The following is a 71,262-nucleotide window of genomic DNA, read 5'->3' as shown; positions in this document are numbered from 1 at the left end:
AAAGGAAAAAGATAAAACGGAAATTCAATTCAAACTGAGGGCGGGAAGAAGTTGGGCCGGCCCAGCTGCTGCCCGGGCCTGGCGTGCATGGCACATGCACGTCGGGTTCCGCGGGACGCGCGGATCGTCTTCCTCCCGACGCTGCTAACTTGCGGGGGTTCTAACTTTTACCTCGGAGCTCGGATTGAGGCGTGGTTTGTTGCGTTGGAAAGATATTTCCAAGGGCTACAACTTTGCTGTAGGTGTCGGGGGCTATGGTGATGAAATTCTGGGCGGTTTTGAGGGATGCCGCCGGTGAGCTTGTTGACGCCGGTGAGCTGCGAGGAGGGCGAGAGGGAGGCGCTAGGGGGAAGAAGGGGATGCTGCTGGGTTGTGTGGTGATGTCCAGGTCGAGGGGCGGGGTTTATATAGGCTCCAGGGGAGGGAGGCGCGGCATGGCCGGCATGGTGGCCATGTCGTCGACGGCGTGGCTACAGGGCGTTCTGGGCCGAACGGTCATGTCTAGGAGGTGCGTGGGAGTGAGGGGAAGCTAGTGGCGCAGTGGGACGCGACGGGATGCAGTGTGCACGAAGAGAGACATGGGTGGCCACGAGTTGGTGACCATGGGCATGGCATGAGTGTTGTGGTCATCCCCTTGCTTGTCTGGTCTCATGGTCATGTCTAGCAGGTTTCTAGGGTCCAGGGGACTGTAGGTGACATGGTGCTGCAGGGCGGAAGTGACCAGAGAGAGGGGTGGCATGGTGGTGTCATGCCATGGTCGGCATGGAAGCTTTTGGTCAAAGGTGAGCGAGCTCCAGTGTTTGCAGGTGATGGAAATGGTGCAGGAGGGTGAGGTGATGCTCCAGGGCTGCAGGGGTGGCCAGGGTTGGACTTGGTCCAAGCAAAAATCCAGCATGGGCATCATTTTCAGTTCTGCCCACAAGGTGTTTGTAAAAATGGCCGCAAGAGAAAAGTTTTCAAAATTTGGAAATTCCTTTGGTGGATCTCATTCATATAATCATAGAGGTAGAATGGTGGTGGTGGTGGTCAATTTGGTGTTGTTTTGCAAAGTTTCAAAAAGTGGGTGAATCTTCTCTTTAGTTCAAAGTCTCCTCTTGTCTCTTCTATTCTGGTCAACCTGGTCAAAACTAGCATGTGTGGTCAACATGAAAGTGGTTCACCTTGACAAGGTCTTGGATGACATGGCAATAGTTGACCAAGTTTGGTTTGAAGAAAAGTAAAAACCAGGGGGTAAAGTAGTGAAGAAAATATTTTGGTGACATATGACCATTATCCTATGTGTGAAGATTTTGAGTTTTCCTTTGGTTTGATTCTGGTTTCATTGATGCAATTGTGTTAGTTTATCATATTTAGGTATTCTACAAGCAAGAGAGCAAGCAATTATGGCCTAGAGTGAAGATTTGTAATTTGGCATAATGTGTATGTGAGTGAAATTGGGATTTTCTCCCTATTTAATTTCTCTCCATTTAATTTGACTTTTGTTGACTCTAATGTGATTCTTATTAGTTTAGAAACATTTTAAAACCATTGAAACCATTTCAAATGGTCTTGTTCAAAGATTTGCAAAAATGGCCATAACACATAAGAGGTGACATGTCAAATTTTCTTATTCTTGTTAATTGTTCCTCTTGCTTCACTTGGGCATGGGTTAGGGTCAATTTAGTATTATATTAGGTTGAGAGATGGTTTCACACCATTTGGTCAAGGTTTAAAGTGCATAGGTCAAGAATTGGGGAAATGGCTATGTGCCACATATGCCTCTATGCATATGTTGTATTTGATTTTTGATTTGTCTTGGCTTGACCCAATTGATGTTGTTGAGTGTTGAAATGGTATATAGGAGTGATCCAACCATTCACCACCAGTACTAGGGTCAATATTCTTTATTTCCCAAATTGCTATTTTATTCTCATATGCCTCTATGGCATTTTTTATTTCTTTTTATTTTCTTTGGAAACCACTTGGATTTGGTTTGATAGGTACTAGGTAAGGTTTATGAAGGTTTTCCAATCCTCTATATAAAGTGGAAAGGTCTAGGGTAAAGTTTTATAAAAATAGCCATAGACACATATGCCCTTTTTCTTATTTAAATTCTTTTTATTTTATTTTAACTTGGATGGAAAAAAGGGGGGATTTGAGGTTTAGGGTTTAAGAGTATTTCAAAAACTAATTAAACAAGCAATCATGGCAATAGCACAAGGATTAAACAAGATCTCTATGTATCAACTTGATTTAATAAAAGTTTTTGTTAGTTCCAAAATTTGGAACTAGGGAAATTCATTTTGTTTGTTTTGAAATTTTTGGGATGTTACACCCTCAACCAACTAGCTCTAAAAATAATATCCTCATCGGATAACGATAGAAAAGAATGTCGAGATTTAGCCGAGATCATGTTCATTTTGTGCTTTTGGCGGCCTGTTGCTGAAGGAGATGGAGACTAAGCGACAGACCTTTTGACGAGTGTTACAAAACCGCGTAATAAAAGTAGACCAAACAAAAAAATAAGAACACATATTTTTATGTGGAAAATCCAAACGGGAAAAGGCACGAAACGCACAGCGGTGCTCTCACTATAATCGAAGGAGTATTACAATACACGAGAGGACAAACTCTCTATGTGCTATCAATATGGTATGTTTCTCTCTCATCTATGCTATGACTACCTGAAACTATATATAGAGGCAAATAACTTTTTTTTTTTTGCGGACACAAAATAGAGTTATATATGTGCTACGTCTAGCACGATATTGACCCGAAATATTCATAGTACAACAGATAAATAGATTTCGGGTCATGTTAATATTAACAACGAGCATGCAGGCAGGGTGATGATTATTTGTGACGATCGAATTAACGGAAGGATCGTCAGGCCGGCGTTTCACTCGAGTGCATCGGTCGGTCATTCGGTGCGCGTTGGCCGGTCGTTCAGGCTTGCACGCCTCACCCCGCATTGCGCGCACGGATGATCACAGCAGATCGATCTTGCGATGGTGGACACGCAAAGCGCGCGTACATGAGGTCTGCGCTGCTCCATCTCGATCTGGAGTTCTGTAACTCTCGCGCGCGCGCTCTCTCTCTCTCTGCTAGCTAGTTGTCATGTCATGTCTATCCCTGTACAGACACTAATTAACGTTTCCGTGGAACACTAGAACGTGCACAACTGCCGTAAGCCCATACAATGATACAAATACCGATCTGGACTCAGCATGCAAATTAATTCTCCGTCAAAAGAAACGATCGAGCAACTGGGCAACAACCACCTTAATTTATCCACATATTGTTTGGGACGAGCAGAGACCCGTCCGATCACGAGCGTTCCAATCAGGGTGAGTTTTCAAGCTGGTTGTGGAGCAGTTGGAATTGTTTTGTTTGGGTCTGATTGGTGTGCAAGCACGGATCTGCGAGTAGGTAAATCCCAATGAATATACAAAAAATAAATAAATGAATTAGTGCTAGGAGGAACTAGACACTAAATGATATAGTAGAAGCGGGACCTCGGTGTGAGAATTCCAGAAATTCGTTCCTGGCAGGATTTGAACTCTGGTCATTGGGGTGCGCCGCTGCGACCCCAACCACGCTGGGCTATGCCCACGTCCTCATGAATATTCTCTCTTTGAATTGCCGTCCGGGGTGGGGCAATCTGAGGCAGTTCAAGAAGTAAGCAACTTGATTCAGCTGCATAGGCCTTCCTTGGTCTTTTCTCTCAGAGACGAAGATGTCAAAGGAAAAGTCACACAATCTCAGGTGGAGGTTTGGATTTGAAAATGCGTTTGGAGTTAAGAGTGAGGGTTTGAGTAGGGGATTGGTGTTGTTCTGGAATAATTCCTCTACTGTGAGCCTAAAATCTTACAGTAGGTCGCACATAGATGTGATGGTCAGAGACTTGTTCCGGGGGTTCCTGGCTGAGATTACGAACAAAATTACCAGGTGTGCCCTTCCGATTCTCATGGGGGGTGACTTTAACCTTATCAGAGCAGCCGAAGATAAGAACAATGATAATCTGAACTGGAAGCTTATCGACCTTTTCAACAATAGTATTGCGTCATGGGCCCTTTAGGGAAATCCCGCGCACGAGAGCGCGTTTTACCTGGTCTAATCATCAGCTCAACCCAGTCCGTTCCGCCCTGGATCGTGTGTTTGTGTCCGCATCCTTCGAAGCCATTTTCCATTGTGTTCGTTTTCCGCTGAGACCAGTCTTGGTTCTGATCATACGCCGCTTGTTTTTGACACGGGGGAGGGCTTCCCTGTACGTTTCAACCGATTCTTCTTCGAGACTAGCTGGTTCGAGCGCCCAGACTTTGTCCCGCTGGTTCAGCTAACCTGGGAGAGGTTGTTGACCAAGGTGGGTGGCCGCGACATCATCGACTGGTGGTCCTTCATGTCTGCAGGATTAAGACAATACTTGAGGGGCTGGAACCAGAATCTTGGTAGGGACACCAAGGCCACGAAAAACGCTTTGCTGACCCAGATCGCCCAACTTGATGTGCTAGCAGACGCATCAGGCCTCGATGAGGACGCTTGGGCCTCAAGATATCACTTGGAAGAGCAGCTTCTGCACATTTACAGAGTGGAAGAGGAACACTGGCGGCAGCACGGCAGAGTCAGGTGGGCTCTACAGGGCGATGCAAACACAACATATTTTCACGCTGTCGCCAATGGGAGGAGAAGGAAATGTAATATTTCGGTGCTCATCACGGACAATGGAACAATCACGGACCCTAAGCTCATCCAACAACACGTTTATGAGTTCTATAGGAACCTGCTTGGTTCTTCAACCCCAAGGGTGTGTGGGTTGGCGTCATCTACCTGGGAAAGGGATGCTCGGGTCTCAGAAGAGGAGAATGTGGGCCTGGCGTACACCTTCTCTGAATCTGAACTCGAGGCCATTGTTAAGGAGATGAAGACAGACACCGCCCCGGGCTAACACGTATTCCCTGTTGCTTTCTTCAAGAACTTCTGGCCTCAGGTCAAATATGGTATGCTGCACATCCTTAATGACTTTGTGCTGGGGCGCATCGACATTGCTAGGCTCAACTTTGGAATCCTGTCCCTTATTCCGAAAGTTCCTGGAGCAGATCAAATCACGCAGTATAGACTGATTGCCTTGATCAACATAGTTTTCAAAATCATCTCCAAAGCTTACGCCTCCAAGTTGGATCCTATAGCTAATAGAATTTTATCCCCCAATCAAATTGCGTTTATCAAGGGTAGAAACATCCTCGACGGCCCGCTGGCTCTTATGGAAATTATACACGACATACGGAAGAGAAAGCACAACGGGGTGCTCCTCAAGCTTGACTTCGAGAAGGACTATGACAGGGTGAACTGGGATTTCCTGGGGGAAGTCCTACGTTGCAAAGGTTTTGACGAAGGCTACATCCATAGGATTTTACAACTTGTCTCAGGGAGACAAACCGCTATTTCTATCAATGGTGAAGTGGGGCCGTTTTTCGAAATAAGAGAGGGGTTCGACAGGGAGACCCCCTCTCCCCACTTCTCTTCAACTTCATAGGTGAGGCTCTGTCTGGAAATCTTTCTACTGCCAAGGCTGGACACATCCGTGGGCTAGTCCCACACCTTCTGCCTGGGGGTATCACTCACCTCCAGTACGCCGTTGACACGCTCATCCTCATCCAGGGATCGGACGAGGATATTACGAACCTTAAATTCCTCGTCGTGTGCTTTGAAGATATGTCTGGGCTCAAGATCAATTATCACAAGAGCGAGGTGTTCGTGCTTGGACAGCGGTACAGCGAGCGAACCACCATTGCTAACAAGCTAAACTGCAAGCTCGGTTCCTTCCCTTTCACATACCTTGGGCTGCCAATATCTGACAGAAAATTAACCCTCGAACAGTAGCTATTTTTGGTGTGAAAACTCTCCAATAAGATTGAACCATGGCTAGGAAGATTGATGTCCTCAGGGGGACAACTCATTCTTTCTAATGCGTGCTTAGACAACCTGCCAATGTTTGTGATGGGTTTGTTCCTCCTCCATGATGGGATTCATGCGAGGTTCGACTCTCATCGATCCAAGTTCTTCTGGGAAGGGGCGGGACCAAAGAGAAAGTATCACCTCGTTAACTGGCCAACTGTTTGTAGACCCAGAGGGTTGGGGTTGCTCAATACCAAGAAGATGAATCTTGCGCTGCTTTTGAAATGGATTTGGAGGCTCTACCAAGATGAGGACACGATCTGGGCCCGTATCATTCGTGCTAAGTTTGTCGACGCCTCGGACCTTTTTTTGGGATCAGGCCAAGGAGGATCCCCATTTTGGAAAAGTCTGCATAAAATCAAGCATCTCTTCAAAGTTGGCGCAAAGCACGAGGTGCACAACGGCGCTAGAACCAACTTCTGGATGGACTGGTGGTGTGGGAGGGGTCCCCTCATGGAGTCCTTCCCTCTGTTGTTTGCCATTTGCGACAACCAAGCTATCTCGGTTGCTGAAGCGCTCCACCAAAACTCCCGGCAAGTCCACTTCCGCCGCTCGCTTGACCAGGAGGGCCTGCGGCAGTGGGGTGCGCTCCAAGGATTGATGTCTGATGTGCTTCTCAGATCTGGGCAAGACAAGGTCACCTAGCACCTGGAGCAAACAGGTGCTTACTCGGTGAAGTCCATGTACACCAAACTCTCTTAGGGCACGACGGTAGCCCACTTTAAGGACATGTGGAAAGCCAGGGTACCGCTAAAAATCAAAATCTTCTCCTGGCAGCTAGCGCTTGATAAGTTGCCTTCCGGGCAGCAGATCCTCACTAGACACGGTCCGTCCAATGGCCTTTGTGCTCTGTGTGGTGCCCCGGAGGATGCCAGCCACATTTTCTTTGCCTGCTCCTTGGCGGCGTTCGCTTGGTCGGTCACGCGCCAGCTGCTCGGGTGCAACTGGTGCCCCGCCAACTTCGCCCAATTCCATGCCATTCTTTCTAGCTTCTCGGGGTATTCTAGAAGGCTGTTGTGGGTCTTGTTTCTAGCTCAGTCTTGGGCGCTGTGAAACGCGCGTAATAAACTTGCTATTGAAAAGAAAACTATTGCTAACTCAGGTGATATTATTTACAAAATCATCATTTTTTTGCAACCGTGGACCCTAAAATTCAAGTCAAGAGAAAAGCAGGGCATAAGCTAGATGGCACGCGAGCTAAGGGAGTTGTACGTGCAGCTCAAGCCGGCAACGTCATGACGAAGTAGCTCGTGCCTCGGTGCGGGACCTTGGGGACGGCCAAGACGTCATGGAAGCCTTGTTCTTCTGCTTCGAAGTGTTTTACCTTGTCTTGCTGAAACTTGAAACTGTCTATCTTTACTAGCGTTAGGAGAAGTTGTAATGCTCAGCAGTGTGTATCTTAACTTGATACCATGGTGACTTTATTAATTTAAAGTCGGGCAAAGTCTTTGCCTGTTATCTAAAAAAAGATGATCTTACAGGTATAGGACAATGGAGGTTCACTAGCTTTTACGGCAACTCGGTGAGAGCACGGAGAAAAAGAAGTTGGGAGTTGCTCAAGTATATGCAGAAAGAATTTGATAATCCTTGGCTTTGTGCAGGGGACTTCAACGAAATTTTGTGCTCAACAGAACAAATGGGAGGTAATGATCGTCAAGAGTGGATAATGGAGGGCTTCAGAGATGCAGTAGATGAGTGCAGATTTAGTGTAATCCTATGCGGTGGATCTTTATTGTATGATATTGAGATATGAGATTGGAATCTATTATGTGTAAGATGTATTGATAGATGCATATATATTATGTACCCCGTTCTTAAGTACTTGTTCTGATTTAACTTGTATGCAAGAACATGTGTGGGGAGAAGTGTGTATTACATGCAGTAGCATGGTGGTAGTGATTAAATAGTGACAGCAAATTCAAGATCTATTATGGTATTTACCTTTATTTTGTTGCATCGCTAGGGATAAGGTGAATACATGTGCTATAATTATCATCTGACAGTGTGATAATCTTGTTTGTTCAAGGAAGCATATTTGATATTCAAACATTATGTCAAATTACTTAAAGCTATGCTCTGTTGATTCTTAATTCAACATTGCTTGGGGTTTTCCCTTTCTTGAGGAGTATAAGAGAGATGTGTTGCATCATCTCTATGTTAGTACGTAATGCCCATATGAATGCTTATCAAACACATGTTGAAGTTCCACCAATATTATGTCATTGATGAATTTTTTATGTCCACTACAATTTAAAAGAGAGTAGACAAAGTGAACCCATGAACCCCCGTCCATTTAAATCATTAGAAACACCTTTCCAACACTATTACCATATCTTTTATTTTCAGTTATTATTTAATCCGAAATATCAAAAATACTTTATTTACCTACACACATATAAAACCGAAAAATCATTATCCCTTTACCGTTCTTATTTAGTTTGCTTAATTTGTTTACTTTACTTTATTTTACCTTGAGTTTTACTTGTATTTCCTATTAGTAATACGAAACCTTGTGCTTGACAACCACATGGTGGAGTTGGGGACACAAGACAAGAACTTTATTTTGCAGGTTACTAGAAGAGAAGAGGAAGAATTCAGCTTCTAAGCCAATTTTCTGATAGTTCGATATCAACCCTCGAGTCACCTTTGTGGGGAAAAGATGCTTGCTACAACACTCTTCACTTGGAGTCCCAACGATTTGGTACACACCGAGTTGTTGCCATCAGACGTAAATGTGGAATGGTTTCAGTTCAAGGACCTTGAATCTATTTTTCAATGCAGCAAATGCCCTCTCAATGGTGAGTCTGAGGCTATAGTATTTGACATTGAAGAATTTGTTGGGTTTCTATGGTCTATTCCTTATAGTGAACTCGTTTAGATGGTACCTGGTTTTTCCTAAAGGGTGGTAGAATCCTAGGCCGGCATGCATATCTAGCATCACAGAGGTAGTACTTGCCATCAGAGATTTGTAACCCATCAGCTCTATACAAGGTGTCAGCAAGAATGCTTCCATCATGAGCAGATCCTTTCCAACCAGCTAGCACATATGTGAACTTTCGATTGAAATCCACAACAGCCAGCATATTATGACAGGGTGTAGTACTTCCTCCCTCTATATGTTGAAGATTGTTACTATGGCACTCAAATAGTCACATGAGTATCATCGATCGCGCCAATACAATCTTGTCAAGAAACGAACAGAGAGTCATGTTTTGACCATAGTGTCCTTAGATGAGAAGAAACTAGGCAATTATTTCTCACCTTTAAATATGGCGACCATCTGTAGCTATTTTTGATCTTGGAAGGTGTGCAACCAGTTGGTGGCTTGATCATATCTCCTCCGAGCTCTCCAACTGCATACAACACCTGTCTGAAATACCAAGAATTAATTCCATTGATCTCTTGAATGTGCTACGGATCACTAATCCTCTGGTTATGACCCACAACCTAAAGAAAGATGGCAACTTTCTCTTCCATAGAGGTGTGGATGCTATCTTCAAGCAATCATCTCTCCTTGAACGTTTTGACAAGTGCATAGAAAGAGGTTCTTCTCATCTAAAGCATTTGGACATACTCTACATCATTGAAGTTGTAGATGTAGTTCAGATATGCAATTATCTCCTAATCTCATTGTAATATAGGACCATATGTGACCCGAATCAAGGAAGCACCCCAGACTTCTCTCTTGTGTAGCAACATGATCCAAGCCAGAATGATAGGAATCGTTGTTATTTCCTGATGGATAAGCTCGAGATGGTTGACCTAATCAAAGCGATCTAACATGAGCACTGGCTAAATTGACCATATATAGTACGTGCTAAATCGATCTACGGTGGGTGCATATAGTAGGGGAGGAAAGTGTGCTTTAGTTTTGCCATGGCATATGAGGGAGATGAGCTAGGGTCAGAGAAGAGCCCCTACCTTTGTTGGACACAACATCGTGGATCCGGTGCTAGAGATGAAGAAGACGATTTCCTCCTCCAGACGACGGTGACGGTCCGGTGCCAGAGTAGAATGAATCAACTGGGAGGGGGGTTGATCCGCCTTCCCGCCGAATGAGGATTTTTTGGTGGGTGCAAATGTGGGAGGTGAACGAATGGAGGAGGTGACACCTAGCTTTGCCGCGAAACACCGCCAGGATGTCGCGGTCTCCCGCCATCTCGCGCCGAGCTCCCTCGTGCACGGTGTCTTTGCGTTTTGCATTGTTGTGGCCTCACCATAAAAAGTTGTCGATTTGGTTGTTCGCAGCGGGCCTGGTCCGGAGTGCTTTAAGCAGCGTGCGGCCACAATGCAAACCTCATGCAGCCATCCAATCACTCGTTTTTCGCATCTAGCGGGCCTGGTCCCGAAGTGCTTTAAGCAGCGTGCGGCCACAATGCAAACCTCCTGCAGCCATCCAATCCCTCGCTTTTCGCATATAGCAGGCCTGTTTGGAGGGAATGCGAGCTACCAAACACGTTCTGGTTGTTCATGAGTAAGTACCAAGTGAGTGCTGCAAAATCAGCAATCCAGATTGGAATTAAACTCTCAACTCGATGGATCTTGAAATCTTGTACCCCACGTACGTACCAATCAGAATTCAGAAACGAGACACGTGTTCGTTCGTTGGCTTTGCGACTGCAACGGGCAGATAGCGAGCGATTTTTGTTCCGTGCCACACATGCGAACCACGGCGACCAATTTACAGACCACGACTTCAAGCAGGCCGGGAGAGACGGTCACATAGCGCCGCAAGCAACCCGGCCACCATGTGCTCACTATTTCGCTAACCTAACCTTAGTAACAGCATGTCGCGATCGGACGTTGAGTGGTGCTCTGACTTTGAGCTTGAGCCCGTGCTTAATTAGAGGTCCGCCCCAACACGTTATTTGCCGTGCTCGCGTGCAACCCTGGGCATACACGTACCTCACGTCACCTTCACTCGTTACTGAAGCAACCCTGATCATATATCTATCTGGCTGGTCAGTAGCAGTTGTAGCTAACCGCTTCAGAGGAGAGAAAAAAAAGGCATAGAGTTTCTCTCTTTGGTGTATCTCAAAGGGAATATACTAATTCTTCTGATAGGATGACTGACTGGCCTGCCAATCTTGCTAGATTGCGCAAGCAGGTTAGGCCTTCGTTACTGCTCAAGCATGAACGAGGCGTTTGCTTGAGCAGTGATGTCGATCGCTGGCTCTCACTGAACACTTGTCGACGTTGTCGTAGAGCTCGCGGTAGGATATATACGGCCTTGCGGCCAGAGTTTGACAAGCAAGAACAACAAGCCAAAGGCCAACCAACACACACCCAGATCGATCGCGTCAGAATCATCACATCATTTTTCTTTGTGCTTCCAAGCTGACTTGTTTTTCTTTTCGGACAGGGGACTGCCACGACACCAAGGGGGAGAAGGACAGGTGCGTGGTGGGGGCGATCAATAACTACACTGCCGCGCTCAAGGACTCGTCCAGCCCATGTAAGCTTCTCACTCAACGATATGCACGAACTCCATTATTTCAGGCAAGTCATGTACTGTGTTCTTACGCCATCCATGGGGTTGCTGAATTCTGGCGCCAGATGATCCGACGGAGAGCCTCATGTTCCTGGCCCACTTCGTCGGCGACGTGCACCAGCCGCTCCACTGCGGCCACGCCGACGACCTCGGCGGCAACACCATCATCGTCCACTGGTACACCAGGAAGGGCAACCTGCACCATGTATGGGACGTGAGCGTCATTGAGACGGCGATGAAGGACTTCTACGACAACGACCAGGCCACCATGATCGAAGCCATCCAGCGAAACATCACCGTAAGCTGCTACCTACCTCTGCACTGCACAACAGTGTCTTGCATTCCATCCCATGAACCATACCACTGCAGCTTAATTTCACCTCGAGTAATATTTGAATCTTCTTGCAGGATGTCTGGTCCAACGAGGAGAAGCAGTGGGAGGCGTGTCGTCTCAGGACAAAGACCTGCGCTGAAACGTAAGAGTTCACCATGAGCTGACAAGGTGAAATATATACCCTGCAGAGCCTGACGGCTGAAGTTGAACTGCAGGTACGCCAAGGAGAGCGCGCTGCTGGCCTGCGACGCGTACGAGGGCGTGGAGCAGGACATCACCTTAGGAGGTAATGACAAATCGATTACCCAATTCGAAGGCGCTGCCGGTTGGAAGTAAGTGCATGTGGTGACATTTTATCGGGATAAAACTGCGTGCAGATGACTACTTCTTCAAGGCGCTGCCCGTCGTCGAGAAGAGGATTGCGCAGGGAGGCGTGAGGCTGGCAGCCATCCTCAACCGGATCTTCGGTGAAAAGAATGGCAGGGTGCAGAGCAGCTGATCTGATTTCCTACTAGTAGAAACTAAGGAAGAACAAGATTATCATGTCTGACCATGTTGCTTCACCGAATCCAGAATTCACGATTAGATGTATTATCCCCATTCATCGAAGCGGCTTAGAGTTGCTGCAGTAATTCATGATACATGTACCACTACCTACATGATGATGTATTGACACCATTGTATCCTACTCATATTATTATGTTTTACCATCCAGACTGATGTACACCACACGAACACTCAATAGTGAATAAAATTTAAAATGGCAAAGGATTTATCACCATTATTATACCTGACAACTTATAATTTCCTCGCTACAAAAAGGCGATAACTGAGCCTTGCACACCTACTAGTCAGTGTGAAGAACTTGAGAAACTCTTACGGGGCAAGATCAGCAACTCTGCATAACAACAGTCTGCCTTCTGCCCTGTCTTCTCCTTCTCCCATTTTTGAATTTCTATGATATTCAGTAACAAATCAATGCGGAATCTAAATTCCACTCTTCTTGCTATGTTGTAAGCTTCGCATTTGCATCCTAATTTTCTTGCCAACGAGGATCTCCACAATATGGTTAGTAAAGATGTAGGTGTAGTGCTGTACAACCACTACATATGGAGTACAAGCACAACTTGGCCTACAACTCCTCATCACATCACCGAAGCTGCATTTTTGTTTTTCGAAAAGGAAGGTTAATTCCCTGGCCTGCACATGGAGGTTGCACGGATGAACACTTGGCGTGTATGGGCCCGACAAAGAAAGTAAAGCCGCCTGCAAAAGTAAAGTAAAAATAAACCCATTTCTTAGGGGCGCTTTTGTGCTTAAATACTAGCTGAATATTAAAGTTATCATGTAGCTTCATACTGGAACACTGTTCATTGCCCAAAACTAGCACTAGCAAGCTGTAGATTGTCAAATGCCTTCTGAATTCTGGTTACATAGCAAGTTCTCATAAACGTTTACAGGTCTTGGCAAATAAAATTCGTAACAGATACCCTTTTTTGTCCTTAAATACAGATTAAAAAATAATTTAACTTATGAAAAAATAGAAATAGGAAAAATAAATTTTAGGGGGCAATCTGCAAAAAAAAATTGGCCACGTCCGCAAACTAATGGTTGCTGTGGCGGAGTGATCAAAACACTCGCGCAGGGCAACTTCATGACCCAGTATTCATGATTTGCAAGTTCATGACCAAAACGCACATCCGGGCAACTTCATATACCAAATTGGGGTTTTTCTCTCAAAAATATAACAATCAAGGATGGGCATATAACAATGTTATGATACAAAAAAATGTAGAAGATTCAAAAGTGGAAAAAGCCAAAAGAGTAGTAGTAGAAGAAGTGGGAGACATACGTATCCTTTTATTGATTTTGCATCCCATCCTCGGATGTTCTTGCCACTACTACTTCCTCTTCTCGAGTTACCGCCTACTTCTCTTTATTTTAATCCTCTCCGCCCTCCTCACCGTCATCCTGCCAAGCGAAATTAAACACCAGGAACTATATTCAGCTGCCTCTAGCATATAAAGAAAACTGAGATGGAATCAACTGGAGGAGATTATTTATCTCAGACAGAGGCAATTGAACTACATAATACCTGCAGATTTGGCTCGATCTTTATATCCATCTTGTAGGGCTTGCTTGTGAAAGACAGGTAGTGCATTCTATAGTTTTCATCAGCTGCATAAGCCTCGACATGCTGGATATGGCTGAACTTGTCCCAATCAGGGCCAGATTCTCCCACAGCCATGGAAGCGAGTATCTCTGCTCTACAGTTCAGCAGCAAATAGCTTGGCTTGACAGTCTGCAGGTAAAGTGGGAGTTCTTTCTCTCTGTAGCACAGCTCAAGTTTGCGCAGTGCAGTCATCTCCTGCAGCGACTCGAGCTTTTCGCAGAATCTGATCTCAAGCTTTTGCAACTTGGGAAAATTGGAGATCCTAGTCAGCTCTGGCAAGTCATACAGGTCAAGCTCAACTACAGAAGCAAAGTTCTCAATAGATTCGAGGTACTGGACTCTGTGTAAGGTCAATGTTTTCAAATAACTTGCATGGAAAGGAAGGCCAGGAGGAATACACCTCAATTTGCACTCTTCGATATCAAGTTTTTCCAATAGGGGCATAGCTTGCATTTCCTCTTCCCATTCCCACTCCTCACATTCCAAAAGTCCAAATAAGATCATCTCATGCAGTCTTGGAAACATAGGTGCTGGCTGGGATGAAGTATGGTTACGTTGCCCGTAGGACTGCACGAATTCAGGGCCAACACGCTTTATCGCTGGAGCCCAACTGACCTTTAGAAACTCCAAGCATGGGAGCTGACACAGACCATTAGGGAGTTGGGTGCAGCAAACCAGGTTCTGTATCATTAGTATCTTCAAGCTCTTGAGGGGCGCCGGTGCTGTCGACATTATCCATCTTGGGAGCTGACGCCCAAAATATCCATCTATGCGAATATCTTCTATACAAGACGGAGGACAGAGCTCATCAAACACGTCTTCCAGTATTCCTTGATCCTTCTCAGAGGCTCCAGGTTTGACCAGTCCATCACCCTCGAGTCTACTGCTACAGTCTAAGCTCATCACAGAAAGATTCGCCTTCTCACCAAGCCTAACCTTTGTCGCGAATGAGGCGTTAGATACATTCTCCAGGCCCACTAATCCAATGGCCCTAAGCTGGGAAAGAGGCCCAAGCTCTTCCAAACTGCACCAATCACCATCCATGTGGGCAAAAAACCCATATAGTGTCCTCAAATTTGTTAGACCATGAAAATCCCTAGGCATACTTTTTATACATGTGCGGTCAATGTCAAGATATCTCAGTTCTCGTAACTTTACAATACTATCAGGAAGTTTCACAATATTCTCACAACCATCAAGACTAATGTGTTGCAAGAATTTCATCTCGTGAAGGTTCTCTGGCAGGCTTTCTATATCATTGCATTTTCCTACTGTCAAATACCTCAAGTGTTTGAGCTGACACAGGGATTCAACCAATAAGCCAAAATTTGATGATTCTACATGTAGAGTCCGTAGACTAGAAAAGGTAACCAAGGAATCACCAGGCTGAATCTTCAAGTTCCCAATCAATATTATGGATCTTAGTGATTTCTGCTCTTGTAAATTTCTCCATTCAAATTCATCTGATTCTACTGCCTGGGTTTTTATAGATAACCTAAGAAACCTTTGCAAACTATGTTTACTAACAGCTTCTCCGTTGTGAGCTACTAGTGCTTCATCTTTAGTCATAAAATGAGCAAATGAACAAATAACATCATGCATATGGCAAATATATTGGCCGACACATGATGTATCCAACTCTATGAGGTTCCTCGATATTAGCTCTTTATAGTACTCGCTTCCTAATTCCTCCAATATATCAGAGTCCCCATGAATAAACCCTTCAGCAATCCACATGCTAACAAGTTGCATATTATCTAATTGTTTGTTTTTAGGCTTAAGCGAGAAGTGCAGAAAACATTGCTTTAAACAAGGAGACAAGTCCTCATAGCTAAGATATATTGCATAGTTTAGCTCTTCTGGCATCTGAGATTCTGACCATATAGCATCATGCAGTACCTTTTCCCAATCACGCCGTTCTTTCTCCTTCTGACATAAGAGTCCTCCCATCACTTTTATGGCAAGGGGTAACCCATCACATTTTTCTATAATCTGCAGTCCAATATCCTTTAGCATATCAATTTCAGGATCACTTTTCTCCATTCCGAGTACCTGCAGGTAGAGTCAATAGGGAACACATAAGATATTTAGTGGCTATTAGACGGTCTACTTAATCAACTGAGTTTCCATGCAAAATCATAAAATTATCTATTGAATATAAATGATTTTGTAGCTGCCCCAATCCAGATATTATGATGGGCCAATGCCACCTTCTCTATATTTTTACCACATAAAAATGATCTGACTAGCTAGTTATGTCAGCACATATCAGAGAATTGGACACTGAAACAGCCATGCAAGTAATTAATTCAGAATTCAGTTAGAGGATAGTCTAGTTATCCTGAAAGCTAACTAGAACTTTAAGGTGTACAGCCATTGGAAAATGAAAATTCATCAAGTTTACTGTGATGGTTATACAAGCAGTTAGTGTGGTGTAGACATTCGCTTCTGTCAGCCTATTTAAATGGGTATGTTCATCAAACAACAGTGGACATACATAGTGACGCATTAAACAGTATAGGAGCAATTAAGGAAGTAAGCATTGAGAGCACATCAAAGTATCGTGATGTCCCTTGTTAGCTGACGAGTAGATTATTATTCACTTGAAATAGAGTGGAGGTTACTACTAGTTACTCAGTCACCTGCTTTGTGAGCAACAACCAGCCATCTTCATGCCCTAATTTGCTGACATGGTGATACGGTTGCACTGCTCTCATGCCTCGTGCAACTGCATCATATCTGGTGGTGATGAGGACTCGGCTACCAGCGGCACCGTGGCTAAAAGGAGCGCTTAGCAGGTTGTTCCATACACTGATATCCCACATGTCATCCAACACAAGAAAGAACTTCTTGTCCCTGATGACACTCACGAGTTCCGGCCCAAGTACAGCTTTATCTTGAGAGATTCCTGCAGATTCAGGCATTTTTCCATCCGCAGCAGCGATGATGGCCGTCCTCAGTAGTTCAACCCCATTGAACTCCTGTGTGATACTCAACCATATCTTCTTGGTGAACTTACCTTGGATGACCTCGTCGTTGAAGATCTTCTTGCTGAGGATGGTCTTGCCGATCCCACCAACACCAACAATGGCAACCACCCTGCGGCTATCGCTCTTGTCAGTGACCTCCTTCGTGAGCAGCTGGACAAGCGCTCTTGTGTCGTCTTCAATCTTCTCTCCAACCACGGCCGACCGCTCCAGCAACGGATCGGTCTTGCGATCAACAAGCAGAGGGCGGGCCGTCTTCCGGTCTTGGTAGAGTTCCAGCTTGATAAAGCTGAAACTACGAGCCCTCTTGGAGAGTCCATCCAGCTTCCGAGCGGGACTTGTGGGAAGAGTTACTCGGGCAAAGCTTCCGAAGATGTCTAAGACGGCCAGCCATCTAAGACATCTTCGAGAAGCTTCGCCGGAGAGGCTCTTTCCTTCGAAAAGCTCCCGGAAGCCCTCCTTACCCTGAGCTACTGGTTGTTGGGTGTATACTAGCAGCTTCCGAGCATGACTTGCGGGAAGAGTTACTCGGGCAAAGCTTCCGAAGATGTCTAAGACGGCCAGCCATCTAAGACATCTTCGAGAAGCTTCGCCGGAGAGGCTCTTTCCTTCTTGGTCGTTGCCTCTCAGGCTGCTCTCTCTACTCTCCCCGGAGGGGGCTATATATAGCAATGTGCCTCCAGATAATCCCCCCCCTGATGAGGCCACCCCAGATAAGGCAAACACCAGATAAGCCTCCCCCAGATTTAGCCCCCCATCTTTAGCACCGGTTCCAGCCAGGAACCGAAGGGGTATATAAACTAATCCACCATCTTTAGCACCGGTTCAAGCCAGGAACCGGGATAAAAGGGGTATATAATCTAATCCACCATCTTTAGCACCGGTTCAAGCCGGGAACCGGGATAAAAGAGGTATATAAACCAATCCACCATCTTTAGCACCGGTTCAAGCCAGGAACCGGGATAAAAGGGTATATAAACTAAAGACAACGACTTTATTGAAATTTAACAAGATACATTAACTAAACTTAAACTAAAACAACAACAACGACTTTATTGAAATTTAACATTAACTAAATTTAAACTAAAATAATAACAACTTCTACTAGTTCTTCCGCGCATTCGTTGCTGCCCTCCTGGTTGCCGCCTCCTGCCGCAGCTCCTCCTCACGACGACGCTTATACATCTCCTCACTATCCAGATCCGCCACACGCGGCCGCTTATGCAGCTCCTGGAGACTCTGCCTCTCAAATGCTTCTATGGTAGCCGCTAGCGCCGCCTCCTCCCACTCCTCTATCTCTGCAAGCTGCGGGTCCACCTCATCCTCTACTGCCCTCTTTGCTGCCGCCTCCTGCCGCTGCAGCTCCTCCCACTCCTCTATCTCCGCGAGCTGCGGGTCCACCTCCGCCAGCGGCGGGTGCGGCTTTGGGGGCATTGTGCAATGGGCTAGGGTTTGGTGATGATCGAAGTGGGAGAGACGGGGACGTACTATTTATAGAGGGAAAATATCCCGCGCGGCGCCGTGGAGGGAAAATATCTCGCGCGCCGTTTGCGTCCTGGCGGGAAAATATACCGCGCGCCGCTTGCGTCGTGGCGGGAAAATCACCCTCGCGTCGTGGCGGGAAAATATCCCGCGCGGCGTCGTTTGACAGGAACCTAGCACGCGCGCGTCGTGGCGGGAACCTATCCCGCGCGAAACACGCAAAAAAATGGCGGGAAAATACAAAAGGCAGCGAAAAAGAGTCTTTTGCACCGGTTCGAGCCAACAACCGGTGCAAAAGACCTCCACTATAACTGCAAAGCACTTCTCCTTTCTTCCCCATTCGCGCGAGGAAGAATTGGACGCCGGCAGGCTGCCCAATTTTCGCACGCCCGCCGGCGCCATCCTCCTCCTCCCGCGCCGCTCCGCCTCCCGCGTCGCCCGCCCGCGCCGCGCGGCTCCTCCTCCGCCCGCGCCCCCGGCCGCCTCCTCCACCGCGCCGTGCCGCCTCCTCCGCGCCGCCGCCGACCGCCACCGCCCGCGCCGCGCGCCGCCACCGCTCGCGCCGCCGCCCCTGCGCGCCGCCCCCCCGCGCGCCGCCCCTTCTCCGGCCGGCGCAGGTGAGCCGCCCGACCCGGCCTTTGTTTTTTTTTATATTTTTGTTTTAATTAGTTAGGAAATTAGTTAGATAAATTAGTTAGATAAATTAGTTAGATAATATTTGTTAGAAATTAGTTAGATAAATTAGTTAGATAAATTAGTTAGATAATATTTGTTAGAAATTTATATGTTAGAATATTTGTTAGAAATTTATATGTTAGAATATTTGTTAGAAAATTTAGAGTTAGAAAATATTAGTTAATTTAGAGTTAGAAAAATTTGTTAGATAATATTTGTTAGAAAATATTTGTTAGAATATTTGTTAGAAATATTTGTTACAAAATATTAGTGAAATTTATATGTTAGATATATATTTGTTAGAAAATATTAGTGAAATTTATATGTTAGAACTATTTGTTAGAAATTTCTATGTTAGAAATATTTGTTAGAAAATATTAGTGAAATTTATATGTTAGAAATATATGTTAGATAAAAATGTATGTGTTAGACAAAAGTAGTAGTATTTGTTACTAAGATATATATATTCATAAGTAATTTATTCAAATTCAATATTAGTTTGCATACGATGCCGCGCCCGCCGCGTCACGGAGCTAGGACAATTTTAGAGGAGTTGCGGCAGTTGGGGGAAGTTCGGGACTGGGCTCCGCCGGGGTGGCACTGGGAGGTGTTATCTTCCAGGGCGCGCACCTTGGTGCGGAATCCGGGTCCCGTCGTCGACCCGGATATTCTATGGTGGAGGTCTTATGGGCCACGTTCGTTTCAGAGGGAGCCGACCCCGCCGGAGGTGGTAGCTCAGCGCATTGCAGCGGAGGATGAGCATGTTCGCCGTTACATGTATGCGTTAGACACCATGTATAGGACCGGATGGTCAGTTATGCGGGGATCTCATGTTAGCTATGCTCCCGTTACTGTTCCGTGGCTTTGGGTGTTCACCCGGCGCGGCTCGGGACCCGGTCGGCGCCGTTGAGAGCTTGTAGTGTGATGTATTAGGGACCGATCGAGCTATATGTGTAACTCAGATCTTTGATTATGTATTCAGCATTATCCTTAATTTGCACTTATATATATATGTGTAACTCTAATATTTGATCATTTATTTATATCATTATCTTGGTTAATTACTGCTTCGTTGTGTTTATAGCATTAGAATAACTTGTAAGTCTTTGCAGAAACTATGGAACGAGACCTAGAAAAAGAATACCTCGTCGAGGAGATTATCCGTGATGATGAGGATATCACCTCTCTTTACCTAAACCAATCCGGCGAGGGAGACGAGCGAACCCGTGGAGACGCCTCCGGTGAGGAAGATGAGCAAGACAACCGTGGAGACGGCTCCGGTGAGGGAGAAGGTGACGACTGCGAGGGAGAAGCTCACGACGCCGAGGTGTATATATATTAATTAACCAAGCGTCCAGATTTGTGCATATACATGTATTAACGTTGTTTCTTCTTTTAGACCTCCCGATCAACAAACTCTACTGGCAGAACTAAACGAGGCGCGGCCAGAAGGATGGAAGACCATGAAAGGTGCACCATCACGGAAATCGCGATAGATGGCGAACCAATTTCTCCCAAGGCTCACGCAAAAAAGTTTGTAAGTCAATGCAGAGTTATTGTTAGGGACACCGTCCCGATCACCACTCAAGAATGGAAGAAACCTGGAAAGGGGGACGAAGGAGTTACTTATGTCGACACGAGATTAAAAAGTCTAATGTTTAGGAAGCTGCTGGTAAATTTCACCTTTCCGGAGCCAGCCGACTACGATAGTGAGAATGACGAGGCCGGACCACGAGAATCCCGAGCTGAATAGCGTACGGCGAAGAGTTAAGAAGTGGGCTCTTAAGAAGATGGCGATACAGTTCAACGACTACAAGAAGAAATTGGATAGCTTCTTTGTCAAGAAAGGGAAGACTCCTGATTTCAATGGCCCCTATGAGAAGATAAAAGACCACTGGGAGGAATTTGTGAAGTTAAAGAAATCGGACAAGGCAAAGAAAAGGTCTGACACCAATACGAAAAATGCTTCTAATAAGATGTACTTCCATACCATGGGGCGAGGAGGCTACAAGGCTGGCGAGGCCTAAGTGGGAGAAATGGGAGAACGAGCTAATTAAAAAGGGGATCCAGCCAGAGGTACTGAAATGGAACCAGCGGTCAAGGGATTGGTTTTACGCGCATGGGGGCACGTTGGACGCACAAGGGTTATGCATATATACACAAAGACATAAGGAAAACCCACTTTCCATCGAAGCCTTTAGAAATGTTGCAAAGGAAGTTGAAGAGGGGAAGTTCCGTCCCGAAAGAGAGAAGGACCAGCTCACACGCGCCCTTGGGAATCCTGAACACTCAGGACGAACACGAACCACATCAGGTGGCAAGCCGTGGTGTATTGGGTTTCTGCAGAAACGAAGAAATATCCCGATAGAAGCCGTCGAGAGGCAAAAGGATGTGGTTCACGAACGCGTTGCTAAGCTAGAGGAGCAAGTGAGGATGATAATGTCGGGCTCGATCACGATCACCCAACCTCAACCTAATCTGCAGGTAGAAGAAGTTGCATTCGATGCTACCGGCCAGGGATCTCAGCGGAAAAGCAGCGTGGCTTCCACGGAGCTGCCTGGTGATGATGCACATGTGAATCCGCAGATGGCTCCTCCCTCCCCTGTGGATCCGCAGATGGATCTTGATCTCTACCCTGTGGACTTTATCACAGAGTCTACACCTTGTGAGCTACATTTTCAAACGATGGGCTACTTAACGCTCAAGGCGGCGGTCGGCTATGTCTTACCGCCAATACCTGATCAAAGATACCACTTCAATCCGGTTCCACCTGGCTACGCTGTTGCCGGGGTGGATCAAGTTATGGATGGGTATGGGCCGCTGAGGCTTGACCACCCTGCCGGTGAAGGGGATTTGCTAGAGCTGGGAGAAGCCAAGAACACTACAGTTCTATGGCGAAAGGAATTCATTGTGATTCCGGGTTGGAAGGCGCCAACAAGGTCTCCACCGAGGCAGCATTCTCCACCGATGCAGCCGTCTCCAGTGCGTGAGCCTTCCCCGCCGGCGCGTGAGCCTTCCCAGCCGGCGCGTGAGCCTTCCCCGCCGCCGCGTGAGCCTTCTCCGCCACCGCGTGAGCCTTCTCCGCCGCCGCAGCCCAAGTCTAAGAGCAAAATTAGGCGGACCACTACGACACAGCTGAGTCGTAACAGATCACCGAGACGCAAACAGGAGCCCCTCCCAAGAGTGCCTAAGGTTCCTCCCAAGAGACCTTATGACTATACAGTTGAGGAAAATGCCAAGATCGTAGCTGAACAGCACAAGCAACAAATGTTGAAATTGAAAAAGCCCCAGCTTGAGCCGGAGCCAGCTATATCTCCGGAAAAGCGGTTGAAACTGCTGAAGAACCTTCATCAACCTCGAGCCAAGTCTTTCATCGAACTATGACCGGTCTATTCGCAAGTCAAATGTGTCGGCAAGAGATCGGTGGGAAAAAAGTAAGGTAGACGGGAAACCAGTTCCCCGGCTTGGAAACCAGAAAAACTCGTGCCCCCCGCTCCAAGTGTATCCCGATGTCACAGCGTGCTTTGATCCGGAGATGGTAAAACTATACAAAGATGAGGCGGATGCAGCCGGTATGAGTATTCCTGAGTACTTAAGCCGCATCGATGCAGAATTCTATACAAGTACGGGTGATGCTGTCCAAATAGCATACCAGTACAAGTACGGGCAACCTCTTGTCAGAGCTGAGGAGTTGCCTAATCTATCAACGCAACTGCGAAGACTGCATAATTGGTACATGGAAAAATGTAAGGATGGTAAGAACTGGATCATGGTGGCAATCACAGATGAGCACTACGGGCGAAATGACGTGATGAACATCGAATTCTGTGAATTATTTCAGTTATTCAACCAAGACGCCCTCGACAAATCTCTCGCTGAGTGCCTACGTCCGTAAGTATTATTTATGTAATTAAGTCTCTACCGCGGCTCGTCCATTGCATGCATATAACCATACTCTCACCGTATTATGCGGAATGAAGATCCGCGAATGCCGCAAGGGGCAAATCTATGATCTTGGGTTCGTTGACCCATATACCGTGAATGGGTATACTGTCCACAACTCTCCCAAGGACACGGAGAATAACTTGGTATATGTCTTAAGGAAAAACTCATACAAAAGGGCAATACTATTTCCTTACAACTTCTCGTGAGTGTTACTGTCTTCACACATTAAATTTTTTTCGCTTACTCCATGTGTTAAGTGTAATTGATGAGTTATGCATATATATGTGTGTCCGCAGGTTTCACTATATCCTGCTAGTCATTGAACCCGACACCGGGATAGTAGAAGTCATGGACTCGAAGAGTAAACCCCTTGAGGCGTGGGGGGACATGGCTGATATCCTCCTCAAGGCTTGGAAACGGTTCACCAACAAGTCTTCGGGTTTAAAGAATAAAGAACTACGAATAAAACATGTACCGGTAAGTACTACTGGCTAGGCCGCGCATCTCTTTGATTCTAGTTTCAATACCATTATCATCATCCTTGATTATATATATATATTATTTTGATTGAATTTTGTTCTCCTAAAGTGCTTGAGGCAGGAGGACGGGAATAATTTATGCGGGTACTACGTTTGCGAGTTCATCCGCCAGAATACCCACCATAAGAGGGACATTTTGGAACAACTTGATGTAAGTAAACAACATTCATGGCTTTATTTTATCACCTTCTGTTTCATTCACATACACACACATATATATATTGACCACCGTACCTTCTTCAAATTATTAGATCCAACGGTTGCGGGACGGTCTTCTAGCAACCGAGCTTGTACGAGCAATTCAAGAAGAGCTGGCGGGATTCTTAGTTGAGCAAGTCTTAGCTCCAGACGGAGAACACTATGTGGCCGACATCCAGTATCAAAGTTGATGTAGACATATATATATGCATGAACGTGTGTCACTTTGTTCGATATATGTAATATAATGGTTTCCTATATATATATATATATATATATATATATATATATATATTTGAATTGTCTGCATTAATATTATACCGTGTTTCAAATGGGGCAGAGTCTCTGCCGCAGCAGCGTTTTAGTGCAATTCCCTGCCGCGGCAGGGAAGGGCACTAAAATGCTGCCGCGGCCCAACCCTTTTGCACCGGTTCGTATTACGAACCGGTGCAAAAGCTTCCCCGCCGAGCGCCCCACAGCCGGCCACGTGGAGACCCCTTTAGCACCGGTTCGTAAGCGAACCGGTGCAAAAGGGGGGGCCTTTTGCACCGGATGGTTTGCACCGGTTGGCCATCCGGTGCATATGGCCTTTAAAAACCGGTGCAAAAGGCCATGTTTCCACTAGTGGGATCAGAGAAATTCGATCTTGCCATCTCCAGTAAGACGATGAAATCTAATTTATGTTCCTGTATTGTCTCTCGAAAGATGTTTAGCTGTGTCAAGGAAACCCTCACTATTCCAATTTGGAACTTTTAAGCTATTCATCATGAGTAAACTTTTCACTTTATATCTTGAACTTCTACGAACAGAAGATACATTAAATACCTTTCTTACGTTGCTTTTTTAGATGAGCAATTGGAATCAGTAGATCCATTTGATCTTCTAATTCCCTCTCTTTTTCTCAATCAAATCTTCAGCAAGCATTGAAACTTTTGAGGTTAATAAGTTATTAGGGCCATCATCGTGCTCTATTTGTATTTCCACATTATTTTTCAACATTGTTATAGTTTTATCCAATTCAACATCTTTAATAGTTTGCATCGAAGCTAAAAAAAACTTGTTTATTTGAATTCCTCTAGAGATAATATCCTCATCCGATAATGATAGAAAAGAATGTCGAGATTTATCCGAGATCCTGTTCATTTTGTGCTTTTGGCGGCCTGTTGCTGAAGGAGATGGAGACAGGGTGATTTTTTTTTTTTTGACGAGCATGCAGGCAGGGTGATTTTTTTTTTTTGCGAAAAGGGTGATGATTATTTGTGACGATCGAATTAACGGAAGGATCGTCAGGCCGGCGTTTCACTCGAGTGCATCGGTCGGTCATTCGGTGCGCGTTGGCCGGTCGTTCAGGCTTGCACGCCTCACACCGCATTGCGCGCACGGATGATCACAGCAGATCGATCTTGCGATGGTGGACACGCAAAGCGCGCGTACATGAGGGTCTGCGCTGCTCCATCTCGATCTGGAGTTCTATACTCTCGCGCGCGCGCGCTCTCTCTCTCTCTGCTAGCTAGTTGTCATGTCATGTCTATTCCCTGTACAGACACTAATTAACGTTTCCGTGGAACACTAGAACGTGCACAACTGCCGTAAGCCCATACAATGATACAAATACCGATCTGGACTCAGCATGCAAATTAATTCTCCGTCAAAAGAAACGATCGAGCAACTGGGCAACAACCACCTTAATTTATCCACATATTGTTTGGGACGAGCAGAGACCCGTCCGATCACGAGCGTTCCAATCAGGGTGAGTTTTCAAGCTGGTTGTGGAGCAGTTGGAATTGTTTTGTTTGGGTCTGATTGGTGTGCAAGCACGGATCTGCGAGTAGGTAAATCCCAATGAATATACAAAAAAAATGAATTAGTGCTAGGAGGAACTAGACACTAAATGATATAGTAGAAGCGGGACATCGGTGTGAGAATTCCAGAAATTCGTTCCTGACAGGATTTGAACTCTGGTCATTGGGGTGCGCCGCTGCGACCCCAACCACGCTGGGCTATCACTACGGGAAAATATGTCTTTGCCATGCCACTATTTGCACGGCAAAGGCTTTCCCGTGCGGGGACACACGGCAAAGGTCGCACGGCAATGCCATTGACGGCAAAGGCTTCTTTGCCGTGTGATTCGCCAACGTTGCACGGCAAAAGGTAGCTTCTTTGCCGTGTGCCAAACATGTTTTATTTAAAAAAGATTCAAATTAGCTGGTCTGGGAATCGAACCTAGAACGCGGAGTATGGAAAGCATGTGACCTTGCCACCGGGCTAAGTGTACGTTTGTTGACAACTATACCACGCCACACCTTTTGAGATGAGAAGAAATGCAGTTTTCGCTTCTTTGCTGTGCGCTTACACTAGGCAAAGCCTTCTTTGCCGTGCGTTTGTTAAAAACACTAGGCAAAGGCTGCTTTGCCGTGCGCCAACGTTGCACAGCAATGCTTTACGCCTTTGCCGTGCACCGAATCTTTGCCGTGCGGCGTGCTGTGTCATTGCCGTGCATATTTCTTTGCCGTGCGGCCTCTTCTATCGTTGCCGTGAATCGTATCTTTGCCGTGCGCTCGTGTCTATCTTTCCTGTGGCCAAGATCTTTGCCGTGTGTTTTTATCTGTGCGCACGGCAAAGAAATCTTTACCGTGCGGGGACACACGGCAAAGAAAGGCTGCACGGCGACGCCTATTTTTCCCGTAGTGTATGCCCACGTCCTCATGAATATACTCTCTTTGAATTGCCGGGGTGTAGGGCAATCTGAGGCAGTTCAAGAAGTAAGCAACTTGATTTAGCTGCATAGGTCTTCCTTGGTCTTTCTCTCAGAGACGAAGATGTCAAAGGAAAAGTCACAAAATCTCATGTGGAGGATTGGATTTGAAAATGCGTTTGGAGTTAAGAGTGAGGGTTTGAGTGGGGGATTGGTGTTGTTCTGGAATAATTCCTCTACTGTGAGCCTAAAATCTTACAGTAGGTCGCACATAGATGTGATGCTCAGAGACTCGTTCCGGGGGGTTCCTGGCCGAGATTACGAACAAAATTACCAGGTGTGCCCTTCCGATTCTCATGGGGGTGACTTTAACCTTATCAGAGCAGCCGAAGATAAGAACAATGATAATCTGAACTGGACGCTTATTGACCTTTTCAACAATAGTATTGCGTCATGGGCCCTTAGGGAAATCCCGCGCACGGGAGCGCGTTTTACCTGGTCTAATCATCAGCTCAACCCAGTCCGTTCCGCCCTGGATCGTGTGTTTGTGTCCACATATCCTTCGAAGCCATTTTCCGTTGTGTTCGTTGTCCGCTGAGACCAGTCTTGGTTCTGATCATACGCCACTTGTTTTTGACACGGGGGAGGGCTTCCCTGTACGTTCCAACCGATTCTTCTTCGAGACTAGTTGGTTCGAGCGCCCAGACTTTGTCCCGCTGGTTCAGCTAACCTGGGAGAGGTTGCTGACCAAGGTGGGTGGCCGCGACATCATCGACTGGTGGTCCTTCATGGCTGCAGGATTAAGACAATACTTGAGGGGCTGGAACCAGAATCTTGGTAGGAACACCAAGGCCACGAAAAACGCTTTGCTGACCCAGATCGCCCAACTTGATGTGCTAGCAGACGCATCAGGCCTCGATGAGGACACTTGGGCCTCAAGATATCACTTGGAAGAGAAGCTTCTGCACATTTACAGAGTGGAAGAGGAACACTGGCGGCAGCGCGGCAGAGTCAGGTGGGCTCTGCAGGGCGATGCGAACACAACATATTTTCACGCTGTCGCCAATGGGAGGAGAAGGAAATGTAATATTTATGTGCTCATCACGGACAATGGAACAATCACGGACCCTAAGCTCATCCAACAACACGTTTATGAGTTCTATAGGTACCTGCTTGGTTCGTCAACCCCAAGGGTGTGTGGGTTGGCGTCATCTACCTGGGAAAGGGATGCTCGGGTCTCAGAGGAGGAGAATGTGGGCCTGGCGTACACCTTCTCTGAATCTGAACTCGAGGCCATTGTTAAGGAGATGAAGACAGAAACCGCCCCGGGCCCGGACGGTTTCCCTGTTGCTTTCTTCAAGAACTTCTGGCCTCAGGTCAAATATGGTATCCTGCACATCTTTAATGACTTTGTGCTGGGGCGCATCGACATTGCTAGGCTCAACTTTGGAATCTTGTCCCTTATTCCGAAAGTTCCTGGAGCAGATCAAATCACGCAGTATAGACTGATTGCCTTGATCAACATAGTTTTCAAAATCATCTCCAAAGCTTACGCCTCCAAGTTGGATCCTATAGCTAATAGTATCCCGCAATCAAATTGCGTTTATCAAGGGTAGAAACATCCTCGACGGCCCGCTGGCTCTTATGGAAATTATACACGACATACGGAAGAGAAAGCACAACGGGGTGCTCCTCAAGCTTGACTTCGAGAAGGCCTATGACAGGGTGAACTGGGATTTCCTGGGGGAAGTCCTACGTTGCAAAGGTTTTGACGAAGGCTACATCCATAGGATTTTACAACTTGTCTCAGGGGGACAAACCGCTATTTCTATCAACGGTGAAGTGGTGCCGTTTTTTCGAAATAAGAGAGGGGTTCGACAGGGAGACCCCCTCTCCCCACTGCTCTTCAACTTCATAGGTGAGGCTCTGTATGGAATTCTTTCTGCTGCTGCCAAGGCCGGACACATCCGTGGGCTAGTCCCACACCTTCTGCCTGGGGGTATCACTCACCTCCAGTACGCCGATGACACGCTCATCCTCATCCAGGGATCGTACAAGGATATTGCGAACCTTAAATTCCTCCTCGTATGCTTTGAAAATATGTCTGGGCTCAAGATCAATTATCACAAGAGTGAGGTGTTCGTGCTTGGACAGCGGTACAGCGAGCGAACCACCATTGCTAACAAGCTAAACAGCAAGCTCGGTTCCTTCCCTTTCACATACCTTGGGCTGCCAATATCTGACAGAAAATTAACCCTCGAACAGTGGCTATTTTTGGTGCGAAAACTTGCCAATAAGATTGAACCATGGCTAGGAAGATTGATGTCCTCAGGGGGACGACTCATTCTTTCTAATGCGTGCTTAGACAACCTGCCAATGTTTGCGATGGGTTTGTTCCTCCTCCATGATGGGATTCATGCGAGGTTCGACTCTCATCGATCCAAGTTCTTCTGGGAAGGGGCAGGACCAAAGAGAAAGTATCACCTCGTTAACTGGCCAACTGTTTGTAGACCCAGAGGGTTGGGGTTGCTCAATACCAAGAAGATGAATCTTGCGCTGCTTTTGAAATGGATTTGGAGGCTCTACCAAGATGAGGACACGATCTGGGCCCGTATCATTCGTTCTAAGTTTGTCAACGCCTCGGACCTGTTTTCGGGATCAGGCCAAGGAGGATCCCCATTTTGGAAAAGTCTGCATAAAATCAAGCATCTCTTCAAAGTTGGCGCAAAGCACGAGGTGCACAACGGCGCTAGAACCAACTTATGGATGGACTGGTGGTGTGGGAGGGGTCCCCTCATGGAGTCATTCCCTATGTTGTTTGCCATTTGCGACAACCAAGCTATCTCGGTTGCTGAAGCGCTCCACCAAAACTCCCGGCAGGTCCACTTCCGCCGCTCGCTTGACCAGGAGGGCCTGCGGCAGTGGGGTGCGCTCCAAGGATTGATGTCTGATGTGCTTCTCAGATCTGGGTAAGACAAGGTCACCTGGCACCTGGAGCAAACGGGTGCTTACTCGGTCCGTCCAATGGCCTTTGTGCTCTGTGTGGAGCCCCGGAGGATGCCAGCCGCCAGCTTCGCCCAATTCCATGCCATTCTTTCTAGCTTCTCGGGGTATTCTAGAAGGCTGTTGTGGGTCTTGTTTCTAGCTCAGTCTTGGGCGCTGTGGAACGCACGCAATAAACTTGCTATTGAAAAGAAAACTATTGCTAACTCAGCTGATATTATTTACAAAATCATCATTTTTTTGCAATTGTGGAGCCTAAAATTCAAGTCAAGAGAAAAGGAGGGCATAAGCTAGATGGCACGCGAGCTAAGGGAGCTGTACGTGCAGCTCAAGCCGGCGACGTCATGACGAAGTATCTCATGCCTCGGTGCGGGACCTTGGGGACGGCCAATACGTCATGGAAGCCTTGTTCTTCTGCTTCGAAGTGTTTTACCTTGTCTTGCTGAAACTTGAAAATGCCTATCTTTACTAGCGTTAGGCGAAGTTGTAATGCTCAGCAGTGTGTATCTTAACTTGATACCATGGTGACTTTATTAATTTAAAGTCGGGCAAAGTCTTTGCTTGTTATCTAAAAAAAAGATGATCTTACAGGTGTAGGAGAATGGAGGTTCACTAGCTTTTACAGCGACTCAGTGAGAGCACGGAGAAAAAGAAGTTGGGAGTTGCTCAAGTATATGCAGAATTTTTTTGATAATCCTTGGCTTTGTGCAGGGGACTTCAACGAAATTTTGTGCTCAACAGAACAAATGGGAGGTAATGATCGTCAAGAGTGGATAATGGAGGGCTTCAGAGATGCAGTAGATGAGTGCAGATTTAGTGTAATCCTATGCGGTGGATCTTTATTGTATGATATTGAGATATGAGATTGGAATCTATTATGTGTAAGATGTATTGATAGATGCATATATATTATGTACCCCGTTCTTAAGTACTTGTTCTGATTTAACTTGTATGCAAGAACATGTGTGGGGAGAAGTGTGTATTAGATGGAGTAGCATGGTGGTAGTGATTAAATAGTGACAACAAATTCAAGATCTATTATGGTATTTACCTTTATTTTGTTGCAATGCTAGGGATAAGGTGAATACATGTGCTATAATTATCATGTGACAGTGTGATAATCTTGTTTGTTCAAGGAAGCATATTTGATATTCAAACATTATGTCAAATTACTTAAAGCTATGCTCTGTTGATTCTTAATTCAACATTTCTTGGGGTTTTCCCTTTCTTGAGGAGTATAAGAGAGATGTGTTGCATCATCTCTATGTTAGTACGTAATGCCCATATGAATGCTTATCAAACACATGTTGAAGTTCCACCAATATTATGTCATTGATGAATTTTTTGTGTCCACTACAATTTAAAAGAGAGTAGACAAAGTGAACCCATGAACCCCCGTCCATTTAAATCATTAGAAACACCTTTCCAACACTATTACCATATCTTTTATTTTCAGTTATTATTTAATCCGAACTTTATTTACCTACACACATATAAAACCGAAAAATCATTATCCCTTTACCGTTCTTATTTAGTTTGCTTAATTTGTTTACTTTACTTTATTTTACCTTGAGTTTTACTTGTATTTCCTATTAGTAATACGAAACCTTGTGCTTGACAACCACATGGTGGAGTTGGGGACACAAGACAAGAACTTTATTTTGCAGGTTACTAGAAGAGAAGAGGAAGAATTTAGCTTCTAAGCCAATTTTCTGATAGTTCGATATCAACCCTCGAGTCACCTTTGTGGGGAAAAGACGCTTGCTACAACACTCTTCACTTGGAGTCCCAGCGATTTGGTACACACCAAGTTGTTGCCATCAGACGTAAATGTGGAATGGTTTCAGTTCAAGGACCTTGAATCTATTTTTCAATGCAGCAAATGCCCTCTCAATGGTGAGTCTAAGGCTATAGTATTTGACATTGAAGAATTTGTTGGTTTCTATGGTCTATTCCTTATAGTGAACTCGTTTAGATGGTACCTGGTTTTTCCTAAAGGGTGGTAGAATCCTAGACCGGCATGCATATCTAGCATCACCGAGGTAGTACTTGCCATCAGAGATTTGTAACCCATCAGCTCTATACAAGGTGTCAGCAAGAATGCTTCCATCATGAGCAGATCCTTTCCAACCAGCTAGCACATATGTGAACTTTCGATTGAAATCCACAACAGCCAGCATATTATGACGGGTGTAGCACTTCCTCCCTCTATATGTTGAAGATTGTTACTACGGCACTCAAATAGTCACATGAGTATCATCGATCGCGCCAATACAATCTTGTCAAGAAACGAACGGAGAGTCATGTTTTGACCATAGTGTCCTTAGATGAGAAGAAACTAGGCATTTATTTCTCACCTTTAAATATGGCGACCATCTGTAGCTATTTTTGATCTTGGAAGGTGTGCAACCAGTTGGTGGCTTGATCATATCTCCTCCGAGCTCTCCAACTGCATACAACACCTGTCTGAAATACCAAGAATTAATTCCATTGATCTCTTGAATGTGCTACGGATCACTAATCCTCTGGTTATGACCCACAACCTGAAGAAACATGGCAACTTTCTCTTCCATAGAGGTGTGGATGCTATCTTCAAGCAATCATCTCTCCTTGAACGTTTTGACAAGTGCATAGAAAGAGGTTCTTCTCATCTAAAGCATTTGGGCATACTCTACATCATTGAAGTTGTAGATGTAGTTCAGATATGCAATTATCTCCTAATCTCATTGTAATATAGGACCATATGTGACCCGAATCAAGGCAGCACCCCAGACTTCTCTCTTGTGTAGCAACATGATCCAAGCCAGAATGATAGGAATCGTTGTTATTTCCTGATGGATAAGCTCGAGATGGTTGACCTAATCAAAGCGATCTAACATGAGCACTGGCTAAATTGACCATATATAGTACGTGCTAAATCGATCTACGGTGGGTGCATATAGTAGGGGAGGAAAGTGTGCTTTAGTTTTGCCATGGCATATGAGGGAGATGAGCTAGGGTCAGAGAAGAGCCCCTACCTTTGTTGGACACAACATCGTGGATCCGGTGCTAGAGATGAAGAAGACGATTTCCTCCTCCAGACGACGGTGACGGTCCGGTGCCAGAGTAGAATGAATCAACTGGGAGGGGGGTTGATCCGCCTTCCCGCCGAATGAGGATTTTTTGGTGGGTGCAAATGCAGGAGGTGAACGAATAGAGGAGGTGACACCTAGCTTTGCCGCGAAACACCGCCAGGATGTCGCGGTCCCCCGCCATCTCGCGTCGAGCTCCCTCGTGCACGGTGTCTTTGCTTTTTGCACCGTTGTGGCCTCACCATAAAAAGTTGTCGATTTGGTTGTTCCCAGCGGGCCTGGTCCGGAGTGCTTTAAGCAGCGTGCGGCCACAATGCAAACCTCATGCAGCCATCCAATCACTCGTTTTTCGCATCTAGCGGGCCTGGTCCCAAAGTGCTTTAAGCAGCGTGCGGCCACAATGCAAACCTCCTGCAGTCATCCAATCACTCGCTTTTCGCATATAGCGGGCCTGTTTGGAGAGGCAATGCGAGCTACCAAACACGTTCTGATTGTTCATGAGTAAGTACCAAGTGAGTGGTGCAAAATCAGCAATCCATATTGGAATTAAACTCTCAACTCGATGGATCTTGAAATCTTGTACCCCACGTACGTACCAATCAGAATTCAGAAACGAGAAACGTGTTCGTTCGTTGGCTTTGCGACTGCAACAGGCAGATAGCGAACGATTTTTGCTCCGTGCCACACATGCGAACCACGCCGACCAATTTACAGACCACGACTTCAAGCAGGCCGGGAGAGACGGTCACATAGCGCCGCAAGCAACCCGGCCACCATGTGCTCACATGTAAGTAGAGCTTCCTTGTCAGTTCCAAACTCCTCGCAAAAGGCATCCGGATCAGAGAAGGAATCTGCCAAAACACGGTCGTTGTCTAATTGGCTAGCCGGCGGGCGTATAAATAGAGGAGCAGTGCCGAAGGTAGACGACACACAAGAAGGAAAGCAACACCACAACAAGAACAACAGCAGAGACCAAGGTATAGAGAGAAGCTAAGCTTGAGTTGAGCTTGAGCCGCGATGGGGTTGCTCATGCTGCTCCTGGTCGTCGCGGCAGCGGCGAGTGCTCCGGCAGCGGATGCGTGGGGCAAGGAGGGGCACTACATGACCTGCAAGATCGCCGATGTAAGCAAACCGAGGATCATTTGTTTGTTAGGTGCTAGCACCAGCGACGCTCGAGGTAGAGGGGTATATATACTCTGTTTGGTGATCGGTGTGCAATTTTGCTGCTGCAGAACTTCCTGACGGAGGAGGCGGCGACGGCGGTGAAGGGGCTGCTGCCGGCGTGGGCGAACGGTGAGCTGGCGGAGGCGTGCTCGTGGGCGGACTCCCAGCGGTTCCGGTACAAGTGGTCCAGCCCACTGCACTTCGCCGACACCCCCGGCGACTGCGAGTTCAGCTACGCCAGTACGTGCTCATCTCCTTTGCTGCTTCAAGCTTACTTAGTTATTTACCCGTGCAGCCGTGCTTGCTGTCAACCGGCCATGCATGCACCCAGTTTTAGCTGTGGAGTAACACTTTTAGCCAGTACTTATTTACTCTCAGGAAAATCATTACATGCGCTTATTCTTTCCGGTGAAGCTTAATTAGTCGGCGCTTTTACTATTTCGCTAACCTAACCTTAGTAACAGCATGTCGCGATCGGACGTTGAGTGGTGCTCTGACATTGAGCTTGAGCCCGTGCTTAATTAGAGGTCCGTCCCGACACGTTATTTGCCGTGCTCGCGTGCAACCCTGGGCATACACGTACCTCACGTCACCTTCACTCGTTACTGAAGCAACCCTGATCATATCTATCTGTCTGGTCAGTAGCAGTTGTAGCTAACCGCTTCAGAGGAGAGAAAAAAAAAAGGCATAGAGTTTCGGACAGGAATTTGGTGCACATGGGTGCCAGTGCTCCCTCCAGTTTTAGTTTTTTGAAAATTTTAAAATCTCACACTTTTATGTTTTCAAAAATTATGACGTTAAATATGTGGATAGATATGTTCATGAGAAGTGTATGCAAAAAAGTCCCAGTAAAAAATACTTTAAATTTTAGGAAATACAAAAAAAAACAAATTTCTGACAAAAGGTACACTATTGTAATACTGTTTTACTACCATTAACTGTCAGAAATTTGTCTTTTTTATATTGTTCAAAATACAAAGTATTTTTTAACGGGACTTTTTTGCATACACTCCACCCGTATATATCTATCTATATATTTAAAGTCATAATTTTTTGATACTTAGAAACTTGAGATTTTAAAATTTTCAAAAATCTGAAAGTGAGAAGAGCACTGGTGCCCATGTGTCAAAGACACTTTCCGTAGAGTTTCTCTCTTTGGTGCATCTCAAAGGGAATATACTACGGAGTACTTCTTCTGATAGGAATAGGATGACTGACTGGCCTGCCAATCTTGCTAGATTGGGCAAGCAGGTTAGGCCTTCGTCACTGCTCAAGCATGAACGAGGCGTTTGCTTGAGCAGTGATGTCGATCGCTGACTCTCACTGAACACTAGCTTGTCGACGTTGTCGTAGAGCTCGCGGTAGGATATATACGGCCTTGCGGCCAGAGTTTGACAAGCAAGAACAACAAGCCAAAGGCCAACCAACACACACCTAGATCGCGTCAGAATCATCACATCATTTCTCTTTGTGCTTCCAAGCTAACTTGTTTTTCTTTTCGGACAGGGGACTGCCACGACACCAAGGGGGAGAAGGACAGGTGCGTGGTGGGGGCGATCAACAACTACACTGCCGCGCTCAAGGACTCGTCCAGCCCATGTAAGCTTCACTCGTCGATGCACGTTCTCCATTATTTCAGCCTAGTCAAGTACTGTGTTCTTACGCCATCCATGGGGTTGCTGAATTCTGGCGCCAGATGATCCGACGGAGAGCCTCATGTTCCTGGCCCACTTCGTCGGCGACGTGCACCAGCCGCTCCACTGCGGCCACGCCGACGACCTCGGCGGCAACACCATCATCGTCCACTGGTACACCAGGAAGGGCAACCTGCACCATGTATGGGACGTGAGCGTCATTGAGACGGCGATGAAGGACTTCTACGACAACGACCAGGCCACCATGATCGAAGCCATCCAGCGAAACATCACCGTAAGCTGCTACCTACCTCTGCACTGCACACCAGTGTCTTGCATTCCATCCCATGAACCATACCACTCCAGCTTAATTTCACCTCGAGTAATTTTTGCAGGATGTCTGGTCCAACGAGGAGAAGCAGTGGGAGGCGTGTCGTCTCCGGACAAAGACCTGCGCTGAAACGTAAGAGTTCACCATGAGCTGCCAAGGTGAAATATATATCCTGCAGAGCCTGACGGCTGAAGGTGAACTGCAGGTACGCCAAGGAGAGCGCGCTGCTGGCCTGCGACGCGTACGAGGGCGTGGAGCAGGACATCACCTTAGGAGGTAATGACAAATCGATTACCCAATTCGAAGGCGCTGCCGGTTGGAAGTAAGTGCATGTGGTGACATTTTATCGGGATTAAACTGCGTGCAGATGACTACTTCTTCAAGGCGCTGCCCGTCGTCGAGAAGAGGATTGCGCAGGGAGGCGTGAGGCTGGCGGCCATCCTCAACAGGATCTTCGGTGAAAAGAATGGCAGGGTGCAGAGCAGCTGATCTGATTTCCTACTAGTAGAAACTAAGGAAGAACAAGATTATCATGTCTGACCATGTTGCTTCACCGAATCCAGAATTCACGATTAGATGTATTATCCCCATTCATCGAAGCAGCTTAGAGTTGCTGCAGTAATTCATGATACATGTACCACTACCTACATGATGATGTATTGACACCATTGTATCCTACTCCTATTATTATGTTTTACCATCCAGACTGATGTACACCACACGAACACTCAATAGTGAATAAAATTTAAAATGGCAAAGGATTTATCACCATTATTATACCTGACAACTTATAATTTCCTCGCTATAAAAAGGCGATAACTGAGCCTTGCACACCTACTAGTCAGTGTGAAGAACTTGAGAACCTCTTACGGGGCAAGGTCAGCAACTCTGCATAACAACAGTCTGCCTTCTGCCCTGTCTTATCCTTCTCCCATTTTTGAATTTCTATGATATTCAGTAACAAATCAATGCGGAATCTAAATTCCACTCTTCGTGCTATGATGTAAGCTTCGCATTTTGCATCCTAATTTTCTTGCCAACGAGGATCTCCACAATATGGTTAGTAAAGATGTAGCCTGTACAACCACTACATATGGAGTACAAGCCCAACTTGGCGTACAACTCCTCATCACATCCCCGAAGTTGTATTTTTGTTTTTCGAAAAGGCAGGTTAATTCCCTGGCCTGCACACGGAGGTTGCACGGATGAACACTTGGCGTTTATGGGCCAGACAAAGAAAGTAAAGCCGCCTGCAAAAGTAAAGTAAAAATAAACCCATTTCTGAGGGGCGCTTTTGTGCTTAAATACTAGCTGAATATTAAAGTTATGATGTAGCTTCATACTGGAACACTGTTCATTGCCCAAAACTAGCACTAGCAAACTGTAGATTGTCAAATGCCTTCTGAATTCTGGTTACATAGAAAGTTCTCATAAACGTTACAGGTCTTGGCAAATAAAATTCGTAACAGATACCCTTTTTTGTCCTTAAATACAGATTAAAAAATAATTTACCTTATGAAAAAAATAGAAATAGGAAAAATAAATTTTAGGGGGCAATCTGCAATACGGTTGCTGTGACGGAGTGATCAAAACACTCGCGCAGGGCAACTTCGTGACCCGGTATTCATGATTTGAGTTCATGACCAAAACGCACATCTGGGGCAATTTCATATACCAAATTGGGGTTTTTCTCTCAAAAATATAACAATCAAGGATGGGCATATAACAATGTTATGATACAAAAAAATGTAGAAGATTCAAAAGTGGAAAAGGCCAAAAGAGTAGTAGTAGAAGAAGTGGGAGACATACGTATCCTTGTATTGCATTTTGCATCGCATCCTCGGATATTCTTGCCACTACTACTTCCTCTTCTCGAGTTACGGCCTACTTCTCTTTATTTTAATCCTCTCCGCCCTCCTCACCGTCATCCTGCCAAGCAAAATTAAACACCAGGAACTATATTCAGCTGCCTCTAGCATATAAAGAAAACTGAGATGGAATCAACTGGAGGAGATTTATTTATATCAGACAGAGGCAATTGAACTATATATTACCTGCAGATTTGGCTCGATCTTTGTATCCATCTTGTAGGGTTTGCTTGTGTAAGACAGGTACATTCTATTGTTGTCATCATCTGCATAAGCCTCGACATGCTGGATATGGCTAAACTTGTCCCACTCAGGGCCAGATTCTCCCGCTGCCATGGAAGTGAGTATCTCTGCTCTGCAGTCCAGCAGCAAATAGCTTGGCTTGACAGTCTGCAGGTAAAGTGGGAGTTCTTTTTCTCCATAGCACAGCTCAAGTTCGCGGAGTGCAGTCATCTCCTGCAGCGACTCGAGCTTTTCGCAGCAGCTGATCTCAAGCTTTTCCAACTTGGGAAAATTGGAGATCCTAGTCAGCTCTGGTAAGTCATACAGGTCAAGCTCAACTACAGAAGCAAAGTTCTCAATAGATTCGAGGCGCTGGAGTTTGTATAAGGTTAATGTTTTCAAATAATTTGCATGGAAAGCAAGGCCAGGGGGAATACACCTCAATTTGCAATCTTCAATATGGAGTTTTTCCAATAGGGGCATAGCTTGCATTTCCTCCTCCCATTCCCACTCCTCACATTCCAATAGTTCAGATAAGATCATCTCGTGCAGTCTTGGAAACATAGCTGCCGGCTGGGATGAAGTACGGTGACGTTGCTCGTAGGACTGCACGAATTCAGGGCCAACACGCTTTATTGCTGGAGCACAACTGACCTTCAGAAACTCCAAGCATGGGAGCTGACACAGACCATTAGGCAGTTGGGTGCAGCAAACCAGGTTATCTATCATTAGTATCTTCAAGCTCTTGAGGGGCGCCGGTGCTGTCGACATTATCCATCTTGGGATCTGACGCCCAAAATATCCATCTATGCGAATATCTTCTATACAAGAAGGAGGACAGAGCTCATCAAACACCTCTTCCAGTATTCCTTGATCCTTCTCAGAGGCTCCATGTTTGACCAGTCCATCATCCTCGAGTCTAGTGCTACAGTCTAAGCTCATCACAGAAAGATTCACCTTCGCACCAAGCCTAACCTTTGTCGCGAATGAGGCGTTAGATACATTCTCCAGGCCCACTAATCCAATGGCCCTAAGCTCGGAAAGAGGCCCAAGCTCTTCCAAACTGCACCAATCACCATCCATGTGGGCAAAAAAGGGTGTTGCTTTACACCGACCTGGTCGGTGGCAAAGCGAGGAGCCGCACACCCCCCCGGCCATTGTTGGGCCCGGCCCACGAACCCGGCTGGCTGTTTTTATTTTAGGTGGTCCGATGTGGCTTGCTGGGCCGGCCCAACAGCATCAGGTAAACGTTTTCTTTTTTCGTTTCTTTTCTTTCTGTTCATTTTTTATAATTTGAATATTTTAAAAAATGAAAATTTTAAAATCTGAACTTTAAATTTTAAAATCGAGAACTTCTGATTTGACAATTTTATTAATTTTTTTTTTTAAATTTGAACAAAATTTAATTTTGAACAATTTTAAGTTTGAACAATTTTATGTTTGAACAAATTTTAAGTTTGAACAATTTTAATTTTGAACAATTTTAAATTTGAACAATTTTAATTTTGAACAATTTTAAGTTTGAACAATTTTAAGTTTGAACAAATTTTCTAATATGAACATTTTTTATTTTTCAACAATTTTCAAATTTAAACAATTTTCAAATTTGAACAAATTATAAATTTGAACATTTTTAAAAAATTTAAGAAAATTAATTTATTTTTTCGGAGTTTTTAAAAAGAAAGAAAATAAAAAGAAACAGAAAAGAAAAGAAAAGAAAACAGAAAAACAAACAAAAAAGAAAAGAAAACGAATAAACAGAAAACGAAAATAAAATGAAAAAACGCAAATGGGCCGGCCCTATACCCGACCAGGGTGTGCGGTGCTGGGTAAGCACCGACCTGGTCGGTGTATAGGATTCGCCGCAAAAAACCCATATAGTGTCCTCAAATTTGTTAGAGCACGAAAATCCCTAGGCATACTTTTTACACATGTGCGGTCAATGTCAAGATATCTCAGTTCTCGTAACTTTACAATACTATCAGGAAGTTTCACAATATTCTCACAACCATCAAGACTAATGTGTTGCAAGAATTTCATCTCGTGAAGGTTCTCTGGCAGGTTTTCTATATCATTGCATTCTCCTACTGTCAAATACCTCAAGTGTTTGAGCTGACACAGGGACTCAACCAATAAGCCAAAATTTGATGATTCTACATGTAGAGTCCGTAGACTAGAAAAGGTAACCAAGGAATCACCAGGCTGAATCTTCAAGTTCCCAATCAATATTATGGATCTTAGTGATTTCTGCTCTTGTAAATTTCTCCATTCAAATTCATCTGATTCTACTCCCTGGGGTTTTATAGATAACCTAAGGAACCTTTGCAAACTATGTTTACTAACAGCTTCTCCGTTGTGAGCTACTAGTGCTTCATCTTTAGTCATAAAGTGAGCAAATGAACAAACAACATCATGCATGTTGCAAATATATTGGCCGACACATGATGTATCCAACTCTATGAGGTTCCTCGATATTAGCTCTTTATAGTACTCGCTTCCTAATTCCTCCAATATATCAGAGTCCCCATGAATAAACCCTTCAGCAATCCACATGCTAACAAGTTGCATATTATCTAATTGTTTGTTTTTTGGCTTAAGCGAGAAGTGCAGAAAGCATTGCTTTAAACAAGGAGACAAGTCCTCATAGCTAAGATATATTGCATAGTTTAGCTCTTCCGGCATCCGAGATACTGACCATATAGCATCATGTAGAACCTTTTCCCAATCACGCCGTTCTTTCTCCTTCTGACATAAGAGTCCTCCCATCACTTTTATGGCAAGGGGTAACCCATCACATTTTTCTATAATTTGCAGTCCAATATCCTTTAGCATATCAATCGCAGGATCACTTTTCTCTGTTCCAAGTACCTGCAGGTAGAGATGTTTAGTGGCTATTAGACGGTCTACTTAATCAACTGAGTTGCCACGCAAAATCGTAAAATTATCCATTGAATATAAATGATTTTGTAGCTGCCTCCTTCTCTATCTTGTTACCACATAAAAATGATCTGACTAGCTAGTTATCTCAGCACATATTAGAGAATTGGATACTGAAACAGCCGTGCAAGTAATTAATTCGGAATTCAGTTAAGGGATAGTTTAGTTATCTGGAGAACTAACTAGAACTTTAAGGTGTGCAACTATTGAAAAATGAAAATTCATCAAGTTTACTGTGGTGGTTATACAAGCAGTTAGTGGGGTGTAGACATTTGCTTCTGTCGGCCTATTTAAATGGGTATGTTCATCAAACAATACATAGTGACGCATTAAACACTAGGAGAAATTAAGGCGTAAGCATTGAGTGTACTCCTTCCGTCCCGGTTCATAGGGCTTACACGTATTTCTAGGTTGTAAATTTGATGAAGATAATATAAAATATATATTACAAAATATATATCATTAGAAAGCTTAGATGATCTACTATTTAATGATACAATTCTTGTATTGTTCAATTGATATTATGTTGATCAAATTAATAACCTAGGTATACGCGCAAGCCCTATGAACTGAAATAGAGGTAGTACATCAAAGTATCATGATGTCCATTGTTAGCTGATGAATAGATTACTATTCACTTGAAATAGAGTGGAGGCTACTAGTAGTTACTTAGTCACCTGCTTCGTGAGCAACAACCAGCCATCTTCATGCCCTAATTTGCTGACATGGTGATACGGTTGCACTGCTCTCATGCCTCGTGCAACTGCATCATATCTGGTGGTGATGAGGACTCGGCTACCAGTGGCGCCGTGGCTAAAAGGAGCACTTAGCAGGTTGTTCCATACACTGATATCCCACATGTCATCCAACACAAGAAAGAACTTCTTGTCCCTGATGACACTCACAAGTTCCGGCCCAAGTACAGCTTTATCTTGAGAGATTCTTACAGATTCGGGAATTTTTCCGTCGGCAGCACTGATGATGGCCGTCCTCAGTAGCTCAACCCCATTGAACTCCTGTGTGATACTCAACCATATCTTCTTGGCGAACTTGCCTTGGATGACCTCGTCGTTGAAGACCTTCTTGCTGAGGATGGTCTTGCCGATCCCACCAACACCAACAATGGCAACCACCCTCCTGCTATCGCTGTTGTCAGTGACCTCCTTCGTGAGCAGCTGGACAAGCGCTCTTGTGTCATGTTCGATCTTCTCTCCAACCACGGCCGACCGCTCCAGCAGGGGATCTGTCTTGCGATCAACAAGCAGAGGGCGGGTCGTATTCCGGTCTTGGTAGACTTCCAGCTTGATAAAACTGAAAGTACGAGCCCTCTTGGAGAGTCCATCCAGCTTCTCGTTGAGCGCTTGGATGCGGCTGCCAATGTTGCGGGCATGGAGAGGATTACGCATGCAGAAGAGCAGGGGGTTAAGGCACCCCATGTCCTTGGATGGACCCTGCTCCATGACCTTGAGCTGACACAGGTCGAGGATGTTGGTGACATCGTACATTGTGTGCTTCAGTTCCACTACCCAACCCTTCACACTCTCATCGGTGATGTTCCTCCTTTCAGCATCTGAAAGGAATTTCTTGAGGTCCGTGAGCGTGAGACTCAGTTTGTCGATCTTGCCGGAAACCCCGATCAGCTTGGCCACCTCTTCTTTGGCCATGTCAGCGATCATATTGGTGACATAGGATGTCAAAGCCGCCAAAACCCCTGCCATTTGTTGCAGGGCTGGCTCCCTCGAACTGCTACTACTGAAAACAAGAATGCAAATAAATTACTCGTTGCTTCACACCAACAATGCCATGCTAAAAATCTCTTCATACTATATGCCAACCATGGAAACTAAGGATAATTAATTCAATCACCACTCACCAGAGACTAGCATTTTCTAGAGAAACAATAAAACAGAGCTGTATATATGCAACAGAGGAGAATAGGAGATCATCCCTTTTGGAGAGAAAATCAGCTACGACGAAACGGAAAATCAAGCTATAGTTTTCTGTGGTGGAGCTGAAATCAGTTATACCTTAAGGTTGAATCAGTTAGAGAGATGGGATATAGATCTTCCTTGGTCCTAGAGCAACTACTCTCCCTTGCTCATCAAGAAGTAACCAGCGAGTGAGAGACCCTTGCTGCCCGGCCAACAGCTGCAAGGGATGCAGATCTAGTGAGGTAGTACTATATCGCAAGCAATCATCAGCACCATCGCTTATGGAATAAAGGTCCAGCTGGGGAATATTAGTCAGTTATGGAAGCAATTAAACAAAGTTCAATCTTACTTTACCTTAATTTTCTCGGGCGTGCACGGCCCCCTAAACCAAGTCCAGGAGGAAGGTGAAGGTGCCGACGCCGACAAGGAGTGAGTGGAGGGCTTCGGCTGATTCCCCCCTCAGGCCCTCACTTCGCCGGCAGCGCCGGCGACGAACTTTTAGTTTTTTTTCTTGGGAGGGAGAGAAGGCAACGAACTCTTGTGTACTCGCCTGCTTCGGCCGCTTGAGTTGAGATGGGCCGAACTCGGGCTGACACATCTTGGGCCATACGGCTCGCAACTTCATCCTTTGATTTCGTCTGTGCTCGTCTTGAATAATTTTTTAAAACAATCTCCAATCTTCGATGGGTATCTTCTCTCCAGGTTGTACGATCCACAGAAAGAAAAAACAAATTGATTTCTTGTAAGTTGGTTCCTAATTGATGATGTATTGACACTGCATTGTATATTCGTATTTCTGTTTCATCATTCAAAGTAGACGAATTTTTTACCAGGAAGGACTTCACCATTGTCAGTCATGCCAGAGAACATAGGTGAAAATTGACCTTTGGAATGAACTAACTAATCCTACATGTAAGAAATTCAGACGATAATCAAGCATAACTATGATTTTTCATGGAAGGGAAACAAAAAAAGTTATACTATTCATATATGTAATCTACGTATGAAATGAATGGCCCATAATTTGTCAGCTCCAAAACCAGTGGATTTACTGAAATATCATCTTAAAAGACACAGTTGATACACCTCAATACAAGTAAAAGTTGACGCAACCTTGTTCCAAACAAATCCAGAAAAAACGACATCAAGTTAACCGATGAAGCGAAAAGCTTCATTTGCCAGCACGAGATCACTGGAAGTGCAAGACAATTGTAGATTGCAGAGTTCCAGCACTGCTATTTGAACCAGCGTGTTTGAGAGAATGCTATGCTGAAGTGATGTTACAAGAGCTTCAGACCACCAGTGACGTCGTCAACCATGTCAGCCGGCCCTACAGTACAATCAGCAGCAATATATCAGTTCAACAGAGTCCACACGTATGAAAAACATGGCAGACTGAAATGTGTTCACGTAACTTACCAAGAATAGCCATGACTGTTCTTGAATCTACATGATTGCAATACAAGAAAATCAATCATAAGCATACATGGTAATGTGAGTTGGCAGGTGAAGACTATAACTGGATCTTAACAATTGTACAAATGAAGACTATAACTCACTTGGTGCAATCTGTGTTCTTCCAGCATCAATGGTAATGTGAGTTGGCAGATTCAAGGATTTTGCTCTCCCCTGTACCCAAAAGTGAATTTAAATTTCATGGAACTAGAAGAGTTAATCATCACAAAAGAAAAATTATGCCATATGATAAGCATGTCTCAGAAAATAATATAAACTTGCCTTCTGTTTTAAATACAGTAAGGGGTAAATAAAAGATTTCTCTAAAAGTAGAACATAGAGTATAAGGCCAAGTAAGAACCAAATGTTTCATTTTCTAACAGAAAAGGAAAAGGAACGAAATTATTGGAGTAGTTTTAGGAAGGAGATTCTCCAACAAAATGCCCAGTTTTTTCAGACAGAAATATATTAGATAATAATATCCTTTGCATTCTAATTTATCAAGCAACTGTTTGGAATGGATGTTTTTATTACTAATTGTTATGACTGATAAGAGAAAACTATTTAATTACTGTTTCGAACATGCTTTTTTCCTTTGTTACTATCTGAGTATCTGTTAATACCCCAAGTAGTTTCAAGATTAATGAGCTAGTGCTCGACAAGCAGAATATTTACTTGTAAAGCAAGCATATCTTCCTCGCTTTCTACTTTCACAACCACCTTAACTTGCCCACACCTCTCCCACCTGCAAAACATAAACATTAAAATAAAGGAATTTTGGTTTCCTTTTTATTATCTCTGTAACATTCTAGGATATTCGATTATACAAAAATATGAGCAGCAGAAACTAGTTATTAATCATTTAACAATACCTTCGTAATGACTTTGGTGCTCTCTGTTGGAGTTTCTTAAACAAGCCCAGTGTTGCATGGCTGAGCAAACAGAAAGAGGAAATAAATAGCATAATAAGCCATCACTCCCATGTAGAAATACCAAATACATGTAAAATAAAAACATCATGACTAATACATTTCTGAGAGTGATAACTTATGCACTTAGAAGCAAAGACAAACATGTTTCGTGATTGACATGTGTCATGCCCTTTGCTTCGTGCCAGCCAGCATGCCTCACTTGAACCAACGAAAGGTTCGAAGTTGGATTTGGTCTCTCGAAATCACTTAGATAGTCTGCTGATGCATCCTCTTTCTCTATGAGAAGATAAGATGAATTTCATGACCATTTGCCTCGTGACAACATGCTATGTTCCGCATCTCCTTGACAATATAAATGTAGTATCATGATTAACCTAATATATGTTCTTCAGCAGGCCTATCATTGTTCAAAGACATTGTGATGCCTTGCAGAATACAATCAACCACCTGGTAATAGACTGTTAGATTAATTTGTTTTTCTAGTTAGTACAAATAGGATCGAGGAATGTCATCATAATGTTGAATAAAGCATTTAGTTTGGTAACTACATTTTCCTTCACTGTCTTAAGGAGTTCAGGTGGAAAATCTATTGGCTGGTTGACATGGGTACAAAGAGAAACATTTGGACATCACAAGTCACAATAAAAATATAAGCACTCATGATTAATTTTCCCACGGTTATTTGGCAAAGCTGGGTATGAATGTGAGGAAAGTTTTCTTGAGTAAAGAAACCTTGCTGGTGCAAGCGTTATGGCAAATGCTACTACCATGTTTTTTTCCCAAAGACAATAGACAATTCCTAATTTCGAATAAGGTGAGGCTGGCACCTGGTTTTATCATACCAAACCAAATAGTCGTTCACTCCCTACCCCCCTCATTCTTGATACTATGGCATTGGGATATATCTAAAGGACATGACACCAGCTATTAGTAAACAGTAGTGTATAGAACACTGGCAGTAAGATAGATTCAAGTCACAATGCCACATGGCACTGGCATGACCAGTTTGTCATTGCACTTGCATTTTCATTCCAGACAGACACATACATGACATAAATAGCATGGCAAAATCATTTTAGGCCTTATTCCGCTCATATGAATTGTTGGTGCTAAGTACTAACAACAATATAAATTCCAAAACTGGTACTTGAACGGTTCAGCCCAATATTGCGAAGATGGACAGGCTTAACTTTAGATCGACTCTTAACCACACGGTACACTACTATTCCAACCCTCTGCGTGAACATCGGTTTCTTACCTAAGTTTCTTTTTGAGATATATGCACCATTAGTCACACAACTTGTCTAGGATGAGCATTTTAGTCACATAACTCGCAGGCTGTTTCAAATGAGAATCCTGATGAGTGAAAAAAAAAGTGTTACCTGCATTGTGCGGCGATTTTCCCCTTACCCATCTTCAGGTCGTTTCTGACCACTAGCACCTACACAGCACGGAAACAAAACCAACGGAATCAGTCCCCCTTTCTCTCCCCCGCATCAAATCAAAACACTTAACAAAACCAACGGAGCCAGGGGAGGAGCTCTTCACCCCCAAAGGGCAATACCATTTTGAAATCCTCGATTATCTTGGCGAGGTTCTCGATCTCCAGGGGCGCTTTGGCGGTCTGGGCCTGCGCCCTCTCGGCCTCCCTGGCGGAGTCGGACTTGGTGACCACGTTCCTGGACCAGAAGAGCAGCCTGAGCCCGGTCCGCTTCCGCTTGGCCGCTCGCTTGGCGCGGCCGGAGTTTTCGTCATCGTCTTCCTCCGAGTCTTCCTCGGAATCGTCGTCCCCGGAAGCGGGGCCGGCGGCGGCGTGGAGGGGGAGGCGGGCGAGCGCGAGGAGGTAGCCGAGGGCGAAGCAGCCGGCGGCGCCCGCGATGGCTGTGGCGGCTCCGGGGAAGGAGGCGGCCATGGGGAGGGTGAGGACGGAGGCGGTGGCGCCCATCGGGGTCGCCGTCGCCGGTGGCGGCGGCGGCGGGGGAGGTGAGCTGGGGGAGAAGAGGAGTGGGAGGTGGTTTGGGTTCCGTGGGGTTTGGGGATTGGTGGTTTAGTGGAGGTGATTATGACATGTGGGACCCACGGTGCAGTGGGTCACTAGGTTGCTATATGCTGTCGTGCTGCCCGGGTTTGGTGAACGCGTCGCGTTGGTATCTGATCGTCCGATTGAAATTGAGCGTTCGATGTTCGTCTTAGTGAGTTGGGACTTGGGAGCTACTCCACCCGTCCACCGTTCCAACTTAATCAAAGTTCATATCTAAAAAATAAATTAATCAACGTTCTTTTAGGTTAAAAAAATTCAAATCTTAGCCACACGTGTATGAAAAATATCAATCTTAGAAATTTTAATTTAGTTTCACTAGATCCATCACAAATCATATTCGTCTATTATACAGACTTAACGTCCAAGATTTTAGCACACCTTTATATAAAATTGGTCCAAGTTAGTGAAACTCGACTTAAGTAAACCTACAATTTTAAATTAATTCAAAACAAAGAAAGTACTCGACTAGCTAGTTACGAATCCGTTTGCTTAATATTTGCGGTCAGGATCAAGATACCTAACATTACGGAAGAAAAATTTAACTGTGCACCTATCCATCAAGCACGTATATATAAGCCCCATCTTGTAGGTGCTTACTATTTCGGTGTTCGGGCTGTAGATGCCCCGAGATATACAAAAGGCATGCATCCTCAAGCTTGGAGCTTATTTTAACCATAAAAGTATCTAATAAATTGTTTTCATAAAAACTGTAGTAAAAGCTTTTTGAGAAAATGGATATATTGCTATATATAATTTATGTAATATATAATTTATATCGTTATATGTAAATTCATGGTCAAAGTTTGGTCTCAAATTTCAAAGGGTCTTACATCCCCATGCAGAGGTACTATCATTATCCTTTCAGGTGCTCAATTTGACAACATCTATCAATTATTGTTTAAACACCTCACATGGGCCTCACGGTGATCTCTTTTCCAAAAGATTGATGGTAAACAAAATAAGGTTGTAGATTGTTTGGCTAACCATAGTACTAGTGTTAAATTAGTGTAACCATTTACCTCAGTAATAATAAAAAAGAAGAAAGTATTACATCATTCGTACTTACAATGCATAATGACTAGTGAGATACTCCCTCCGCTTGTATTTACTTTGCGTTCTCGATTTAGTCAAAGTCAAGGTTTATCAAGTTGGATCAAGAATGTTTGAAAAATATCAAAGGCATATAATATAAAAATCTAGTTTATGAAGATTATAATACTATCGATTTTACATTGCACATGTTGATATTTTTTCCTAAATGTTCACTCAAAGTTTATAAGTTTAACTTTAACGAAACTCTGAATACGAACTAATTGTGTGAATGGAAGGAGTAATACGGTCATTCTAGTTTTGATCGCAATACAAAGGCTTAGCTCTATTTTGTTGTTATGTCTTAAATCAAATTTACTACTCCCTCTAACTTTATAATAAATAAATCTCTGCACTTATTATGGATCGGAGAAAGTATATTATTAGTTCAGTACACATTCATATATGATCAAAAATACTCCAAAACGATAAAGGAGCCAAACTCAGATTTTTTAACGAACTAAGATCCTTGACACTGCCTCGCACTAGCTTGTTCGGTAATAGCTCCTAAAGTTCCAGGCAGCCCAGGGGCGGACCTACGCATAGCTCCCGGGTCCATTTTGATTTTCTCTTGCATGTGTGTGACACCCCGTGGAACAAGTTTAAAAGGTAACTTGTGCACAGTGATGCACCCTGTAATTTTTGGCCGTCCAACACACCAACTAGGTATGGGCCGGCCCAGTTCGGGTGTTAGTTGTTTTTTTAATAGTTTTCTCTGTTCTGTTATATTTTTTCTTTTCTGTTTCTTTACCTTTTTAGAAAAATTTCAAATCTGAAAAATGCTCGAATTTGAAAATTGTTCTGATTTTCTATAAATTATATCTTTTTTAAAAAAATCAAATTTAAAAATTATTCAAATCTGAAAAAAGTTCGGATTTCAAAAAAATGATTTCATTTTTAAAAATGTTCAAATTTGTAAATTATTCAAATTTGAAAAATATTTAGATTTTTAAAAAATAATTTTTTCAGAAAATATTCAAATTTGAAAATTGTCCAAATATGAAAATGTTCATATTTTTAAAAATGTTTACATTTAAAATTTGTTTTGAATCAGAAATATTTTCAGAATTAAAAAATAATTTCTATTTTAAAAAGAAAAGAAACAACAGAAAAAACGAAAAAAAAACATCTTACCTTATGTTGGGCCGCGGCCCAACTAGTAACACGGGGCCCGCGGGGTTGTGCCCCAACTGCTTGAGCGCCGACCTTCATCCCTATCGACTTTGTTTGAGCTCACTCGAATTTTCATGTGAGCTTAGGCCAAGTTTAATTAACTTGTGCGAACTCGGCTCATTTAAAGATGAGATTGTGATTTCTAAATTACTCGACTACCTATTATAGAGTTGAGACAAAAAAAAGTTACTAGTATCAAATATGCTATGGATCAATGTAAAATTGTAAACCGTGTACTATTTGTGGCTGCACACATACGTTTTGCATAGGTAATTGTCCTCTTTGTCAATGGCGCGCGCTGGAAATGATCTGAAAGAAAGGGCGACCTCACCAGTCACCAAATCGTTGCTCAGTTAACCAGCTACATACACACGCTTGCCGGCCGGCGCCGCTGCGATAGATCGTCTCTTTGTGGCACGATGTCGTCGCCGGTCACTCGCCGTCGATTCACGCTGTCGTGCTTACTGTCGCCACGATTTTTCCGTGGAGCGGGAGAGAGATAGGCCTGCACTTATAGAGCGATCGATCGAGGCAGGGGTCCATATGCTAGGTAACTACTCACGTACGTGCAGTCCTAGCCAACGTACGTTAGGCCAGGACCGGCAACAACTGCGCGCGGCACGATCGACATTGACATGGACAACTGAGCAGAGCTCGTCACGAGCGATCGTTCGTTAAGCCATCTCGCTACTCTACTGCCATGATTTTAGGATAAGAGAAACGGGAGTTTTCTCTCGCATCCAACTGACGAAGGAACATCTACAGTGACAAGAGCACAGGCTAAAGGCGAGATTTTCCAGAATTATGAGCTGCACGGGTACATCTATCTGCATGCCATGTTCAGCTCCACCTGTACGTGCAATGTCACAAGAGCACGAGCAAAACGTTCACGAAATAGCTAGGGAGCGGTGGTTGCAGAGCCCTTGTCAGGAGCATGTGCCTTCTCACGGGTCAATTTTTCAGTCTCCCATCTTTTTTTCGTTATGACAACAACTGAATCTATTAAATCGAAATACGAACAAATTTTAAAACCAAACGTGAGGAGGTGAGACGTGTGTGCATGTCAGTGTGTGTGTCGAAGCAAGCGAGCGTCGTTCAAGCTTCCGGTGCAAAAAAAAAAAAATCAAATTCAGAAATCACCACTACCAGTCGTTCTCAATTTTAATAAAAAAATATTCGTAGAAAGGCGTGATATTTTCATAACAATTGAGCGGCTAACACAACCCCAAAAGGGTACAAGAAAACTAACGTGTTCACGTGCTAACCTACATGCCACCCTGAATACAGCAGATGGAATACTCTCAAGCCTTCAACCTCGTCAATTTCTCGCCCGCACTCTCGGGCAGGACTACAACATAAGAGCCTTTCTCGCTTTCACTTGCTCGACTCCTAATGTGAGGAACGACCTCCCACCTCCAATCCCCCGCTGAAGATCCCGTAATTCCTAGCCGCAAGCCAAGCGAATAACTTGTATCTGAGTACGTCGATCGAACCGAGTATGTCCCATCCTGGTCCCAGTTCCACGTGACCATGTCCTCAATTTCAGTTAAATGGTGTATCAATTCCATAAATTGGATATAGCTCGTTCGGTAAGGACCAGGAATCCTAGATGGAGATAATCTGGTCTTGTTTGCCAGTTGAACCTTTGAAACTATGCCCCAACCGGCGAACAACTCCCCAAGGGTCAAGTTTTCTAAGTCTGGCCCAAGCTCGTTAGTAAGTTCCACTAATGGCCACGACGACCATGCAAGTTTCCATTGCCTTTGACTTCACCCTCGAGACCGATTAATCTTCCAGTGTGCTAGTTTTAACAACTCTCGTTCCATACACATGTTGTGGCACTTGTCCGTCCAGATTCGTGTCCTGCATGTGTTTGTCACCAACCATAGAAAAGGTCGATGCCTAGAAAATATGTTGGAATTTCAAATAAATTGTCCCATGCCCATATCCTATTTTAATTCATTCTTACAAATCTCAGAGATGAAATAACTTTAGTCCCATGTTGCTAATTCAAAACGAGTTTGACATCCTTAGAGCATCTCTAGTGGTTCCTCTAAATGAGGACCTCTATATCTCCATATAGATGACCATCTATAAAGATTCCCTTTTAAATGTTCTAAGTTTTTCAGTGGAACGTCTATATCTAGACCATCTATATTTTTGATAGTCACTGTCAAGTGGACCTCTTGATCTCAGAGGTGTGTGAGGACGTGTGCGCTGGGAAGGATTTTGCTTTGGATGGTCCTCGCTCCGTCCTCCAAATTTGGAGGATGAGTAGAGGAAATGGATGGTCCTCTATATTTAGATGGCCATTTAGATGAGCCACTGGAAGCGTTTTTTTAGCTCATGGTCATCTATACACATTTAGAGGATCATATAGAGGAGCCACTAGAGATGCTCTTATAAGGGAGGCACGCTTGTTATATGATTACGAGAAAATGACGCCTACACAAGTGCTTCTCCTTCGTCTCCCGCCTCGCCTTGTCACGACCCATGCGTTCCCATTTGGTTTTGGGAATGAGCGGATGTCACGTATACATGTTGTCTTCTTTTTTTCCATGGATGAGTGGATGAATATAAACGGTTGCATGATGACGTTGGGACTCCAGAGCAGAGTGTTGTGGTCAGCGAATAATTTTTTACACAAAGGTAACTCGAGGGTTTATTTCGAACTCTCGGGAAATTGACTAAGGCAAAGTAAAGAAATTGCCTTATGTCCCCAACTTCACCATGTGGTTGTTAACCACAATGTTTCATATTACTAAAAATAAAGTAAACTAAATAAACTAAGTAAATGCAATATAGAGATATTTGTTTTGAGGTTTTTTGTGTGAAAAGTAAACTAATTTTTTTATTTATTTTCGGATTAAAATATTGCTGCAAATAGAAAGTATGATAAATGTAATGAAAATGTTTTTTTTCTTATGATTAAAATAGGACCGGGGTTCATGGGTTCACTTGTCCACTCCTTTTTTAAGTTGTAGTGAATAATAACAATTCATCAATTAATGAGATAATATTGATGGAAATTCAGTATGTGTTTAATAAGCATTCATATGGGCATCACGTCCTAGCATAGAGATGATGCAACACATCTCTCTTATACTCCACAAGATAGGAAAAACTCCATAAAATCTTGTACTAAGAATTAACATAGCATAGTTATAAGTACTTTTATATGATGTTTGATTATCAAACATGCTACCATGAACAAACAAGATTATCACTTTTATCATGTAATAAACATAGCACATGTATCGACTTTCGCGTCCGTGGGCTAACGAAAACGGACAACGTGCGGCCACAAGTGTCCGATTTGCGTTGCCCTTTGGAGATGCCCTAGGAAGAGGGGATTGGGAATGGTGTACTAGAGAAGAACCGAATAACCGTATAATTAAATTTTCCTATGTTCGGTAGAGGTACACATTCACATTTGATAGGGACTAGGAAGTGTTGGCGCGGCGCACGCCGCGCCCGTGGGTTGAAATTGATGTTCGCAAAACCTAAAGCTAATGTTGGATTGAAGTAGTTCACGCGTAGAAGCAAAGATTATATATCATAATATATCCAGATTCAGTCACATAATCCATAGGATCACTTATCCCAAATAAGATACAATAGAGGTTAGATTGCATTAGTCTATGGTAGGACTACGTTGATGGGAAAAAATAAAAATAAAAATACAATAGAGGGAAGATTGATTCTACAGGGTATATTTTTCATAGTCAAGTCAAAAGTAGATTATGTACAGAGATGATGCAAGAGTTTTCTTTCTTGTTGATTCATTCATTGTGCGTCAGTGATTGACATCGGTTCCATATGTCAACAGCACCAGTGAAACAACAATGTGTACAACCCATGTAGAGCTGGTGTTGGAATCTGGGACGTCGATGCCTTTCTTCTCCGGTGTTCTGAAGATATCTCCAGACTTATCCATCATGCTGCAGTCTATGATCGCCCCTTTGTACCCAGCATCAGGGATTGGCCACGCCTTGTTCAAGCACTTGCTGTCGTCTCCATCCCACACGCTTTCCTTGAAAAAATCAATTTTCCATGAGATATTGTTTCATCGTTGTGTTTAAGTTTTTTTCTATTTGTTCCAGAAACTCGCAGTAGCACTGCCGTGGTTATAGTAGCGAAGGCTACTCTTCTCCAAGACTGCAGCATGATGGATAAGTCTGGAGATATCTTCAGAACACCGGAGAAGAAAGGCATCGACGTCCCAGATTCCAACACCAGCTATGATCGCCCCTTTGTACCCAGCATCAGGGATTGGCCACGCCTTGTTCAAGCACTTGCTGTCGTCTCCATCCCACACGCTTTCCTTGAAAAAATCAATTTTCCATGAGATATTGTTTCATCGTTGTGTTTAAGTTTTTTTCTATTTGTTCCAGAAACTCGCAGTAGCACTGCCGTGGTTATAGTAGCGAAGGCTACTCTTCTCCAAGAAACGGTGAGGACAACTGCCATTTTATCAGCAGAGGTGTATGTTTGCTTTCCTGTGAAGAACGAAACAAAGTATGCAGTATCTTCAAAAGAAATTTAATGTGTCGGTAATCGGATTTAACGTTTGATAGATAAAAAGATCAGTTGTACTTTACCGTCTCACCAGTATGGTTAGGTGATGAGCCAGCGAAATAGATTTTAGTCTTTTTGCTGATGTTCATTCCCAGCTAATCAGTTAGCTTCTTAAGAGTGATCTTGAAACGTTAGAACATCTCCACTTCGTCTAGCTTTGCTTCACCATCGTCAAATAAGGCATACCTGATCACTGAACATGGTGGAGAGTTTTGATCAGTTCAGGTATGTGTTGACTTAACTGTAACATCATACGTATGAATATATACTATGAAGCAAAGGAAATATACTTACATGACCTTCATCCTCATATTGGCTTTCTGCTTCACCGTTCCTTTAGATATATACTGGAATGCTTCTTCATATTTTTATACCTTGTGATCTGGTACTCGATCCACCCGGTAGATTATCGGATTGTTGTTGCTTGATTCCAGTATCAGCGGCGGCCAGAATGTGTATAAATCAGCTGGCAGAAAGTGTTATGCATGCCTCCTATGTTCTGTGAATTTCAATATTCAGAGAATCAAATATGCGTCTTTAAGGATATAAAGGGTCCTTAAACACGCGCCTTGAGACCTTCAGGAATTGAGGACTCAGCCATGCACACCAGGGAGACCCATTTGCTTCTGTTGATTGAGTCACCGACGAAGAGCAGCCTCTTGTTTCTGAGCTTTCAAGCACTTTTTTTTCATAGTTCAACATGTCATAAAATAAGAATAGGATAGAAAATTCTGACGACTCATGATCTTTCATTGTCCATCGGTTTCTTAGTGTGTTTGCTTTCTAACATGTCATAAACTATGAATAGGATGGAAAATTCTGACAACCCATGATCTTTCACTGTCCATCGGTTTCTTAGTGTGTTTGCTTTCTTCGAATTCAGCTTGAGAGCAAGCAAAGATTTACCCTCAAAGAGTTCAATTTCAAAACTGTCACTATTAAAGACTGGATATGCAAATAATTCTATTGCCAGATATGTAGCTAACCTAATCGAATTGCATGGAGAACTAAGTAGCACAAAATGGGAAAGATCTTTTAGTGTCCATTAGTTTCTCCGCTGAACTCTTTTTTTAGGAAACACCGACCTCTGGTTTAGCAGAGCATTCAGATTAGGTTTGCAATTTCAACGACAGTTTTATTCTTTACTTATCTTGCTTTCTTTTCTTTCAGCTGCAGACAAAGGAAAAAAATCACCTTCCAAACAAATTAATTTTCTCACTGTATTAGTGCATTGTGGATGATATATCCTTCACACAGGTACAGAAATAAATCCTGAATTCACACCTCTTGTGATCAAATTCAGTTACGCTATAAAGTGTTAACAATGAGGGAAATTTAATCATGTTATCAGATGGACTAAGTGAGAATACCTACTCAGATAAACCGCGTGCAAAATCACCCTTCATGTGTAAAAAAGTAAAATGTCGTTTGGAATACTGTGAAGTGTGAACAAACTACAACAGCCAAATCTTCATCTGTGTGTTTAGGCAAGATGATACAAAACTGGAAAATAATATTAAATGTAGTTTCGGAGAAACAACTACAAAGGGAACTGATATAAACAGTTTTAAAAAATGGTAAACTATATTAAGAAATACATACCACACACAACAATTGCAGAGTTCCAATCTTGCTGTGCTCGTCTGGCTAAACCTACAGGTCATTTACTGATGTACATGGCTTGGCAACTTCAAGAAAATGGAAGATTGTTTGAGTCTCCAGTGAGAACATTCATTCATAAACTTTGCAAGTTCAGGTAGCTCCTCCCAAGTAGAAAACTTATTAAGCATGAACTGCTCCACAGAAATGAAATTCTCCAATAAGTATGCATTTTTCTACTGAATTCGTGCTATAACCAGTGAGCTTAGGGACTATAATATCATCCTGCATAACCATATGTTATAGAACATAATGTAGTTCGATTGCCCTTCAAAATGGCTGTATTGCCCCCCAAAGAAAGAGCAAGAAGTTAGTAAACAATGGTTTCATTTACTACATGTCAAACCAAAATATTCCTCTTATTTTAAATAAAAGCCAAAAGAAATAAGAGAGAATAAATGATCTGGAAGAACTATGTCTTACCGTTGTTGTATTGAAGCCGTGTGGATTAGTCAATCACTATGGGGCGCAATCTATTCCAGCTATAATTAGATGCGAAATATATCATGCCCCAGGCTTTGTTGGTCGTTCTTTGAAGAAATAGCTGGCCATAATTCTTTGAAGAAATAGCTGGTCAACATAGATAAAGTAAACAACAATGTTCGGTAGAAGAGCCAATTCAATAATTCTGTATTTGATGCCAAGCATGGGAAGTGGGATGATTATCTAATTTTTGCTGATGAAAACTCCAACATAGTAGAAAGCAGAGCACAAGAGTTAAAAGGAGGCAGCAGAGGATCCAAATTGTCCAGCCTGGAGGCATTTCACAATAATACTTCATCAGACAGACAGGAAACAAATAGCACACTTGAATCTGCATTCAATCATCCTTTCAATTAACCGAGTGTAGATGAACTGTAACAGAAGCTACATGTAGTGTTTGTCCTTCTGAATCCCATAACCAGCTCCCCCTGTGGATCGTTTGAACTAAAATTTAATGGACAACATAACAAATAACAGAGTTATAAGGGCCAGGAAGATGGTCACTCCGAGAAAATTCAGAAACCTCAAAACACAATAGAGTGAACCACAGATGGAGAAGCCATTCTCTATGCAAGACTGAAACTGTGACGTGCGCCTAGAAACACAAGAATCGTGTAGATTGCTATACCAATCCACGACTGGAATTTATTTGGAAGACTGAAACTGTGGCGTGCACCTAGAAACATTCATCAATTCTCCTTGCAAGTCGAAAACACGCTCCACCAGTCTCCTGGCGACATCTTCCTGAAGCCTGCACAAATTCGTACAGCAAGACACAGCTGAAATCAGATTTTGGCCCTTCACATGATATTCTGCAGTAGGCGATTTCAGGGGAAGAAAGTTGAAGTTCTTATTTGACATGGGAACAAAACAAACCAAAATTGAATCAGCCAAACTCAAACATACCTCAAGGGCGTGCTTGTATCAACTGCCGCAACTGAGATCTCGGGTAATGCAGTGGAGATCTGGCGCAAGGGCGGCCCTCGCCAGTCCACTTCTGGAGTGCCTCTGTCGCGCTGCACTTCACTGGTCGCAGCCAGAATACATGGCTCCTCAGGTCGTCCTCCTCGCCTACCACTACGACCACTTTGTCAATGTCATCCGCGATGCCCAGGGTAGCAGCAGAAGCAGGGAACGGCATCCCCGAAGTAGATGAGGTGACGGAGGAAGATTGCCGCATAGGGCTTGCGCCGATGGAGCTGGGTCGGGTGGGAGTGGGGGCCAGGGGGAGATAGGGACCGCGAGTTACAGGCAGCTCGGATGAGCATCGCCGTCCCTAGGGGACTGATTCCGTCCACCGTCAATTTGCCGCCGGTGGAGTGGTGGACAACCTCGCTCGCCTCCTCCGGGTGCAGGGCACCCCGACGCCTTTGCATCCGCATCTGGCGAACGCAGAAGCCGCGTCAGGGACGTGCGTGAGCCGACGCTGACCGTCGTTGTCCCGGCTGACGACCACGACTTTCTGACTCCCGTGGCGGCCGCCGCTGGACGCGGACGTCCGCGACCACGCCGGGTACACCTCACCAGCAGCTTGCTCCGGCCAAGCTCTGGTTGACCTCAACGCCGGCCGCCATTCCCTGCCGCCTCGACCTGGTCGCTCAAGCAGGTCCGCCTGCACCGCCTCTTGATGTTAGGCTGTAACGCTCGCTGCTCCACAGTCCACTCCCAAGCTGAGAAGGTGGGAGGGTCAGAGAAAATGGCAGAAAAGGAGAGCACGGGACGTTTCCGGAGACAGATAGGAGGAAAAGGTTGTGGCAAGCAACGTGTCATCGTGGGAACGTGGGGTACATCACCGGTTTGACCGCTGAGACCGCTGAGATCGAAAGACCCAGACGCAAAGCCTTCGTTCATCTACAGAGAAAAATTGCCGACGTGTTAAAATTTGATTGGATAAAAGCTACCATCTACAGTGCTTGAAACTCTAAGATTTCAGCAGATGGGTTCAACTTTTATATATAGTACTAGGAAGTTTCAGCGCGGCGACACGCCGCGCCCGTTGTGGTAAGATTTTTGACGATGAGATGCTGATTTGTTTTTTCATCTAAAAGGAACCTGGACGTTTTAATAAGGAATTTGGGCTCGGCCCTGGAAATCGTTGTCAACAATGATGAGACTGTGAGGTGAAAAATAGAGGATGATATTATCTCAAGAAGAGAAAAAAACTTGAAACATAGAAGTTACACAAATCAGCAGTAGTTTAAACTTTAAAGGGAAAACACATATAACACTTCCACATCGATTACAGGATGTAGAATATAACTGCCAACGTAGGAGCAAGCCGAAACACTCAGTGATTTTGGACTTTCCAGTACAAAAAAACTCATGCGGACGCAAGCTACAACTGCTACATGATATAAGTAGATGCAACCAAACACCAATTCTTCGAATACTACCATCACGATGTGGAAAATTCCTAACCAAGCAGAGCACCTTATATACCTCAGCATCCAAGGTCCCTCAATGCTTGTCCAGCAACATGATTTTCAACTGTCAGGCGAAAGCCACACTGTAAAAGCATTAGGAAGTGCTGAATTACTAATCAGTAAAATATAAGTTGTGATCTGACACAAAAAAAGGACAACATCTATCAGAAGTCGAGAAAATACACAGTAAGACATGAGTCCCACTGTAAGAGAATTAAAAGAATCCAAAGCACAAAGAAGAACATCGTGGCAAATGGCACATGCATCCAAAATAATGCCATTACAAACAACACCTTTTAGCTGCAGAGTGAAAAGCTTAAACGATTTGAATATGAAAAACATGCATGATACATCACTGACGTCTGAATCCTCAACCTATGCCTCATGAATATGCAGACTTGCAGTACAATCGTATCAGTACCATATGAAAATGGATGTATCTATGGTTCAGCCAATTTTGTAACAAAAATAATAATAAGCATTATTTTAAATCTAAATGAAAATAAAATAGAACGGTGAAAAAGAAGTCAAAAGGAGCAGTATTTAAATTGGTCTGGTTGTACGGAGAGATATGAACGTAAACTTGTTAAATTGCTTAATTGCAGCTTTACTAAATCGAAGCTCAGTACCACTTGAAGATGACAGTACGAATTTTGTTCATGAAATAGGAATGGAATTAGACTTTAAACATTACCTGTAAAACCACAGTAATAGATGGCGATGCATATATTATGCACAAATAAATCAAAGAACACACAAATAAGTACACAAACCTGAAACAGGGGACACACAAATTGAACATACCTGGCGCAGACTACCATGAGCTAACATCTAAAATAAGGAACGGCAGGGAAACTGAAACATCCCATCAAAAGGCAGCCCAACAAAAATGCTCTCTAAAAAAATAATGGGTAAAACTCTGAACGCATCTTTTATGCAACAAAGTAAAAACACTTTAACTTGCATCTATATGAAGGTGATAAATTCTGCTAATGAAGAGATAAACAATGACATGTGGTTTCTGTCCGCATTTATATATAATATTATTCTATGTAGCATATGAGCAAAGGATTAGCATGTTGACTATAAATTTATTCAAGCATATGACTTGGCTAATTTGATCAACACAATTTCAGACATCGATAGTATATATAGAGCTCTTAACAAATAAGTAGCCAACGTTGATAAAAGGCAGTTTTATCCATTGTAATTCACCCATCAACAATTGCATGGAGTGTCACACCGATTGGTGAAAAAATTGAATGCTACTTTGCAGGGGAACTCCGTCCATTAATTTCCGAATAAACCAAAGTTCCCTTTTACTCACGGATAAGATAATTGTGATCAGAAAGAGATAGCATACCTAGCTCTCACCACAAGGGACCAAGGAGCTGGAGCATACTGGTTGATCTATCTTGGACAGAAGCCATAGGCGATGTCTTCCGCACAATGTATATATGGATGCAACGGTGACCAACCGGATGCGCCTGACTATACTAAGATGATACCTCACCAAACATTATAGCACATAATTGAAAAAGGAAAGATATCAAAACGACATGCTGTGCAGAGTCTAAATTTACTCCCCACGGTGATTACAAATCTACGAAGTCCAGACACCTGCACCAAGAACTGGAAAACTCACCATTGAGCATATCACTTTTAAACGGTTGGCTGCAAGACAAAAGCACAAAGTAAAAGAGCAGTGATGTTAGATAGGTACCAAGAAGTAAGGAACTAATTAAATTCATTCAAGAAATGGAGTCTATTGGAATAGCCAGGCTGCTATTAATAAGGTTTCTGTTTTTGCTCCATGACAAAGAGTAGCAAATAATACTGACTAAGTTGCATATGTCAAACATATGCTGTACAACTGAACTAACACTGCTACTTGTTGGCGCCATCATATTAGTTCTTATTCAGACCACAAACAGATGCATCATATAGAAGGCCATCAAATAAGCAACCGTTTGTATACTTTAGAGCCCTGGCACATGGTGCTCCATGCTTTGATGTTCTGAATCAAAAATATGAACAGACTTCCAAGCCAGAACATGCTGGTTGAAACCTCAGATGAAAGAACCACCATTACATTAATAGAACAGGAAAATGAGCAGCCAGACGTAAGCAGATACGACATATTAAGTAGGTCAAAGTAAACTAAATAAAGCTAGACACCAATTATTAAAGGTGCATTGACAATAAGAATCACTACCAAATAAGTTTCAAACTGATCCCTCATCGGTGTCATGCAATTTCCTATATTCTTACAGAAAGGGAAGGAAGTAAAAGATAGGGACTACTTTTTTGTACTAAATGGAAACGCATAGGTGCAGACAAAGAAATGGGATTGACCACACATGAATATTTCTGTAGATTCAGTTAGGTTGCAAATAATCTAGACATGAAAGGACTCAAGGGAAATGAATGAGTTCACTATATTATATATTGATTTCGTTGTAGGATGAATATCTCTGTTCTCTGAAAACAGTAGAGGGAAAGAAGCAGGTACTAAAGCATTGTAAAAATCTAACCATCCACAGATCTAAAAAGTGCATGGCCATGTTTTAGAGAACTCATTTCTGCTATAATACTAAAATTGAATCCTTTCTTTCACGTTTGCCAAAAAATTCTTACAGAACACCAAATCTATATGTAACTATATTGCTGCAATTTCAACGTAGTACAAAGAAATGACCGCAATAAGATAAATTCAGCAGTTCATGAAACCAGTTGGTCGTCAATCTATTTGGACTACGAAAGAGAGGTAGAACTTAATCACAGTTTATGTGGGCATCCACATCAAGATAAACCGAATGACCGTGTGGTCCGTGAACACACCCTATCAATGCTCAAAGAGGAAATATCGTGTACTGGTGATGACGTGATTTTCTAACTTGACTGAACAGAGAAGTTAGGAGAGAGATGAAGTACGGAACGGTGGAGAGATCAGAGATGAATTTGTCACCTGGGCGGGGACGGGGTCTTGGAGCCCCTGAAGCTGTTCTGACTTGTGTGTTGTGGATCCACCGGCACTATCATCTCGTGGTAGTCGAATCTTGGCGTGATCGGTTTCCATGCCGCCGGCTTTTGACCTGAGTCGCCAGTGGCACTCCTACCTCTCCTCTGCTTTCCTCTGCACGAAACGGCGACGGCCGCTGGGCGAGATCGCGGTGAGGCAGGAGCGGAGGACGGGAGGAAGGGCGACTGCCTAGCTGGACGCAGTGGTCAATGTCTGCGGCACGCCCGCAAACAAATCCCCAAGGGACAGCGCCGGAGATTCCGGCGCCGTGTTCGCCCAGGAGGCCTCGCCTGCGCACCTCGTCGGCAGGCTCCCTGCGCCGTGTTCGCCCAGGAGGCCTCGCCTGCGCACCTCGTCGGCAAGCTCCCTCCGACCAGGCGGAGACCGCCAGACACAGCGACCGCGGTGCCACAAACGAATCCCCAAGCGACTGCATTGGAGATTCCGACGCTGTGTTCGCCCAGGAGGCCCGTCGCCTGCGCACCTCGTCGGCGAGCTCCCTCCGACCAGGCGGAGGACGCTTCCCATGGCGTCGGCGGCGACATCAGCGCCCGTTCGGGCTGTTTTTTGATCCAGCTTCTCTCCTTCTCCGCCAGCCGGGAGCCCTCATGTGCGTATATTGTATCGCTCGCGTTTTGATTCATGGGGAGGCCGCTCGAGATAACGGGACAGAGAAAGAGATGGAGACTCGGAGAAAATTCGAGAAGTAACCACACCGCTTTGACCCGTGTGGAAAGTTGAAACGGAGCGCTCGTCTATCTACGGTAGTAATCGCTGACACGTCGAGATTTGATTGGATGAGATGTTATCATCAACAGTACCCAAATCAACAGTACCTAAATGTCTAAAATTTGAGCAAAGGGGGTCAGCTTTTATATATAGTATATATAATATTTGGTTTCATGCCTTCTCACGCGATGAGGGCATGAGACGCTAGCACACTAGCACATTTGTACCATCATTTGTTAGCCAGCTAAATGGATTTGCCCAGCTTAAATGTGTTGCTTAGTGATTGTGTTAGACTGGACTCAATATTGAGAATGTTTCTGAAATAAATATTAGGGTCGAGAATGGATATTTAGGAGACGCTGACGGTGTAACTCAGTCGATCGAAGCCTTGCCAGCAAGTCGTTAGACTCCTATGTTTTCCTAAAACTGTTTTATGGGTTACAGTTTATTCCAAAATCGTGCTACATCTGCACGGGTGAGAAGGTGAGTGTAGCCGGGTAGGTATAGTCGTCATCCTATGGCGAGATCGCCGGTTAAGGGTCTCGACCCGTGGACCTCTGATGATTAAGGCAAGGTAGGAAAGCAGAGGTGATGTACGAGTTGGATAAAGGTTTTGGTCGTCCCTTGGTCTAGTCAAGCGCAACGGTAGCGCATGAACAAAATTGACCAGGTGACGCTATAAAAAGCAGTACACACTCTTAAGTAATAAAACGCCCCTTATCGAAATGAAAAGCAGTACACCTCTGATCAAAGTAAAATGTGATATCACTCCTAACTTCCGGGTTTGGAAGTGTGTCGTGTGGGTCTTCCTCTAATGCACCAGCAGTTTCATAAATAAAGATTTAATTTTCCAACAAAAAGGGAATCAAAAAATTATTTCTCATAAAAGTGTTTTCGGTCGGACGGCTCGGTAGCCGTTGAATTTTTGTTTTCTTTTTAAAATCATACACCACCCCACCCCCAGCGACTTGCAGAGTACTTATTATATACGTTCTCAACCTTGCTTTCTCCGTTGTTTTCAGAGCCCGTGATGTATGAAAATTCTGAGGAGGTAGAGAACGGTCCTTATGATGAATCCGGTACTTCTGAATTTGGTGCTTGTGATGGCTTTGACCTTGCTGAAGTGGAGTATGATAATGGGGAAGCCGGTGTCCAAGGCTACGAGGAGTAGATTTATGGCTTGTAGTTCAACCGGGTGGGGTGTTGTATCGACTTCGTATACGAGTTAAAGTGGCACCTCATCTATCGTTGTAATTAAGGACACCGCTTTCAAACGGTGAAAGTTTTCACTATGTACATGTTACTGTTCTCCTTGGCTGATCCTAGCGCAACTCTAAAGTGACGGTTTCCGTTATGATTTATTTAGTCCAACGTAAAGGGGCGTCATACATATGGATTTATTTCTATCTATCTAAGGCCAGTTAAATCAATCCTTCGAGCGTTTTGTCACATAGAATAAATTATATTTATACTAAATTTTATATTTCTAATATTTTCTAATTTATAAATTTATTATATTATATTGTATTTTAATTAGTATAATGCATATAGCAATATTGCCAACAATTAATTATGTGTCCCTTGTTACAAAGTTATAATGTCACTGGGAAACGGAAACAAACGTCATGGTAATTTAAACAATGTTGTTGTTAGGATATTGATGTTCTCTAATTCATTGTCCATTAAAAAAGTTATTCAAATCAAATCACCTAAACTGTGAAAGAGCTTAAAAAATATATAAATAAATAACATGGGATTATCTTCAGATACTAAGATGAGTTACAATGTATATATGTGTTCCCGTGTATATTCTAGCATCCTAAAATATCTTTTGTGGAGTTGTCAATTCTTTTTGTAGAGATCTCGAAAATGTATGGCCACCTAACCATTGAGGTCAAATCGAGAGTTTTCTCTCAAATACACTTGTAAGTTAATTTGACCCGAAAAAGACCACGGTTAGCTTGTTGCTTTGCCAAAGTACGTACCCGTGTATTAAACTATTATTAATACAAAGATTAACACTGGAGTATTTGCCAGTTGATATCATCGTTTCTAGCTAGCTTATCTTTGTATTAATTCAGTGTTAACCGAATGGACAACATAGTGATTTTAAAGGGTATATTTCTATACAAAACCGTTATCCACCACAGCTTCACCGAGCTATGCTACCCAGCCTTAAGCCCTTAATGATGCAAGCGGCGCGGACACGGATGTCCCGCTCCTGCCTGGTGAATGGTGATCGAGCGTTGCCGTCCGGTGGCTCTCCGCCGCTACCGGGAAAAGGAACGCAGCGCACGCAACGAACAGATTAGGATGCCTTGTCACCGACACCTTCCTCACATCTTGAATCCTAATCCTCCTGATGATGCGCTCCCGTTGTGGAATAATTCTGGGCAACATCTCAGAGAAATCATAGGAACACGGTGGTTATATTTTAGCAGTAGTATGTTGGATAAACACTGAGGTGGAGGAAAGAAAATGTTGGAAAAAGAGTTTGCTTTTTCTTAATTAAAAGATGATCTCTTAGCACAATCTCTCTTACCATGTCATCACGTATTTAGGACATGCTTGTTAGCAAAGATAAGACTAAAAAATAATCTATTATACATCATATTTTCTTGTTATATCTAGATTATGTGGCGGGCTAAGATAAAATAAGTCTTATCAATCATTGCCCATACTAGGGAAGATACATACAGCGACAGGGCGTAGCGTATAGCTCAGTACCCTAGGAATTCTCCACGTGCATATAGTAGGTGCAACAGTGCAACACCTCCCAGGCTGGCCCTCTCACTTTCACGTGGGTCCACCCAGTCACTAACATCTTTGGTCTAATGGATTCTTTTTTTTGGCATTTAATACCACGTATATTCATAGTAACAAATATTACATAGTAGAGATACATGAGCTAACTCCAACGATAACTAAAAGATACTAACAAATCTTTGAGGTCTTCAAATTCTTTCTTCTTCTAGAACACAATCTTGTACTCTTCTGAAGGCAGTCAAAGATAGATAATGAACCATAGACATGTAAATATCGACGAAGGTTCTCCTATAATTTTAATTTGAGCCGCAATGCCAAGGATGCGTGCACGCGCGTAACCATTAAAGAAGTCATTCAACATCGACAAGAGTACCAACACCAGTATATCAGGGAATAACAACCGACTAGACTTGTCGATGTCGATGGAGATCCGAGAGTACGAATCGCCATTATCGAGGGCGTAGCAGCCGGGACAAAAACTGCGAGGATAATCCTCCTCGCGGAAACAACGACAAAAGAACCAAAATCGATCTGACGAAGAAAGATCTGAAGATCCATACATCGAGGATTGTAATCTTTCAACATCGCCATTGGCGTCGGGAAGAAGATCTCGTCATCGAACGAAATCCCGAAGATCACTTATTTTAGACGATATCATCCATTAAAGGGAAACCAACAAGAAGATGAACATAATTTACTGAAAATATTTCATTTATTAAAAACTCCACACATAGATCGGGTTGCCTACTCCACCCGACGTCGGCAAAACCAACCGAAGGAGGAGAAACTGATAAATGGCGGAGGCTGAAGTGGAGGCGACTAGGGTTTTCGGTGGTGGGTGTCTTTTTTCCGTCCGTGCGTATGTGTTTTGTCTAATGGATTCATTCCAATGCTTGGTCGATATATACTTGGCTGCCCACACTTTCGTAAGCTCCGGTGGTTTGTACGTGTGATGACCCAGCGTACCACTGCATGGTGTAGTACACAAGTCGTTGACATAACACAAGTGAAACACCGTTCCACTCATATTACATCTCTCAGAGTGGTACAACAGAAACATATGCGAGTCCAAGGTATGTCTATAGAAGTACACACGAACTGTTTACATAAGATCAACACAACCTCCTACTTTACGAGTGAGGTAAAACTTCAAATAAAGCTCCAGAAGAACGACTCGTAGTCTATCTTATTGCTAACTCAAGTTCAAGAGCTACTTGGCTTGCTATAGAAATCTAACTACTTAGGTGCTAGGATTAGGGAAAGGTTCCCTTCTATTACTAGTCTAGGTTTCCATTATAGCTGATGCGAAGTTGACTCCATTGACTTCTTTGATTGGATTCTTCATCTCGTTGCAGTTGACTCCTTTGTCTTCGAGTTCCACGGTAGTTTCTCCTTCGGTGCCTTGCTCTAAGAAGGGGGTTCAAACGAGATAGAATGAGTACGAGCGTACTCAAGCAAGTTCATATTAGGAAATATGTGTATCATGCACTAGCTACAGCCATAGACCGGAAAGTCATAGGCCAATGCAAGTTTTCATAATCATTTCTTAAAAAGGTTTATTTTATTCTGAAAACTATGCCCGTCGGTCTTCACGGAGTTGACCAGAACTTCGTGGAGTTCCTTTCTGCCGCGTTCGCAGTTCCCTTCCCGGAACAGGGAGTGACAATCACAATTCAGTATCCTCTGCAGAGGTGCGTTACTTTTCCCATAAGAGAACTTAACCTTGTTGCCAACCGAGTAGCTTTCTCGTTCACACTTCCTTTGGTGTGAGGTCAGGTATAAGAACCAAGCCCACACCGCCTTCTCCGCGACTGCAAACCCACCCTTTTGTCCACCCGCACACCTCCAGTAGACTTCCCCGATAATACGGCTTTACTCATGGTGTACTTTGGACAATCCTTCATAGATCGTAGAGCCATCATCACTAATGGATGGGGATTTAAAAGGCTATCCCAACCTACGGCAGATGCCTCCAACACCCCGCCGGCTCTACCAATCCGTTGGCGTGCGAAGGGAAAAGATACGTGCTGGCTTCCCCGCAGCCATTATAGATCTCATGGTCAACGCGATTTGTACGGCGCTAGAATCACCTGGACGGCATTGGTAATTAATCCTAGGGTGATATAACCCATTGCAATGGAACCTCCACCATATCAACACATACCATGGTTCCATTGCCCACCACATAGTCATATTCATAATTGTAAAATAATATTTGCTTTTCAATGCATGAGTGATAAGTATAGTACTTTGCATATAGTTTGATAAAAATAATCAAATGACATGAGCAAGCGATGAACTTGCCTTTCTTGACTGCAAGATTATGCAGGCAAAAGCTTCGATACGTGATAACTCCAAATGCTGAAATACCATCATCGTCCGGTAAGGACAATGTTTAAAGAACTGGCAATAATGCTATAATGCATAGTATGAGATGAAATCGTCCCGAGCGTAACCTAACCTCGATGATTTTAGGATGGATGAGTTGTAAGGATTTCTTTAGGGTGTGTTGCACTTTTAGGATGATTCTCAAACAAGGTTCTTATTAGGGTTTGGTTATATTAGCATCATAACCAAGTGATATCAGACATCATAACAATCATACACATAAGGAATAGTGGTGGAATAATATGTAAAGAACAGTTGTCAATTTTTAAGTTCTACGAGACATGGTTGATGATTATTTATATTATACTTCAAAAGAATAACTTTTGAAGAACATGTTGTTTAAGAAATAATGAGTATTTCAAAGAAGGATTAAGGCTTCTAAGGTTTGATTGACACTTGTACTTCAAAAGAATAACTTTTGAAGAACAGGTTAAATAAGAACATGAATTACTATAATTAGGGGCTATGGCTTTTAGGATTTACTTATTAGATTCATTTAGTTCTCTAATAGGAACTAGTTGGATTGTTTAAATAGAATTGGTCTATACATAGCAAGTATTAACAATTTATTACTATGGTTGATTATGATATCATTTCAAAGGATGGTTATCCATATGGTTCTATAAATTAGCCACTAGGGTTTATTATAGTTTCACAATTGCTTTACTACATAATCACTAATAGTTCCTAAGCTAAGTGGATTATCATTTCCTAAATAGGGTTGAGTGGAATGGAAGCATGTGTTGTGAATTATTACACAAGGTTGATACTAGGGTTCATAATTATAGTTCTACTAAATTATGATGATTAAGGTTGATCCTAATGGTGTGGTATAATGGATTGATGATCAATGGTGCTAATATGTGGTAACAAGCTAGGGTTTATACCTAGGTGATACTAGTGAATCATATAGGTTTTAATTAAGAATAGGAACATGAAATGACAATCTCATGTGAATTGGTTCTATGTTGGTGGATCATGACTTGTATTTGTTGGTCATATAATAAGGTTCTATAGGTAAGGTGATATTCACATGATCACATGTGATAAGCAACTAGGGTTTTAGAGTTACTACTAAAGTGTAATGATCACATGTAGTAAACCCCTAGGGTTTTAGGTTTGCAACTACTATGGATGAACACATGAAATAATGAGATCAATGTCTTACTTAAATTAAAACTAGGGTTTCTAAATTATGGTACAACTCCTAAAATTATGATTGGCAATATAGTTGTGGTTACTAATTACTTTGAATCAAAATTAGTAATGGTTTAACATTTTATTAATTTCCACAAGAATTAATAATTAGGGCAATTCTTGTTTAGGTTTAATTAAGTACTAGGGTTTAACAATTGTTATTAGTTTTTAGAATAATTAACTTGTTAACTAAAGATGCTTAAGTAAATAAGTTTGATTTAACAAAATAATATTGGCTTATAATATTTTCTTGAGTTATTACTATTTAAAGAAAATGGTAAATGGTAATTTGTGAATTAGGGTTTATGAATTACCACTAATAATTAAGTTAATGCAAATATGGTAAATAAAATTAATCCTAACATTTTACTTAGTTACTTGAATAGTTAAAAATTTAATTTTTACACTTAACAATTTATTGAATTCAAATTGTATTTTAAATAATTGAAATGGCATAATTAATAAGGTTAAAAATAAGTGAATTTTTATTTTGACACACATTTTTGTTTTATATTTTATTTGAATAGAGTTTATTTTTGTGAGCATTTTGATATATTATTCATGTTTTTCTGAGTTGAAATGAATTTTATCTATTTCTCGCAAAGTTTCGGATATTTCCTGGTTTTTAAATTAAACAGAAAATGCTATTTGCACCGATTCGGATCTAGCTACTCTCACGGACAGGTGGGGTCTGGTCCAGCGTGGCAGCCACGTGGGAGCGGACCAAGTCAAAATCGAAACATGGCGCGGGAGCTCACCTCCGGCGAGGCGAGTTGACGACGGCGCCGGAGACCTAGGCCCTCCCCGGACGATTGGATGCTACCGCTCTCCTCAAGCACACGATAAGGAAGCTAATGATGCTATCGCCGCTACCTAATGGTCGCCGGAGTATGAACGACGGCGAGGCGAGGCGGCGGTGCTCACGGGCTCACGGTGCGACGATGATATGAAGCATAATCGAGCCGGCCGGGGCACCGGTGGAGACGAGTAGCTCACCAGGAACACGAGAGAGCTTGACGGCGTGGCCTAGGATGGTCGCAATCGGCGGCGACGACGGTGACCGGCGTCGGAGATGCCGAGCTTGACGGTGACGCTCCGGGACGCTCCGGCCCGATTCCTCGGTGCTAGGCCGAGCAAGTCGAGGACGAGGAAGACGATGGCGTCCACGGCTTGGCTCGGGAGTGCTCGAATCGCCGGCGAGAAGAGATGACCGGCGAGCTAGGGTTTCGGTCTGAGGAGAAAATTGGAGGGAAAAGAAGAAATTGAGAACTAGGATTCATCCAGGGGGTATTTATAGGCTCTAGCGATGCGCCTCGTCACGCGGCCGCTCAAGGAGAGATCGACGGCGAGCGAGGAGCAGGTGGCCACGGCATCGTGTCGTCGAGCGCGGGTGAGAGGAAGACGAAGTTGGTCTTCTTCGTTCTTATCCCACGAAGGGGTATGTTGGGCCGGGCCAAGCCGGCTCTCGCACAAAGGTGGCATGGTGCTGGGCTGGTTTGGGCTGCGTTGGCCTGTCGAGGTCCACTAGGTAAGGTAAGCCTTTCCCTCTCTTTTCTCTTTTAAATTTCTGTTTTGAATTTGCTATTTGATTCCATTTTGAATACTCGTTTATTCTTGCAGGTTTTCTAATTTTGATTCTCAATAGAATTTAATATAGTTACATATTGCATAATTGTTTGGTTCAAACAAATATTTAATCTTTGATTAAATTTGTGTTGTTGTGAGAGGTATTCTAATTTCATATGGATATGGGTTAAATGTTTGTCTCAATTAATTTTTTTTATTTAGGAACCAGATATATTTAAATGGTTTGAATTTTATAATAGGTGCATGTTAAGCATGTCATTAAGTTTTGTTATTACTTAACAATAGTGAGGTTCACATATATTTTTAATTATGGCTAGTATTTTAAGTAGTGGTGAAATGGAGGATGGAAATGGGATTGGTTCATGATTTTATGTGAGTGATTATTTCTAGGGTTTAAGAAAATGGTTGAACAAACTCTATAATTATCAATCTTGCTTAGCAACTTCTAGCTTAAATTATCTGAGATAGATCCTATGCTCATTATGGTTAACTAAATTACTTATCTGAATACTATTTCATTTGGTTCACTAAACCAGGTATTTGGATAGCAAAGTCAAATAGGGTATTGGTTCCATTCTACTCACCAAAGACATTTAGTCCATAAGCATATGTGGCTTGGTTTATACTTGTGATCCATGATACACAAGTTAGGAAACAATATTTTATGTGGGGTGGATTCTATGTGGAAAGTTTAGGGTTTTGGTGATGCTTCACTAGTTGAAATATTTAATAGGCATGAGACATGGCAGGGTTATAATTATAATCCAAAGTGATATTTGGATTGGGATTCAAATATGTATAAGCTTGATTATGTTTTAGTAGCTAGGGTTGTCCTCCTCACTTAAGTAGAACTAATGTATCAAGGCAATGCTAGGTTAGTCTCAAATGTTTTGATAGGCAGGGTTTAAAACTAATATCCTAACTACTCTATACAAGGCATGAGTATTGGTTTGGTTAACTACTAATGAGTTACTTATTATTTCGTGAGAAGAATGAGATCTATACCTCACATATATGGGTTTAACTTATCATCTCAATTTATAAAGTAAAATCATGCATTAGACATGATCCACTTATTCCTCACTAATCTTTCTTCTTTAATACTTCTTTCAACACACTCAATTAG

The 71,262-nt window shown here is 43.5% G+C and overlaps 4 protein-coding genes and 1 long non-coding RNA gene across 5 annotated transcripts; 1 reads left to right on the top strand and 4 right to left on the bottom strand.

The window, feature by feature from the left end:
* Positions 1-13,700: 13,700 nt before the first annotated feature.
* On the bottom strand, positions 13,701-27,243 carry LOC124671215 (disease resistance protein RGA2-like). Its single transcript, XM_047207624.1, has 4 exons — positions 27,184-27,243; positions 16,575-17,243; positions 13,855-15,984; positions 13,701-13,730 (listed from the first exon to the last, which is right to left on the bottom strand). The coding sequence occupies exons 1-4, from the start codon at positions 27,241-27,243 to the stop codon at positions 13,701-13,703; spliced, it is 2,889 nt and encodes a 962-aa protein (XP_047063580.1).
* Positions 27,244-33,536: 6,293 nt separating this feature from the next.
* On the top strand, positions 33,537-36,419 carry LOC124677490 (endonuclease 2-like). Its single transcript, XM_047213476.1, has 7 exons — positions 33,537-33,712; positions 33,760-33,931; positions 35,198-35,290; positions 35,388-35,620; positions 35,721-35,788; positions 35,862-35,932; positions 36,024-36,419. The coding sequence occupies exons 1-7, from the start codon at positions 33,545-33,547 to the stop codon at positions 36,143-36,145; spliced, it is 927 nt and encodes a 308-aa protein (XP_047069432.1). The 5' UTR covers positions 33,537-33,544; the 3' UTR covers positions 36,146-36,419.
* On the bottom strand, positions 36,113-42,425 carry LOC124677491 (putative disease resistance protein RGA4). The gene is made up of 5 exons (XM_047213477.1): positions 41,361-42,425; positions 39,600-40,614; positions 37,711-38,834; positions 37,466-37,585; positions 36,113-36,906 (listed from the first exon to the last, which is right to left on the bottom strand). The coding sequence occupies exons 1-4, from the start codon at positions 42,399-42,401 to the stop codon at positions 37,556-37,558; spliced, it is 3,210 nt and encodes a 1,069-aa protein (XP_047069433.1). The 5' UTR covers positions 42,402-42,425; the 3' UTR covers positions 36,113-36,906; positions 37,466-37,555.
* A 1,212-nt stretch (positions 42,426-43,637) lies between these two features.
* Positions 43,638-46,946, bottom strand: LOC124676984 (peptidyl-tRNA hydrolase 2, mitochondrial-like). The gene is made up of 7 exons (XM_047212994.1): positions 46,566-46,946; positions 46,384-46,442; positions 44,942-45,001; positions 44,745-44,814; positions 44,174-44,243; positions 44,034-44,060; positions 43,638-43,944 (listed from the first exon to the last, which is right to left on the bottom strand). The coding sequence occupies exons 1-7, from the start codon at positions 46,944-46,946 to the stop codon at positions 43,895-43,897; spliced, it is 717 nt and encodes a 238-aa protein (XP_047068950.1). The 3' UTR covers positions 43,638-43,894.
* Positions 46,947-54,695: 7,749 nt separating this feature from the next.
* Positions 54,696-57,239, bottom strand: LOC124676829. The gene is made up of 3 exons (XR_006993809.1): positions 56,931-57,239; positions 55,965-56,775; positions 54,696-55,820 (listed from the first exon to the last, which is right to left on the bottom strand). It is a non-coding gene; the product is annotated as an uncharacterized LOC124676829 (long non-coding RNA).
* Positions 57,240-71,262: the final 14,023 nt, after the last annotated feature.

This window comes from Lolium rigidum, chromosome 7 (genome assembly GCF_022539505.1).
Source record: "Lolium rigidum isolate FL_2022 chromosome 7, APGP_CSIRO_Lrig_0.1, whole genome shotgun sequence".
Lineage (NCBI taxonomy): Eukaryota > Viridiplantae > Streptophyta > Magnoliopsida > Poales > Poaceae > Lolium > Lolium rigidum.
Note: the sequence above shows the minus strand (reverse complement) of the source record. Positions and strands in the feature narration are given on the sequence as shown.

Excerpts from the sequence above, each read along its gene's own strand:
- LOC124671215 (XM_047207624.1), bottom strand. The coding sequence starts at position 27,243 with ATGAAGGACCACCAGTCGATGATGTCGCGGCCACCCACCTTGGTCAGC. Across the intron at positions 15,985-16,574 it reads GGTTGTTGCTCACAAAGCAG|GTACTCGGAATGGAGAAAAG; the intron begins GTGACTGAGTAA and ends CTCTACCTGCAG. Across the intron at positions 13,731-13,854 it reads AGATCGAGCCAAATCTGCAG|GATGACGGTGAGGAGGGCGG; the intron begins GTATTATGTAGT and ends TTCGCTTGGCAG.
- LOC124677490 (XM_047213476.1), top strand. The coding sequence starts at position 33,545 with ATGGGGTTGCTCATGCTGCTCCTGGTCGTCGCGGCAGCGGCGAGTGCT. Across the intron at positions 35,291-35,387 it reads CAAGGACTCGTCCAGCCCAT|ATGATCCGACGGAGAGCCTC; the intron begins GTAAGCTTCACT and ends TTCTGGCGCCAG. Across the intron at positions 35,789-35,861 it reads ACAAAGACCTGCGCTGAAAC|GTACGCCAAGGAGAGCGCGC; the intron begins GTAAGAGTTCAC and ends GGTGAACTGCAG.
- LOC124677491 (XM_047213477.1), bottom strand. The coding sequence starts at position 42,401 with ATGGCAGGGGTTTTGGCGGCTTTGACATCCTATGTCACCAATATGATC. Across the intron at positions 40,615-41,360 it reads GGTTGTTGCTCACGAAGCAG|GTACTTGGAACAGAGAAAAG; the intron begins GTGACTAAGTAA and ends CTCTACCTGCAG. Across the intron at positions 37,586-37,710 it reads AGATCGAGCCAAATCTGCAG|GATGACGGTGAGGAGGGCGG; the intron begins GTAATATATAGT and ends TTTGCTTGGCAG.
- LOC124676984 (XM_047212994.1), bottom strand. The coding sequence starts at position 46,946 with ATGGGCGCCACCGCCTCCGTCCTCACCCTCCCCATGGCCGCCTCCTTC. Across the intron at positions 45,002-46,383 it reads AAAATCGCCGCACAATGCAG|CCATGCAACACTGGGCTTGT; the intron begins GTAACACTTTTT and ends CTGTTTGCTCAG. Across the intron at positions 44,061-44,173 it reads AAGAACACAGATTGCACCAA|ATTCAAGAACAGTCATGGCT; the intron begins GTGAGTTATAGT and ends GCAATCATGTAG.